This window comes from Salvelinus fontinalis, unplaced genomic scaffold (assembly GCF_029448725.1).
Source record: "Salvelinus fontinalis isolate EN_2023a unplaced genomic scaffold, ASM2944872v1 scaffold_0004, whole genome shotgun sequence".
NCBI classification, from domain to species: Eukaryota; Metazoa; Chordata; class Actinopteri; order Salmoniformes; family Salmonidae; genus Salvelinus; species Salvelinus fontinalis.
The window spans coordinates 237,501-288,215 of NW_026600213.1; the positions used below are offsets into that span (position 1 = coordinate 237,501).

General features: G+C 43.3%; 2 protein-coding genes across 2 annotated transcripts in view; both read left to right on the forward strand.

Annotated features, from left to right (window-relative positions):
- The window catches only part of LOC129841940 (NACHT, LRR and PYD domains-containing protein 3-like), an 18,705-nt gene extending 18,637 nt beyond the window's left edge, over positions 1-68 (forward strand). The window contains exon 9 of the mRNA XM_055910312.1: positions 1-68. This exon is cut by the window's left edge and continues 1,186 nt beyond it. The gene's annotated coding sequence lies outside the window, so the exon portion shown is untranslated.
- A 22,300-nt stretch (positions 69-22,368) lies between these two features.
- LOC129841949 (NLR family CARD domain-containing protein 3-like) lies at positions 22,369-50,079 on the forward strand. The gene is made up of 10 exons (XM_055910316.1): positions 22,369-22,578; positions 29,742-29,858; positions 30,112-30,196; positions 30,325-30,562; positions 31,404-33,168; positions 39,475-39,648; positions 40,514-40,687; positions 47,970-48,143; positions 48,723-48,769; positions 49,163-50,079. Exons 1-10 carry the CDS (start codon positions 22,409-22,411, stop codon positions 49,708-49,710), a joined length of 3,492 nt encoding a protein of 1,163 aa, XP_055766291.1. The 5' UTR covers positions 22,369-22,408; the 3' UTR covers positions 49,711-50,079.
- The last annotated feature ends 636 nt before the right edge of the window (positions 50,080-50,715 follow it).

Below are 50,715 nucleotides of genomic sequence, written 5' to 3' on the forward strand. Positions count from 1 at the left end.
CAGACACACACAAACAACAGCACAAACACACACACAGACACACACACACAGCAGACACACACACACACATACACACACTGGACTCAAACACACAGGACACACACACACACACACACACACACACACACACACACACACACACACACACACACACACACACACACACTCTGACACACACACACACATTGTGATTTAATGATATATTTTACAGTTTGTGTTTGTACCACAGGAGGTTGGTGGGACCTTAATTGGGGAGGACAGGCTTGTAATGTCTGGAGGGGAATAAGTGGAATGGTATCAAACACGTGGTTTCCATGTGTTCCATTTCATTCACTCTGTTCCAGACATTATTATGAGCCGTCCTCCCCTCAGCAGCCTCCTCTGGTATGTACTGTCCTATATGTGAGAGAGCTCCAACAAGGAATTACAATGTATGTATTACTTTTAATACCTGCAAGTGGCAAATAAACCACTTGAACTCCTTATGAATGTCTGCAGCCGACTAGGTTGTTGGCGTCTGACAAGAGGTGAAAATATTACAGGAATATTCTGCAAATGTTGATGAAGACGTCACTCAATCCACCCAAAACAACATGCAGTCTTTCCACAAGACTCCCATGAAGTTATAGTGTGACGTTGTGAGTTGACGTTAAAGTAACATTCTCAGAACATACTGCACTTGTTTTATACTGTTTTAGATGGATCCTCTGTTAAAACATTTAAACTATTACAATAACACCGTTAAAATACCAATGTGATAATTTGATATGTGTCTTTTATGTTGAATAACAAATTGTACAATTATATATGGACATACGCTCCATAGTTGTACAAGGATACAAGGATATATTGTACTTTTCATAATAAAACATACTTGAAAACAAGAAAAAGCATGTTATTTGTTAAAACATTTTCATTATTGATTTTACATTGCCTCTGATAGTCGCAGGTTGACGTTTGTCATGAATCTTGACCTGGAGGCAGAACTGTGTGATTTCCTCTAGATATGCCAGCTGCAAAGTCAGATTGTCTATTACATGATGGTCCAACACAGTAGGGGGGATATTTCCTCTAGATATGCCAGCTGCAAAGTCATAATTGGCTGTGTAAAATAATGTTGTTTTATGGTCTTAATTTAAGGGAAGGATGAGCAGTGTGGTTAGGGTTGAGGTTAGGATTAAAATCAGATTTTATTACTTTGTGCCTTTTACAGGTAGTGACCACTTTGCTGAACTGCCTCCAGAACAAGATTCATGACAATAAATGCCAACCTGCCTCCCAGTCATCCCCTCCTTATCTTTACAAGGCTGCAGAACATACAAGCTAGTGATGTGGGGGTTCTCTCAAAACCCTCAGTCCGCAGGTGGGTAGATGGCAGGTTGTATAAAGAGAAGCTAGTGATGTGGGGGTTCTCTCATAACCCTCAGTCCCCAGGTGGGTAGATGGCAGGTTGTATAAAGAGAAGCTAGTGATGTGGGGATTCTCTCATAACCCTCAGTCCCCAGGTGGGTAGATGGCAGGTTGAATAAAGAGAAGCTAGTGATGTGGGGGTTCTCTCGTAACCCTCAGTCCCCAGGTGGGTAGATGGCAGGTTGAATAAAGAGAAGCTAGTGATGTGGGGGTTCTCTCGTAACCCTCAGTCCCCAGGTGGGTAGATGGCAGGTTGTATAAAGAGAAGCTAGTGATGTGGGGGTTCTCTCATAACCCTCAGTCTCCAGGTGGGTAGATGGCAGGTTGTATAAAGAGAAGCTAGTGATGTGGGGGTTCTCTCATAACCCTCAGTCCCCAGGTGGGTAGATGGCAGGTTGTATAAAGAGAAGCTAGTGATGTGGGGGTTCTCTCATAACCCTCAGTCCTCAGGTGGGTAGATGGCAGGTTGAATAAAGAGAAGCTAGTGATGTGGGGGTTCTCTCATAACCCTCAGTCCCCAGGTGGGTAGATGGCAGGTTGTATAAAGAGAAGCTAGTGATGTGGGGGTTCTCTCATAACCCTCAGTCCCCAGGTGGGTAGATGGCAGGTTGAATAAAGAGAAGCTAGTGATGTGGGGGTTCTCTCATAACCCTCAGTCCCCAGGTGGGTAGATGGCAGGTTGAATAAAGAGAAGCTAGTGATGTGGGGGTTCTCTCATAACCCTCAGTCCCCAGGTGGGTAGATGGCAGGTTGTATAAAGAGAAGCTAGTGATGTGGGGGTTCTCTCATAACCCTCAGTCCCCAGGTGGGTAGATGGCAGGTTGAATAAAGAGAAGCTAGTGATGTGGGGTTCTCTCATAACCCTCAGTCCCCAGGTGGGTAGATGGCAGGTTGTATAAAGAGAAGCTAGTGATGTGAGGGTTCTCTCATAACCCTCAGTCCCCAGGTGGGTAGATGGCAGGTTGAATAAAGAGAAGCTAGTGATGTGGGGGTTCTCTCATAACCCTCAGTCCCCAGGTGGGTAGATGGCAGGTTGTATGAAGAGAAGCTAGTGATGTGGGGGTTCTCTCATAACCCTCAGTCCCCAGGTGGGTAGATGGCAGGTTGTATGAAGAGAAGCTAGTGATGTGGGGGTTCTCTCATAACCCTCAGTCCCCAGGTGGGTAGATGGCAGGTTGAATAAAGAGAAGCTAGTGATGTGGGGGTTCTCTCATAACCCTCAGTCCCCAGGTGGGTAGATGGCAGGTTGAATAAAGAGAAGCTAGTGATGTGGGGGTTCTCTCATAACCCTCAGTCCCCAGGTGGGTAGATGGCAGGTTGTATAAAGAGAAGCTAGTGATGTGGGGGTTCTCTCATTACCCTCAGTCCCCAGGTGGGTAGATGGCAGGTTGTATAAAGAGAAGCTAGTGATGTGGGGGTTCTCTCATAACCCTCAGTCCCCAGGTGGGTAGATGGCAGGTTGTATAAAGAGAAGCTAGTGATGTGGGGGTTCTCTCATAACCCTCAGTCCCCAGGTGGGTAGATGGCAGGTTGTATAAAGAGAAGCTAGTGATGTGGGGGTTCTCTCATAACCCTCAGTCCCCAGGTGGGTAGATGGCAGGTTGAATAAAGAGAAGCTAGTGATGTGGGGGTTCTCCCATAACCCTCAGTCCCCAGGTGGGTAGATGGCAGGTTGAATAAAGAGAAGCTAGTGATGTGGGGGTTCTCTCATAACCCTCAGTCCCCAGGTGGGTAGATGGCAGGTTGTATAAAGAGAAGCTAGTGATGTGGGGGTTCTCTCATAACCCTCAGTCCCCAGGTGGGTAGATGGCAGGTTGTATAAAGAGAAGCTAGTGATGTGGGGGTTGTCTCATAACCCTCAGTCCCCAGGTGGGTAGATGGCAGGTTGAATAAAGAGAAAACAATAGGCTACATAAAACAATCCATAAATGTATAATTATTGTGCAATTTACACAAAACATTAAGGACTCCTTTCTGTCCATGACAAACTGACCAGGTGAATCCAGGTGAAAGATATGATCCCTTATTGATGTCAGTTGTAGATGAAGGGGAGGAGACAGGTTAAAGAAGGATTTTAAGCCTGGAGACAATTGAGACATGGATTGTGTATGTGTGCCATGGTGTGGAGTCATTCTCTTCTAACCCAATCACAGCTGCTCCAGGGCCTCCTGGGTTGAGGAGTCATTCTCTTCTAACCCAATCACAGCTGCTCCAGGGCCTCCTGGGTTGAGGAGTCATTCTCTTCTAACCTAATCACAGCTGCTCCAGGGCCTCTTGGGTTGAGGAGTCATTCTCTTCTAACCTAATCACAGCTGCTCCAGGGCCTCCTGGGTTGAGGAGTCATTCTCTTCATTCTAATCACAGCTGCTCCAGGGCCTCCTGGGTTGAGGAGTCATTCTCTTCATTCTAATCACAGCTGCTCCAGGGCCTCCTGGGTTGAGGAGTCATTCTCTTCTAACCTAATCACAGCTGCTCCAGGGCCTCTTGGGTTGAGGAGTCATTCTCTTCATTCTAATCACAGCTGCTCCAGGGCCTCTTGGGTTGAGGAGTCATTCTCTTCATTCTAATCACAGCTGCTCCAGGGCCTCCTGGGTTGAGGAGTCATTCTCTTCATCCTAATCACAGCTGCTCCAGGGCCTCTTGGGTTGAGGAGTCATTCTCTTCATCCTAATCACAGCTGCTCCAGGGCCTCCTGTGTTGAGGAGTCATTCTCTTCATCCTAATCACAGCTGCTCCAGGGCCTCTTGGTTTGAGGAGTCATTCTCTTCTAACCTAATCACAGCTGCTCCAGGGCCTCTTGGGTTGAGGAGTCATTCTCTTCATTCTAATCACAGCTGCTCCAGGGCCTCTTGGGTTGAGGAGTCATTCTCTTCTAATCTAATCACAGCTGCTCCAGGACCTCCTGGGTTGAGGAGTCATTCTCTTCATTCTAATCACAGCTGCTCCATGGCCTCCTGGGTTGAGGAGTCATTCTCTTCTAACCTGATCACAGCTGCTCCAGGGCCTCCTGGGTTGAGGAGTCATTCTCTTCTAACCTAATCACAGCTGCTCCAGGGCCTCCTGAGTTGAGGAGTCATTCTCTTCTAACCTAATCACAGCTGCTCCAGGGCCTCTTGGGTTGAGGAGTCATTCTCTTCATTCTAATCACAGCTGCTCCAGGGCCTCTTGGGTTGAGGAGTCATTCTCTTCATCCTAATCACAGCTGCTCCAGGGCCTCTTGGTTTGAGGAGTCATTCTCTTCTATCCTAATCACAGCTGCTCCAGGACCTCCTGGGTTGAGGAGTCATTCTCTTCATCCTAATCACAGCTGCTCCAGGGTCTCCTGGGTTGAGGAGTCATTCTCTTCATCCTAATCACAGCTGCTCCAGGGCCTCTTGGGTTGAGGAGTCATTCTCTTCATTCTAATCACAGCTGCTCCATGGCCTCCTGGGTTGAGGAGTCATTCTCTTCTAACCTAATCACAGCTGCTCCAGGGCCTCCTGGGTTGAGGAGTCATTCTCTTCTAACCTAATCACAGCTGCTCCAGGGCCTCCTGGGTTGAGGAGTCATTCTCTTCTAACCTAATCACAGCTGCTCCAGGGCCTCCTGGGTTGAGGAGTTATTCTCTTCTAACCTAATCACAGCTGCTCCAGGGCCTCTTGGGTTGAGGAGTCATTCTCTTCATTCTAATCACAGCTGCTCCAGGGCCTCTTGGGTTGAGGAGTCATTCTCTTCATCCTAATCACAGCTGCTCCAGGGCCTCCTGGGTTGAGGAGTCATTCTCTTCATCCTAATCACAGCTGCTCCAGGACCTCCTGGGTTGAGGAGTCATTCTCTTCATCCTAATCACAGCTGCTCCAGGGCCTCTTGGTTTGAGGAGTCATTCTCTTCTATCCTAATCACAGCTGCTCCAGGGCCTCCTGGGTTGAGGAGTCATTCTCTTCTAACCTAATCACAGCTGCTCCAGGACCTCCTGGGTTGAGGAATCATTCTCTTCTAACCTAATCACAGCTGCTCCAGGACCTCCTGGGTTGAGGAGTCATTCTCTTCATTCTAATCACAAACAAAGACAAGATTCAAACCAATGAACATGATGGTCCAACACAGTAGGGGGGAGATTTCCTCTAGATATGCCAGCTGCAAAGTCAAAATTGTCTTACAGTTTTTTACAATCGCTAACATCCTTTTGTCCTATAATCTGTCGTCACATTTTCAAAACTCTAAACACAATTAGCACAACATGTGTCTTGTTGTGAACCATTAACACAATTCATGTTGTTTTCACAGAATATGCATTCAATTAACACATTTCTAAAACACTTACATTTTCTTTACGTACAAGCTTGCCCAATACCAAAATGATGGATCTTTCTCATCTTATTTACAAATGCTTCCACACAGCATTCCAGAAATGAAGACCTGATGTTCATTGAATACAGTATAAAGCCTCTCCTTCCACACAGCATTACAGAAATGAAGACCTGATGTTCATTAAATATAGTATAAAGCCTCTCCTTCTGCAACATCAGCAGATCAAAGCTGTATTGAAAAAACTGATAAGCATTTTTGAATGAACAGATCATTGAAACATTGACAAATATCTGATTTACATTAAGTTGTGTCAAATAGACCAACCACATCTGATTCCAATATCAATCAGAGACAGAGCCAGGTGTTGAAGTTCTTTCAGTTACATGGACATACACAGTACAGAGGACTCTTTTGATTGATTTAGTTCAATGTGGATACAGAACAACACAGAGGATTAGAGAGAGAACAAATAATGTCTGGACCAGGGAGAGGAGTAGTTGGACCAGGGAGAGGAGTAGTTGGACCAGGGAGAGGAGTACCTAGACCAGGGAGAGGAGTAGCTGGACCAGGGAGAGGAGTAGCTGGACCAGGGAGAGGAGTAGTTGGACCAGGGAGAGGAGTACCTAGACCAGGGAGAGGAGTAGCTGGACCAGGGAGAGGAGTAGCTGGACCAGGGAGAGGAGTAGTTGGACCAGGGAGAGGAGTACCTAGACCAGGGAGAGGAGTAGCTGGACCAGGGAGAGGAGTAGCTGGACCAGGGAGAGGAGTAGCTGGACCAGGGAGAGGAGTAGTTGGACCAGGGAGATGAGTAGTTGGACCAGGGAGAGGAGTAGTTGGACCAGGGAGAGGAGTAGTTGGACCAGGGAGAGGAATAGTTGGACCAGGGAGAGGAGTAGTTGGACCAGGGAGAGGAGTAGCTGGACCAGGGAGAGGAGTAGCTGGACCAGGGAGAGAAATAGTTGGACCAGGGAGAGGAGTAGTTGGACCAGGGAGAGGAGTAGTTGGACTAGGGAGAGGAGTAGTTGGAGCAGGGAGAGGAGTAGTTGGACTAGGGAGAGGAGTAGTTGGACTAGGGAGAGGAGTAGTTGGTCCAGGGAGAGGAGTAGATGGACCAGGGAGAGGAGTAGTTGGACCAGGGAGAGAAGTAGTTGGACCAGGCAGAGGAGTAGCTGGACCAGGGAGAGGAGTAGTTGGATCAGGGAGAGGAGTAGTTGGACCAGGGAGAGGAGTATTTGGACCAGGGAGAGGAGTATTTGGACCAGGGAGAGGAGTAGTTGGACCAGGGAGAGGAGTAGCTGGACCAGGGAGAGGAGTAGCTGGACCAGGGAGAGGAGTAGCTGGACCAGGGAGAGGAGTAGTTGGACCAGGGAGAGGAGTAGTTGGACCAGGGAGAGGAGTAGTTGGACCAGGGAGAGGAGTATTTGGACCAGGGAGAGGAGTATTTGGACCAGGGAGAGGAGTAGTTGGACCAGGGAGAGGAGTAGCTGGACCAGGGAGAGGAGTAGCTGGACCAGGGAGAGGAGTAGTTGGACCAGGGAGAGGAGTAATTGGACCAGGGAGAGGAGTAGCTGGACCAGGGAGAGGAGTAGTTGGACCAGGGAGAGGAGTAGCTGGACCAATTTGGAGGTAGAAAGTGTTTGATCATCAGTCATATGACCAAATGTCCCTCCTGGATGCAGTGGATGCCGGCTGCAGAGACATCTCAGCTGAAGACTGCCAGGGGAGGATAAGGTCTGTCAAGTGTTCCTATCCAAGGTGTAGAGACATCTCAGCTGAAGACTACCAGGGGTGGATAAGGCCTGACAAGTGTTCCTATCCAAGGTGTAGAGAAATATCAGCTGAAGACTGCCAGGGGTGGATAAGGCCTGACAAGTGTTTGTATCCAAGGTGTAGAGACATCTCAGCTGAAGACTACCAGGGGTGGATAAGGTCTGTCAAGTGTTTCTATCCAAGGTGTAGAGACATCTCAGCTGAAGACTACCAGGGGTGGATAAGGCCTGACAAGTGTTCCTATCCAAGGTGTAGAGACATCTCAGCTGAAGACTGCCAGGGGAGGATAAGGCCTGCCAAGCGTGTCTATCCGTGGTGCATAGCGAGAGATGACATACGATGTGATGTGGACGAGAACATGTGGTCAAATGCTGAAGATGGTATAGATTAGAACAGGACTGTGCATGTTTCTGTTTTTTCCCTTCTGAGCCTTATTCTGTGTAATTGTGTTTTATTTTACACATCTGGAACCACAGGCCATGTATGTTGGATGTGTTGTTGAACCAAAGGTCATGTATGTTGGATGTGTTGTTGAACCTAAAGGCCATGTATGTTGGATGTGTTGTTGAACCAAAGGTCATGTATGTTGGATGTGTTGTTGAACCAAAGGTCATGTATGTTGGATGTGTTGTTGAACCAAAGGTCATGTATGTTGCATGTGTTGTTGAACCAAAGGTCATGTATGTTAGATGTGTTGTTGAACCACAGGTCATGTATGTTGGATGTGTTGTTGAACCAAAGGTCATGTATGTTGGATGTGTTGTTGAACCAAAGGTCATGTATGTTGGATGTGTTGTTGAACCAAAGGTCAAGTATGTTAGATGTGTTGTTGAACCAAATGTTATGTATGTTGGATGTGTTGTTGAACCACAGGTCATGTATGTTGGATGTGTTGTTGAACCAAAGGTCAAGTATGTTTGATGTGTTGTTGAACCAAAGGCCATGTATGTTGGATGTGTTGTTGAACCAAAGGTCATGTATGTTGGATGTGTTGTTGAACCAAAGGTCATGTATGTTGGATGTGTTATTGAACCAAAGGTCATGTATGTTGGATGTGTTGTTGAACCAAAAGTCATGTATGTTGGATGTGTTGTTGAACCACAGGTCATGTATGTTAGATGTGTTGTTGAACCACAGGTCATGTATGTTGGATGTGTTGTTGAACCACAGGTCATGTATGTTAGATGTGATGTTGAACCAAAGGTCATGTATGTTGGATGTGTTGTTGAACCAAAGGTCATGTTTGTTAGATGTGTTGTTGAACCAAAGGTCATGTATGTTGGATGTGTTGTTGAACCAAAGGTCATGTATGTTGGATGTGTTGTTGAATCAAAGGTCATGTATGTTAGATGTGATGTTAAACCAAAGGCCATGTATGTTGGATGTGTTGTTGAACCAAAGGTCATGTATGTTAGATGTGTTGTTGAACCAAAGGTCATGTATGTTGGATGTGTTGTTGAACCAAAAGTCATGTATGTTGGATGTTTTGTTGAACCACAGGTCATGTATGTTAGATGTGTTGTTGAACCACAGGTCATGTATGTTGGATGTGTTGTTGAACCACAGGCCATGTATGTTGGATGTGTTGTTGAACCACAGGTCATGTATGTTGGATGTGTTGTTGAACCACAGGTCATGTATGTTGGATGTGTTGTTGAACCACAGGTCATGTATGTTGGATGTGTTGTTGAACCACAGGTCATGTATGTTGGATGTGTTGTTGAACCAAAGGTAATGTATGTTGGATGTGTTGTTGAACCAAAGGTCAAGTATGTTAGATGTGTTGTTGAACCAAATGTCATGTATGTTGGATGTGTTGTTGAACCACAGGTCATGTATGTTGGATGTGTTGTTGAACCAAGGCCATGTATGTTGGATGTGTTGTTGAACCAAAGGTCATGTATGTTGGATGTGTTGTTGAACCAAAGGTCATGTATGTTGGATGTGTTGTTGAACCAAAGGTCATGTATGTTGGATGTGTTGTTGAACCAAAAGTCATGTATGTTGGATGTGTTGTTGAACCACAGGTCATGTATGTTAGATGTGTTGTTGAACCACAGGTCATGTATGTTGGATGTGTTGTTGAACCAAAGGTCATGTATGTTAGATGTGTTGTTGAACCAAAGGTCATGTATGTTGGATGTGTTGTTGAACCAAAGGTCATGTATGTTGGATGTGATGTTGAACCAAAGGTCATGTATGTTGGATGTGTTGTTGAACCAAAGGTCATGTATGTTAGATGTGATGTTGAACCAAAGGTCATGTATGTTGGATGTGTTGTTGAACAAAAGGTCATGTATGTTGGATGTGTTGTTGAACCAAAGGTCATTTATGTTGGATGTGTTGTTGAACCAAAGGTCATGTATGTTAGATGTGATGTTGAACCAAAGGCCATGTATTTTGGATGTGTTGTTGAACCAAAGGTCATGTATGTTAGATGTGTTGTTGAACCACAGGTCATGTATGTTGGATGTGTTGTTGATCCACAGGCCATGTATGTTGAATGTGTTGTTGAACCACAGGTCATGTATGTTAGATGTGTTGTTGAACCACAGGTCATGTATGTTAGATGTGTTGTTGAACCAAAGGTCATGTATGTTGGATGTGTTGTTGAACCAAAGGTAATGTATGTTGGATGTGTTGTTGAACCAAAGGTCAAGTATGTTAGATGTGTTGTTGAACCAAATGTCATGTATGTTGGATGTGTTGTTGAACCACAGGTCATGTATGTTGGATGTGTTGTTGAACCAAAGGTCATTTATGTTGGATGTGTTGTTGAACCAAAGGCCATGTATGTTGGATGTGTTGTTGAACCAAAGGTCATGTATGTTGGATGTGTTGTTGAACCAAAGGTCATGTATGTTGGATGTGTTGTTGAACCACAGGTCATGTATGTTAGATGTGTTGTTGAACCACAGGTCATGTATGTTAGATGTGTTGTTGAACCAAAGGTCATGTATGTTGGATGTGTTGTTGAACCACAGGTCATGTATGTTGGATGTGTTGTTGAACCACAGGTCATGTATGTTAGATGTGATGTTGAACCACAGGTCATGTATGTTGGATGTGATGTTGAACCAAAGGTCATTTATGTTGGATGTGTTGTTGAACCAAAGGTCATGTATGTTGGATGTGTTGTTGAACCAAAGGTCATGTATGTTGGATGTGTTATTGAACCAAAGGTCATGTATGTTGGATGTGTTGTTGAACCACAGGTCATGTATGTTGGATGTGTTGTTGAACCAAAGGTCATGTATGTTGGATGTGTTGTTGAACCAAAGGTCATGTATGTTGGATGTGTTGTTGAACCAAAGGTCATGTATGTTGGATGTGTTGTTGAACCAAAGGTCATGTATGTTGGATGTGTTGTTGAACCAAAGGTCATGTATGTTGGATGTGTTGTTGAATCAAAGGTCATGTATGTTGGATGTGTTGTTGAACCACAGGTCATGTATGTTGGATGTGTTGTTGAACCACAGGCCATGTATGGTGGATGTGTTGTTGATCACTGGCAGTAATTTCATGTTGATAATAAAGATTTTACTGCAGCAATTCTGTCACTTACTATTGTTTTCTACTGTACATTCTATAGAGTAAAGATAGTATGTTGCCAAAAAATGCACACATTCGACACCCAACCAAACAAATGTAGGTTGGTTTACAGTAAAATGTAGAGTGGTTTACAGTAAAATGTAGAGTGGTTTACAGTAAAATGTAGAGTGGTTTACAGTAAAATGTAGAGTGGTTTACAGTAAAATGTAGAGTGCTCTACAGTGAAAGGAAACTGAATTATTACATTTACATTTAAGTCATTTAGCAGACGCTCTTATCCAGAGCGACTTACAAATTATGAAAAACAATGGATTTTATATGGTCTATTGATGCAGGTAGAACTGAAACATGAAAAGTAATGCAGTTTTTGCAATGCCATCAACGATTAGTATTAGAGAGAGAGAGAGAGACAGTTTTTGCAATGCTATCAACTGTTAGTATTAGAGAGAGAGACAGTTTTTGTAATGCCATCAACGGTTAGTATTAGAGAGAGAGAGAGAGACAGTTTTTGTAATGCCATCAACGGTTAGTATTAGAGAGAGAGACAGTTTTTGTAATGCCATCAACGGTTAGTATTAGAGAGAGAGACAGTTTTTGTAATGCCATCAACGGTTAGTATTAGAGAGAGAGACAGTTTTTGTAAAGCCATCAACGGTTAGTATTAGAGAGAGAGACAGTTTTTGTAAAGCCATCAACGGTTAGTATTAGAGAGAGAGACAGTTTTTGTAAAGCCATCAACGGTTAGTATTAGAGAGAGAGACAGTTTTTGTAATGCCATCAACGGTTAGTATTAGAGAGAGAGACAGTTTTTGCAATGCCATCAACTGTTAGTATTAGAGAGAGAGAGAGAGACAGTTTTTGCAATGCCATCAACTGTTAGTATTAGAGAGAGAGAGAGAGAGAGAGACAGTTTTTGCAATGCCATCAACTGTTAGTATTAGAGAGAGAGAGAGAGACAGTTTTTGCAATGCCATCAACTGTTAGTATTAGAGAGAGAGAGAGAGACAGTTTTTGCAATGCCATCAACTGTTAGTATTAGAGAGAGAGAGAGACAGTTTTTGTAATGACATCAACTGTTAGTATTAGAGAGAGAGAGAGAGACAGTTTATCAACTGTTAGTATTAGAGAGAGAGAGAGACAGTTTTTGCAATGCCATCAACTGTTAGTATTAGAGAGAGAGAGACAGTTTTTGCAATGCCATCAACTGTTAGTATTAGAGAGAGAGAGAGACAGTTTTTGTAATGACATCAACTGTTAGTATTAGAGAGAGAGAGAGAGACAGTTTTTGTAATGCCATCAACTGTTAGTATTAGAGAGAGAGAGAGAGACAGTTTATCAACTGTTAGTATTAGAGAGAGAGAGAGACAGTTTATCAACTGTTAGTATTAGAGAGAGAGAGACAGTTTATCAACTGTTAGTGTTTTGAAAGTCGGTACTAAAAGTTGGTACTAAAATATAATATTTCTTGGAACTTTAGAGTCAAGGATATGTTTCTGTACATGTCTGGATTATCTAGTTAATTATAAAAATATGTATTTGTTCCATTGGTTGGCTGTGTGAGAGAGAGAGAGAGAATCAGAGAGAAAAAGATGGAGACAGAGAGAGAGGGAATGTGAGAGAGAACAGGCCTGAACCTGAAGAAAAAAATAGTTGAGCAAATGAAAGTAACTTTTGACGACCAAATGAACATTCCAGAATCTGCTTCTGTTGAGAGAGAAATAAAAGGTAAGACAACAATTGTTATGTGTATTCATATAGTTGATGATATTGTTATGTGTATTCATATAGTTGATGATATTGTTATGTGTATTCATATAGTTGATGATATTGTTATGTGTATTCATATAGTTGATGATATTGTTATGTGTATTCATGTAGTTGATGATATTGTTATGTGTGTTAATATAGTTGATGATATTGTTATGTGTATTCATATAGTTGGTGATATGTTTGGTGGACAGTGTTATAATAGTCCTACTCTCATTAAAATGTATTTGATATAAATTAGATGCGTGGGGTGAATTCGTTCTGTGCCCATCTGTGTGCCCCTGGGTGATCGCTCCTACACTATCTAGAATCTAAAAGGGTTCTCTGGCTGTCCCCTTCGGAGAACCCTTTGTAGAACCCTTTTTGGTACTAGGTAGAACCCTTTTGGGTTCCATACAGAACCCTTTCCACAGAGGGTCCTACATGGAAGCCAGAAGGGTTCTACCTGGAACCCAAAGCGTTCTCCTATGGGGACAGCCGGAGGACCCGTTTGGAACCCTTTATTCTAAGAGTGTACTGTATCATAGGTCTATAGACTTGTCTTCTCAAAACAAGTTTAAAACACAACAAGCAACAAACAAACATTTTCTCTTTCTAATCTACTGTTAATGCTTTTCACTCAGGAAGGTTTGTTGTGTGAAAGAGACACATACATATTGTGGAGAGACTAACAACAAATTCCACTTCCTCAAAACAGGTTGTGTGTGTTCATTAGTGCCCATCGTAGCAAAACGTTTGGCAACAGAAACCTTTTAGTCCACATTGTACAGTGTTTGGAGTAAACTGTTTATGTAACATTGTAAAACTGTTGGCTGCGGAGTAAACTAATGAATACAACCCAGGTTGTAGCCTACGACTCGGCTGTTGATACCTGATGCTGAAACCTGAACGTAGCCTGAGGGGTGTACTATGATGCAAGCTAGATATACTGGTTTTCTGAAGCTAGCCAGGTTCAGTTAGATTCACATTCCAGCTCTGGCCTCATCCATCAGAATATACAGAGCGCTAGTCATCAGGAAGCTGCTCTCTCAGCAGAACGGAAAATATCTCAATGACTTGACATGTTCTGGTTGTGAATTTAGGCTACAAAGTGAGAATCCTGCCAGGGATTATTGTAAAGTGTGTAGATAAATTAAATGTATGGTGTAATGTTAGTATAGTGAAGTAAAACACTCCTAACAGTAGATAAATTAAATGTATGGTGTAATGTTAGTATAGTGAAGTAAAACACTCCTAACAGTAGATAAATTAAATGTATGGTGTAATGTTAGTATAGTGAAGTAAAACACTCCTAACAGTAGATCAATTAAATGTATGGTGTAATGTTAGTATAGTGAAGTAAAACACTCCTAACAGTAGATCAATTAAATGTATGGTGTAATGTTAGTATAGTGAAGTGAAACACTCCTAACAGTAGATAAATTAAATGTATGGTGTAATGTTAGTATAGTGAAGTAAAACACTCCTAACAGTAGATAAATTAAATGTATGGTGTAATGTTAGTATAGTGAAGTAAAACACTCCTAACAGTAGATAAATTAAATGTATGGTGTAATGTTAGTATAGTGAAGTAAAACACTCCTAACAGTAGATAAATTAAATGTATGGTGTAATGTTAGTATAGTGAAGTGAAACACTCCTAACAGTAGATAAATTAAATGTATGGTGTAATGTTAGTATAGTGAAGTAAAACACTCCTAACAGTAGATACATTAAATGTATGGTGTAATGTTAGTATAGTGAAGTAAAACACTCCTAACAGTCTACTTCTACTGAGACAGGTTGGTGTCAGTTTAATCAAACAACATGGAGCTGACTGGACCTGGTCAAGTCAAATTCAATATATCAATATTCAGATTTTATAGAGCTACATTTAACATTTCATATGATACATACAGTTGATAAACAGTACAGTGGATATACAGTTGATAAACAGTGGCTATACAGTTGATATACAGTACAGTGGATATACAGTTGATATACAGTACAGTGGATATACAGTTGATATACAGTACAGTGGATATACAGTTGATATACAGTACAGTTGATATACAGTACAGCATAGTCCTTTAGTCTCTATGGGCCAGGTGGCCAGTTGGTGAGGGCCACAGCATAGTCATTTAGTATCTATGGGCCAGATGGCCAGTTGGTGAGGGCCACAGCATAGTCCTTTAGTCTCTATGGGCCAGATGGCCAGCTGGCGAGGTCCAAAGCATAGTCCTTTAGTCTCTATGGGCCAGGTGGCCAGTTGGTGAGGGCCACAGCATAGTCCTTCAGTCTCTATGTGCCAGGTGGCCAGTTGGTGAGGGCCACAGCATAGTCCTTTAGTCTCTATGGGCCAGGTGGCCAGTTGGTGAGGGCCACAGCATAGTCCCTTAGTCTCTATGGGCCAGATGGCCAGTTGGTGAGGGACACAGCATAGTCATTTAGTCTCTATGGGCCAGGTGGCCAGTTGGTGAGGGCCACAGCATAGTCCCTTTAGTCTCTATGGGCCAGGTGGCCAGTTGATGAGGGCCACAGCATAGTCCTTTAGTCTCTATGGGCCAGGTGGCCAGTTGGTGAGGGACACAGCATAGTCATTTAGTCTCTATGGGCCAGAGGGTCAGTTGGTGAGGGTCACAGCATAGTCCTTTAGTCTCTATGGGCCAGAGGGCCAGTTGGTGAGGGCCACAGCATAGTCCTTTAGTCTCTATGGGCCAGGTGGCCAGTTGGTGAGGGCCACAGCATAGTCCTTTAGTCTCTATGGGCCAGATGGCCAGTTGGTGAGGGCCACAGCATAGTCCTTTAGTCTCTATGGGCCAGGTGGCCAGTTGGTGAGGGCCACGGCATAGTCCCTTAGTCTCTATGGGCCAGATGGCCAGTTGGTGAGGGACACAGCATAGTCATTTAGTCTCTATGGGCCAGGTGGCCAGTTGGTGAGGGCCACAGCATTGTCCATTTAGTCTCTATGGGCCAGGTGGCCAGTTGATGAGGGACACAGCATAGTCATTTAGTCTCTATGGGCCAGAGGGTCAGTTGGTGAGGGTCACAGCATAGTCCTTTAGTCTCTATGGACCAGGTGGCCAGTTGGTGAGGGCCACAGCATAGTCCATTAGTCTCTATGGGCCAGATGGCCAGTTGGTGAGGGCCACAGCATAGACCTTTAGTCTCTATGGGCCAGGTGGCCAGTTGGTGAGGGCCACAGCATAGTCCTTTAGTCTCTATGGGCCAGATGGCCAGTTGGTGAGGGCCACAGCATAGTCCTTTAGTCTCTATGGGCCAGGTGGCCAGTTGGTGAGGGCCACAGCATAGTCCTTTAGTCTCTATGGGCCAGTTGGTGAGGGCCACAGCATAGTCCTTTAGTCTCTATGGGCCAGATGGCCAGTTGGTGAGGGCCACAGCATAGTCCTTTAGTCTCTATGGGCCAGGTGGCCAGTTGGTGAGGGCCACAGCATAGTCCTTTAGTCTCTATGGGCCAGTTGGTGAGGGCCACAGCATAGTCCTTTAGTCTCTATGGGCCAGGTGGCCAGTTGGTGAGGGCCACAGCATAGTCCTTTAGTCTCTATGGGCCAGATGGCCAGTTGGTGAGGGCCACAGCATAATCCTTTAGTCTCTATGGGCCTGATGGCCAGTTGGGGAGGGCCACAGCATGGGGAAAGAAGAATATGATAACTCTGTTGCAGGAAAACTAAAATGTGTTGTGTATTTAAGCTTTAAAAAAGGTTTCTGAAGATGATAAATTCCACTTTTCCATTTTAAAATTGTTCATTAATTATAATCTACATAGTAATGCAAATGTCCTGTTGCTGCAGGATTATTTTGCTGCTGTAGCAAACTGGCTCAAATTAAGATCCAACATCTGTAGCAATATACCTCTCTCTAATGTATATGGCTCTATCAGGATATATATACCTCTCTCTAATGTATATGACTATATCAGGATATATATACCTCTCTAATGTATATGACTATATCAGGATATATATACCTCTCTCTAATGTATATGACTATATCAGGATATATATACCTCTCTCTAATGTATATGACTATATCAGGATATATATACCTCTCTAATGTATATGACTATATCAGGATATATATACCTCTCTCTAATGTACATGACTCTATCAGGATATATATACCTCTCTCTAATGTATATGACTATATCAGGATATATATACCTCTCTCTAATGTATATGGCTCTATCAGGATATATATACCTCTCTCTAATGTACATGGCTATATCAGGATATATATACCTCTCTCTAATGTATATGGCTCTATCAGGATATATATACCTCTCTCTAATGTATTTGGCTCTATCAGGATATATATACCTCTCTCTACTGTATATGACTATATCAGGATATATATACCTCTCTCTAATGTATATGGCTCTATCAGGATATATATACCTCTCTCTACTGTATATGACTATATCAGGATATATATACCTCTCTCTAATGTATATGACTATATCAGGATATATATACCTCTCTCTAATGTATATGGCTATATCAGGATATATATACCTCTCTCTAATGTATATGGCTCTATCAGGATATATATACCTCTCTCTAATGTACATGGCTCTATCAGGATTGACTTTTGACCATTTGACATCTTGTATTTCCTGTTGTTTAGGCTGGTTGAATGAGTTGTCTATGAAAGCTACTTCATCTGCCAGAAAACAGGCGGCTGCACCAGTGACTGTAAGTTATGTGATTTCCTCATATGAAATTAAAAGTATGTTTGTAGCCCACGCAGTTACAAAATGGCTGTTGAAACTGTGACACATATTTCTCTGTAACATTGAATAAATGTGTTGGTATGTAGGAAAGACGGGCAGACTCTCGTACGGTAGGTCTAGACTACCTACAAACTATTATAATGTTAGGTCGACGTCAGACATTCAATAGTCAGAGTAGGTTTGAGACAAACCTGATGTTCTCTGTGATCTGATCTTTACAGGTTGGTCATCTATGTTATGTAGGCTATAGATTAGGCTACATACGGTACATTATCTGTCCTGATAGACCTATAACATTATGTGAACTGATCTGAACAGGTTTAGACTGGTCATCTATGATATGTAGGTTATAGCCGAGGTATAGACCTTGATCTGCATATCACTAACAAACCTCTACTATACATTATAACCTAGTCTACTTTACATAATATAACACCTACATATCACTAACAACCCACTACTATACATTATAACCTAGTCTACTTTACATAATATAACATCTACATATCACTAACAACCCACTACTATACATTATAACCTAGTCTACTTTACATTATATAAAATCTCTTACTTGTTGAAAATAAACTTTCAGAATTTTTATTTATTTATTTCACCTTTATTTAACCAGGTAGGCAAATTGAGAACACGTTCTCATTTACAATTGCGACCTGGCCAAGATAAAGTAAAGCAATTCGACACATACAACAACACATAGTTACACATGGAGTAAAACAAACATACAGTCAATAATACAGTGAAAAATCTATATACAATGTGAGCAAGTGAGGTGAGATAAGGGAGGTGAAGGCAAACAAAATATATAAATAAATAAATAAAAATATAAAAAAGGCCATGGTGGCGAAGTAAATACAATATAGCAAGTAAAAAAACACTGGAATGTTTGGTTTGCAGTGGAAGAAAGTGCAAAGTAGAGATAGAAATAATGGGGTGCAAAGGAGCAAAATAAATAAATAAATACAGTAGGTAAAGAGGTAGTTGTTTGGGCTAAATTATAGATGGGCTATGTACAGGTGCAGTAATCTATGAGCTGCTCTGACAGCTGGTGCTTAAAGCTAGTGAGGGAGATAAGTGTTTCCAGTTTCAGAGATTTTTGTAGTTCGTTCCAGTCATTGGCAGCAGAGAACTGGAAGGAGAGGCGGCCAAAGGAAGAATTGGTTTTGGGGGTGACCAGAGAGATATACCTGCTGGAGCGCGTGCTACAGGTAGGTGCTGCTATGGTGACCAGTGAGCTGAGATAAGGGGGGACTTTACCTAGCAGGGTCTTGTAGATGACCTGGAGCCAGTGGGTTTGGCGACGAGTATGAAGCGAGGGCCAGCCAACGAGAGTGTACAGGTCGCAGTGGTGGGTAGTATATGGGGCTTTGGTGACAAAACGGATGGCACTGTGATAGACTGCATCCAATTTATTGAGTAGGGTTTGGGAGGCTATTTCGTAAATGACATCACCGAAGTCGAGGATTGGTAGGATGGTCAGTTTTACAAGGGTATGTTTGGCAGCATGAGTGAAGGATGCTTTGTTGCGGAATAGGAAGCCAATTCTAGATTTAACTTTGGATTGGAGATGTTTGATATGAGTCTGGAAGGAGAGTTTACAGCCTAACCAGACACCTAGGTATTTGTAGTTGTCCACATATTCTAAGTCAGAGCCGTCCAGAGTAGTGATGTTGGACAGGCGGGTAGGTGCAGGCAGCGATCGGTTGAAGAGCATGCATTTAGTTTTACTTGTATTTAAGAGCAATTGGAGGCCATGGAGGGAGAGTTGTATGGCACTGAAGCTCGCCTGGAGGGTTGTTAACACAGTGTCAAAAGAAGGGCCAGAAGTATACAGAATAGTGTCGTCTGCGTAGAGGTGGATCAGAGACTCACCAGCAGCAAGAGCGACATCATTGATGTATACAGAGAAGAGAGTCGGTCCAAGAATTGAACCCTGTGGCACCCCCATAGAGACTGCCAGAGGCCCGGACAACAGACCCTCCGATTTGACACACTGAACTCGATCAGAGAAGTAGTTGGTGAACCAGGCGAGGCAATCATTAGAGAATCCAAGGCTGTCAAGTCTGCCAATGAGGATGTGGTGATTGACAGAGTCAAAAGCCTTGGCCAGGTCAATGAATACGGCTGCACAGTATTGTTTCCTTTCGATGGCGGTTAAGATATCGTTTATGACCTTGAGCGTGGCTGAGGTGCACCCATGACCAGCTCTGAAACCAGATTGCATAGCGGAGAAGGTATGGTGGGATTCGAAATGGTCGGTAATCTGTTTGTTGACTTGGCTTTCGAAGACCTTAGAAAGGCAGGGTAGGATAGATATAGGTCTTTAGCTGTTTGGGTCAAGAGTGTCCCCCCCTTTGAAGAGGGGGATAACCGCAGCTGCTTTCCAATCTTTGGGAATCTCAGACGACACGAAAGAGGTTGAAAAGGCTAGTAATAGGGGTGGCAACAATTTCAGGAGATAGTTTTAGAAAGAGAGGGTCCAGATTATCTAGCCCGGCTGATTTGTAAGGGTCTAGATTTTGCAGCTCTTTCAGAACATCAGCTGACTGTATTTGGGAGAAAGAGAAATGGGGAAGGCTTGGGTGAGTAGCAGAGGGGAGGGCAGTGCTGTTGACCGGGGTAGGGGTAGCCAGGTGGAAAGCATGGCCAGCCGTAGAAAAATGCTTATTGAAATTCTCAATTATAGTGGATTTGTCGGTGGTGTTTCCTATCTTCAGTGCAGTTGGGAGCTGGGAGGAGGTGTTCTTATTCTCCATGGACTTTACAGTGTCCCAGAACTTTTTTGAGTTTGTGTTGCAGGAAGAAAATTTCTGCTTGAAAAAGTTAGCCTTGGCTTTTCTAACTGCCTGTGTATAACGGTTTCTAGCTTCCCTGAAAAGCTGCATATCACGGGGGCTGTTCGATGCTAATGCAGAACGCCATAGGAAGTTTTTCTGTTGGTTAAGGGCAGTCAGGTCAGGAGAGAACCAAGGGCTATATCTGTTCCTGGTTCTAAATTTCTTGAATGGGGCATGCTTATTCAAGATGGTGAGGAAGGCATTTAAAAAAAATATCCAGGCATCCTCTACTGACGGGATGAGATCAATATCCTTCCAGGATACCTCGGCCAGGTCGATTAGAAAGGCCTGCTCGCTGAAGTGTTTCAGGGAGCGTTTGACAGTGATGAGTGGAGGTCGTTTGACCGCTGACCCGTTACGGATGCAGGCAATGAGGCAGTGATCGCTGAGATCTTGGTTGAAAACAACAGAGGTGTATTTGGAGGGCAAGTTGGTTAGGATGATATCTATGAGGGTACCCGTGTTTACAGAATTGGGGTGGTACCTGGTAGGTTCATTGATAATTTGTGTGAGATTGAGGGTATCAAGCTTAGATTGTAGGATGGCTGGGGTGTTAAGCATGTCCCAGTTTAGGTCACCTAGCAGCACTAGATCTGAAGATAGATGGGGGGCAATCAGTTCACATATGGTGTCCAGAGCACAGCTGGGGGCAGAGGGTGGTCTATAGCAGGCGGCAACGGTGAGAGACTTGTTTTTAGAGAGGTGGATTTTTAAAACTAGAAGTTCAAATTGTTTGGGAACAGACCTGGATAGTAAAACAGAACTCTACAGGCAATCTTTGCAGAAGATTGCAACACCGCCCCCTTTGGCCGTTCTATCTTATCTGAAAATCTTGTAGTTAGGGATGAAAATGTCATAATTTTTGGTGGTCTTCCTAAGCCAGGATTCAGACACGGCTAAAACATCCGGGTTGGCAGAGTGTGCTAAAGCAGTGAACAAAACAAACTTAGGGAGGAGGCTTCTAATGTTAACATGCATGAAACCAAGGCTATTACGGTTACAGAAGTCATCAAAAGAGAGCGCCTGGGGAATAGGAGTGGAGCTAGGTACTGCAGGGCCTGGATTCACCTCTACATCACCAGAGGAACAGAGGAGGAGTAGGATAAGGGTACGGCTAAAAGCTATGAGAATTGGTCATCTAGAGCGTCTAGAACAGAGAGTAAAAGGAAGTTTCTGGGGGCGATAAAATAGCTTCAAGGAATAATGTACAGACAAAGGTATGGTACGATGTGAATACAGTGGAGATAAACCTAGGTATTGAGTGATGATGAGAGAGATATTGTCTCTAGAAACATCATTGAAACCAGGTGATGTCATCGCATATGTGGGTGGTGGAACTGAAAGGTTGGATATGGTATAGTGAGCAGGGCTAGAGGCTCTACAGTGAAATAAGCCAATAAACACTAACCAGAACAGCAATAGACAAGGCATATTGAAATTAAGGAGAGGCATGCTTAATCGAGTGATCATAAGGGTCCAGTGAGTAGAGGTTGGTTGGGGTCAGAATGAATCAAAGATTTCCCCCTCAGATCAATCATGTCCGTTTTAGCCCTTCTGTCTACATTCTCAGATACATTTAGAAAATAACAGCTTGAAAGACAATAAATATCCTAATGTTAGTGAATACAAATAAGTGTGAGACATGACCTTGTGTTGCTGTACTGTCTATAACTACCTTAACAAACAGTGACTTATTATTATTATTATTATTATTGTTGCTGTACTGTCTATAACTACCTTAACAAACAGTGACTTATTATTATTAGACTTATTATTATTATTATTATTGTTGCTGTACTGTCTATAACTACCTTAACAAACAGTGACTTGTTATTATTGACAGTTACCATGGAGATGAAATGTCACAACTACATTTTCATGTGATGCATTAAATCACCTGACTGTTTGGATGTGTCTGTTAGTAAATGTTTTATTTCTCAAAGAGATAATAAAAAAATGAGAACAATTGACATTCAAGAATTACTGTGTTAACCACAACCAACATGCTGGATCTCTGTTTAGGGGTCAGTGCTCTAAAATGAGTCTCTCTGGGGAGAGAGAGGAGGGGGGCCCTGCCTCTAAAATGAGTCTCTCTGGGGAGAGAGAGGAGGGAGGCCCTGCCTCTAAAATGAGTCTCTCTGGGGAGAGAGAGGAGGGACCTGCCTCTAAAATGAGTCTCTCTGGGGAACATGACACCAAAGCTAAGAGGTGAGATTAACATTTTGTCTAAGAATTATGAAGTTTATTTCCAAAATGCTGTTTCCCAAAAATATCACATTTGCTTTTTAATCAGAAATGGTTGCTTATGGGTACCTTCAATATTACTGTTCTCAGAGTTTTAAATATATTTGAGATGTGTATAATCTTTTTTTGCAAAACGCTATATATCCAATGTTTAGCTGGAATGGAAGGTTCATATCCTGTATATTTGACTGTATTATATAGTTGTCTCACCTAGCTATCTTAATTAAGATGAATGCACTTACTGTAAATCGTTCTGGATAAGAGCATCTGCTAAATCAGGGGTGCTCAATCCGGGGTCTGTGGAGGTACTGCAGGGGTTCTCAATCCGGGGTCTGTGGAGGTACTGCAGGGGTTCTCAATCCGGGGTCTGTGGAGGTACTGCAGGGGTTCTCAGTCCAGGGTCTGTGGAGGTACTGCTGGGGTTCTCAATCCGGGGTCTGTGCAGGTACTGCTGGGGTTCTCAATCCGGGGTCTGTGGAGGTACTGCTGGGGTTCTCAATCCGGGGTCTGTGGAGGTACTGCAGGGGTTCTCAATCCGGGGTCTGTGGAGGTACTGCAGGGGTTCTCAATCCGGGGTCTGTGGAGGTACTGCAGGGGTTCTCAATCCGGGGTCTGTGGAGGTACTGCAGGGGTTCTCAATCCGGGGTCTGTGGAGGTACTGCAGGGGTTCTCAATCCGGGGTCTGTGGAGGTACTGCAGGGGTTCTCAATCCGGGGTCTGTGGAGGTACTGCAGGGGTTCTCAATCCGGGGTCTGTGGAGGTACTGCAGGGGTTCTCAATCCGGGGTCTGTGGAGGTACTGCAGGGGTTCTCAATCCGGGGTCTGTGGAGGTACTGCAGGGGTTCTCAATCCGGGGTCTGTGGAGGTACTGCAGGGGTTCTCAATCCGGGGTCTGTGGAGGTACTGCAGGGGTTCTCAATCCGGGGTCTGTGGAGGTACTGCAGGGGTTCCACGGCACCCTGACTGTACTCGTTGCAATGTAAGACATTTGATAGAATTTTCACATGACACGACCACTTTGCCTACTCTTAATTATTGCCTAATATCATTTTTTTACCAATTCCAATGGTTGTTACAAGCAGAATTTTGATAATATTACTGTTATATCAACACACTCTTCACACCCGTTTAACAACTCTAAATATCTTTGGCATAGTAGGTATCAAGTCCCTTCCCAATAATGTTGCCTACAACGTTGCCAAACAATGTTCATCGAACACTTATTACACCCTTCAATTTATAGCCACGCCCAATTTAGGATTATTTTTTAACAACGTGATGTTGCGTTCCAAAGGGATAACATGTAGATAATTGTGATAATTGAGCTGTGAGTCGGGAGGCAGGTGCAACATTACATAAAACAACAAAACCAGGAACAAGACAATACCATGGGGCTACACGCCGGTACACAATAATAATACCAACTGGTGAGTGAACATAAGAGAGTCAATTATAAAGGGGAGGAAACGATGAAGGTAATGGAGTCCAGGTGTGAATCATAATGATTAACAGGTGTGTGTAATAATGAATGCCAGGTATGCGTAATGATGAATCCTAGGACCGGTGGTTAGTGTCCCGGTGACATCGTACGCCGGAAGGGCGGAACAGGAGAAGACGTGCCAATAATTAAATAATGAAAAGAAAAACGTATTTATTACACTTTCTTCGAAAATATTTTTCCTTATAGAACCAAAAAGGCTTCTATCACTTCGTTAAAATATGGAATCACAAAATGTTATATATATTTTTGGGTTCAGTGAAGAAGAACCTCTAGAGTTCTGATCAACGAAAGGTTAATGTTTTGAGGATGTGAACCCAGCAGCCCTCCAGTGGTCAGATCAATTCCTCCCGTTTTTTCCATCGCCCGGCCCAGGATTTGAACCTGCCACCTTTCGGCCACAGGTCCAACTCCTGTCACAGCTCCAACTCCTTAGCCTCTGGCTTGAAAACCTGAGTTAATCTTCAGAAATAAGCATGAGTTAATCTGCCAAAAATGAAGACAAAATACTAGGCAGATGTACATGGCACTTCTTATACACAATTATTAGACATAAATCATTGCCAAAAGCACAAGACATATTGTTTATGGATTGCTCACAGAATGCTCAATAAGGTTAAGAAGAATCCTAGAGTGTCAGCTAAAGACTTACAGAAATCTTTGGAACATGCTAACATCTCTGTTGACGAGTCTACGATACGTAAAACACTAAACAAGAATGGTGTTCATGGGAGGACACCACGGAAGAAGCCACTGCTGTCCACCAAAAAATATTACTGCACGTCTGAAGTTTGCAAAAGAGCACCTGGATGTTCCACAGCGCTATTGGCAAAATATTCTGTGGACAGATTAAACAAAAGTTGAGTTGTTTGGAAGGAACACACAACACTATGTTTGGAGAAAAAAAGGCACAGCACACCAACATCAAAACCTCATCCCAACTGTAAAGTATGGTGGAGGGAGCATCATGGTTTGGGGCTGCCTCAGGGCCTGGACAGCTTGCTATCGTCAACGGAAAAATGAATTCCCATGTTTATCAATACATTTTGCAGGAGAATGTAAGGCTATCTGTCCGCCAATTGAAGATCAACAGAAGTTGGATGATGCAACAGGACAACGACCCCAAACAAAGAAGTAAATCAACAACAGAATGGCTTCAACAGAAGAAAATACACCTTCTAGAGTGGCCCAGTCAGAGTCCTGACCTCTACCCAATTGAGATGCTGTGGCATGACCTCAAGAGAGAGCTTCACACCAGAAATCCCAAGAATATTGCTAAAGTGAAACAGTTTTGTAAAGAGGAATGGTCCAAAATTCCTCCCGACCGTTGTGCAGGTCTGATTCGCAACAACAGAAAATGACGTTTGGTTGAGGTTATTGCTGCCAAAGGAGGGTCAACTAGTTATTTTACTTCTTATGGCTGCAGTCCCGGTAACGGGACCGATATGACAACAGCCAGTCCAAGTGCAGGGCGCCAAATTCAAAACAACAGAAATCTCATAATTAAAATTCCTCAGACATTCATGTGTCTTATATCATTTTAAAGGTAATCTTGTTGTTAATCCCACCAAAGTGTCCGATTTCAAATAGGCTTTTCAGCGAAAGCACTACAAACGATTATGTTAGGTCACCACAAAACCACAATAAGCATAGCCATTTTTTCCAGCTATAGATAGCTTCACAAAAACCAGAAGAGATAAAATGAATCACTAACCTTCGATTATTTTCATCAGATGACACTCATAGGACTTCATGTTACACAATACATGCATGTTTTGTTTGATTAAATTCATATTTATATAAAAAAATCGGAGTTTACATCGAGGCGACTAGATTCACTAAATGCAAAAACATCAAGTGACTTTGCATAGCCCATCGTTTCAACATAAATACTCATCATAAATATACATGATAATACAAGTTATACACATTGAATTATAGATATACCTCTCCTTAATGCAACCGCTGTGTCAGATTTCAAAAAAACTTTACGGAAATATAAACCATGCAATAATCTGAGACGGAGCTCAGATGATTAGCCAAATTAGCTGCCATGTTGGACTCAACAGAAACCAGAAAATACATGATAAATGTTTCATTACCTTTGATGAACCTCATCAGAATGTAGTCCTATGAATCCCAGGTTCACAATAAATGCTTGATTTGTTCGTTCATGTCCGTTATTTATGTCAAATTAGCTACTTTCGAATTGTTTACCAAAACCCTAACCAAAGTCTCAAAGCGCGACCACTATAACGTGACGAAATGTCCAAACATTCCGTTACAGTCAGTAGAAACATGTCAAATGATGTACTGAATCAATCTTTAGAATGTTGTTAACATACATCTTGAATAACGTTCCAACCGGAGAACTATAACGACTTCAATTGAGAGATGGAACACAGCTGCCTCTCACGTGAACGCGCCTGTTGAATGCATGGCACCTCATACTAAATTCTTTCTCATTCGACCCCCCTTCACATTAGAGTCATCAGACTTAGTTCTGTTGATTGCTGGCATCTAGTGGAACCCCAAGGCAGTGCAACATCATTAATGGCTCAAGTGGATTTCTTTAGGGACTCTGGTGAATACACACAGGCTCAGATTTCTGACTTCCTGTTTTGATTTCAACTCAGGATTTTGCCTGCCAATATGAGTTCTGTTAATAATCTCACAGACATAATTCAAACAGTTTTAGAAACTTTAGAGTGTTTTCTATCCAATACTAATAATAATATGCAAATAATTGGAACTATGACTGAGGAGCAGGCCGTTTGATATGGGCACCTTTCATGCTGGAGGTCATTTTGCAGGGCTCTGGCAGTGCACCTCCTTGCACAAAGGCGGAGGTAGCGGTCCTGCTGCTGGGTTGTTGCCCTCCTATGGCCTCCTCCACGTCTCCTGATGTACTGGCCTGTCTCCTGGTAGCGCCTCCATGCTCTGGACACTACGCTGACAGACACAGCAAACCTTTTTGCCACAGCTCGCATTGATGTGCCATCCTGGATGAACTGCACTACCTGAGCCACTTGTGTGGGTTGTAGACTCCGTCTCATGCTACCACTAGAGTGAAAGCACCGCCAGCATTCAAAAGTGACCAAAACATCAGCCAGGAAGCATAGGAAGTAACCTACTGTAAAGACTGGGTTTAGTTATTTTGTGCCCCTGTTCTGGAACTTCCCGCGTTCCCGTACAGAACTGTCCGCGTCCACGTACGGTGTGGCGCCAAGCATACTGTCCTGTTACAGGCAGAGTTGTCTGAGGTGATCTTGGGGAATAACGACGGAGTTCACTACAGTGTTGAGACACCGAAGTTCAGTGTTCAATTTGCTTTTTGCTTTACGGTCAGGGACAGTATGAGTGTAGCCAGATCCTTTTAACTCACTATCCTTCTTTCAAATTGTGGTTCACCGGATTCGTCATCACCATCGAGACGAGGGACAGACGAACGACCTGCTACCTGCTACAGCTAGGTAATCTAGCTAGCAACTCTACCAGCAGCATCGTAGTTATCATAGCTACCACTACATCATCACCGGCTGCCTGCATTTCTTGTGGACCGAAGGAGCTCCCAGGTTGTTTCTTCCACCTGTTAAATCCCGTGGAGGGCTTCTCCCTCTCTTGTTGACGGATGCTGGCTACCTCTGTCTCAGTGTTTAACCCCTCTGTGTCCAAGGACCAAACTTTTGAATACTATTTTCGGGACGCCTCAAGTAGGCTGGACACATGAAATTTTTAACTAAGTTTTCTTCTGATGAAAAATAGTTAATTACATCTGCCATGGAGCCTTGTTTCATAACATTACCTTAAGTCCCTAGTTATGAAGTAATTGTGGCCTTAAAAACAGGCCTTATTTTAGGTAATTTTTCACCCTGTCAGCTCCTATTAGTTCTATTGAGCACTGTGGCACCAACTCACCTTCTGAACATTCTATTCCCAGCTCATTGTTCTGGTGTCACTATGGCAGCTTCGCTATTGTCATCCATGAGACCCGACATCATTAACCGTGAACGCTGACCTCAGGTAACTTGTTATAAACCGGGTTACAGTTACTTTGTGAGCACGCTCACTGTTCACCTGTGTACACGTTGTGGTGACCCCCAGTGATAGTGGTGGCTAGCGCATACCCATCAAACGTTAAACATTTTCTGGTCACGGTTGACCATATTTGTTTCCCTTTAAAAGGTATAAAACCTAAACAAAATACATATCCCTGTCCTCTTTTTCAAAATGTGGATGATTTAAACAGCCAGAAGATATTTTTTAATTAGGAAATAACACTTGTTGTTTCTCTAAGTGGCTGCTGGGTATTTTGATATGCATCGAAATCTTCATCCGTAGGTTTCCAATTGAGTGAATTCTGCATCGTATAATGCATAGGTCTAGCTAATTGCTAGACTCAGATTATGACCCTAGCAAGTGTCGCGAATGAGTTGTGTAGTACCCACAGAAGGCCAGAGGGAGGAGCAAGAGAGCTATAAACCCATACTATTTTTTTGCCTTAAAAACCGTGAACCAAACAATCAATCAGATGTATTTATGAAGCCCTTTTTACATCAGCAGATGTCACAAAGTGCTCTACAGAAACTCTAACCCTATGCATAATCTATATTAGCCTTAACCCTAATTCTAGGGTAGGGTAGACTAGCACACTTTTAGAAACTATTTTAGTAATAATATTATGTTAGTAAATACAATTATAGGACTAAATATCATTTGGATTATTTTGTTAATCAAAACCTGTCTAAGCATTTTTTTTTGAAAAACCTAGCAGTACTACTGATTTCTCTGAGAGTGAGGCAGATATATATTATTACTGTGTAAAACCTAGCAGTACTACTGATTTCTCTGAGAGTGAGGCAGATATATATATTATTACTGTGTAAAACCTAGCAGTACTACTGATTTCTCTGAGAGTGAGGCAGATGTATATTATTACTGTATAAAACCTAGCAGTACTACTGATTTCTCTGAGAGTGAGGCAGATTTATATTATTACTGTATAAAACCTAGCAGTACTACTGATTTCTCTGAGAGTGAGGCAGATATATATTATTACTGTGTAAAACCTAGCAGTACTACTGATTTCTCTGAGAGTGAGGCAGATATATATTATTACTGTATAAAACCTAGCAGTACTACTGATTTCTCTGAGAGTGAGGCAGATATATATTATTACTGTGTAAAACCTAGCAGTACTACTGATTTCTCTGAGAGTGAGGCAGATATATATTATTACTGTGTAAAACCTAGCAGTACTACTGATTTCTCTGAGAGTGAGGCAGATATATATTATTACTGTGTAAAAAATAGCAGTACTACTTATTTGTATGAGTGAGGCAGATATATAGCAATTAGGAAAAAAACAGGACTTTTTGTCTCTCTGAAATGAAACCATCAAGTGATAGATTTTAAACAAATACATGTCTGTCATTGAACAACCCGATTCCATGATTAGATAGTGAAAAAACACACCATCTCGTTCATAATTTCTTTAAACAACAGAAGATAATTTACCAACATTTCTGAAAATGGATATATAGCGTTTTGTAATGAAACTCTTCTTATGTTTCCCCATCTGAGCTCAGAGTAGATGAGAGATGTAATGTTTGTCTCTGTTGTGTTGAAGCCCAATCAAGCAGGAGAGACCAGCCTCCCCTGTACCCAGCTGTGTGTCCATGAAGAGTGACAAGTCTATGGAACCTCCTATATTATTTAGAGAGGGAGACTTTTCTTCTGAAAAAAGGTAAGAAGAACTCATGGGTCATGGTCAGTGAGTTAAACAACACTGTCTCTAGTCATTTCTCCTCTCCCATTTTCCCATTTATTGTTGTTGTTTTCATAATCCATAGGCTAATTATTTTGTCCATTTTCATAATCCTGAAACAATATTAAACAAACACAACATTCCCTCCCTGTGTGTGTGTGTGTGTGTGGTGTGTGGTGTGTGTGTGTGCACTCCCTGGATGAGGAGATGTAATCTCATGTCTTGTCCACAGAAACCAACAGGAGAGATCAGAGTCAGAGATTCTCAGTGGTCAGTCTTCCCAGAGTCATCAAACAGACCTGGCCTCCATATTCAGAGTAGGTGGTCCTGTCATGTACATTTTTTTTGTTTGCCTCAAGGAAGGTTGATCTGTCAATCATTCATTCATGTGTTAATGAAAAAACATTTATTCACTTGCTTAACTTATTTACTTTATTCATTTCAGTTGCTCGAAGAGAATATTTTGAAATTTGTGAAGAACGAGCTGAAGATGTTCAAGAGGATTCTTAGTCAAGAACTCCCAGAAGGCTTTGAGAGTCAGAAGCAGGATAAGGAAGTGGTGGATGCTGAAGATGAGAAGCAGGAGAGCAGTGCCAGAGAGGGGGCTCTGAAGATCACACTGCACGTCCTGAGGAAAATGAACCAGAAGGAGCTTGCTGACACACTGGAGAAATGTAAGATCTGTCTGCCTCATGTTGAATGGTGTTTTATAACATTTAAAAGCTGTAGCTAAAGTACAGCTAAAGTAGCTGTGTAACTCAATGATATTGTAGCAGCCTTAACTAGAGGTCGACCGATTATGATTTATCAACGCAGATACCGATTATTGGACGACTGTCTGCTTATGCTGAATTCTGTTTGATACCATTTTAAAGCTGTAGCTAAAGTACAACTAAAGTAGCTGTGTAACTCAAATGTTGTAGCAGCCTTAACACAATACCTAGTGACCTTGTCAAGTAGCACAGAGATGTGTTGTGGTGAGTAATGTAGAGAGAGAGAAGAGGAGAGACAGAGGAGAGATAAACAATGACAGAGGGAGAAAGACAGAGGGAGAGACAGAGAGAGAGACAGAGAGAGAGAGAGAGAGACACAGAGATAGAGACAGAAAGGCAAAGGGAGAGAGAGGAAACATAATAATTACTGTGATATCTCACTGGTTACCCCCATAGCCAATTCCTCCTTTGACCGCCTTTCCTTCCAGTTCTCTGCTGCCAATGACTGGAACGAACTGCAAAAATCACTGAAGCTGGAGACTCATATTTAAGCACCAGCTGTCAGAGCAGCTCACAGATCATTGCACCTGTACATAGCCCATCTGTAATATAGCCCATCCAACTATCTCATCCCCATACTGTATTTATTTATTTGTCCTCCTCCTTTTCACCCCAGAAAACATTTACACATTCATACAGACAGTTAAGAGAATAAATTATTGTAATTTAAACTTCATAACACAGTCCTACAATACTGTAGTTATTAAAACAGACGTAATATTAATATCGTCTGTGGTATTTCTAGATGCAGATGACCTTGCTGTGATTTGCCAACGTGAACTCAAATCTAATCTAAAGAAGAAGTTTCAATGTGTTTTTGAGGGGATCGCTAAACAAGGAAACCCAACACTTCTCAATAAGATCTACACAGAGCTCTACATCACAGAGGGTGGAACAGGAGAGGTCAATAATGAACATGAGCTGAGACAGATTGAGACAACAACCAGGAAACAAGCAAGACCAGAGACTGCAATCAAATGTAACGACATCTTCAAACCCTTACCTGGACAAGACAAACGTATCAGAACTGTGCTGACAAAGGGAGTCGCTGGCATTGGAAAAACAGTCTCTGTGCAGAAGTTCATTCTGGACTGGGCTGAAGGAAAAGCAAATCAGGATGTCCAATTTGTATTTTCATTCCCTTTCCGGGAGCTGAATTTGATGAAATGGGACAAACACACTTTGATTGAACTTCTTAATCACTTCTCAATGGAAACCAAAGAATCGAGAATCTCCAACTACGACAAGTACAAAGTTCTGTTCATCTTTGATGGTCTGGATGAGTGTCGACTGCCCCTAGACTTCCAGAAGAACAAGATCTGCTGTGATGTCACACAGTCAACCTCAGTGGATGTTCTGCTGACAAATCTCATCAAGGGAAATCTGCTTCCCTCTGCTCTCCTCTGGATAACTACCCGACCTGCAGCAGCCAATAAGATCCCTTCAGGGTGTGTTGACCAGGTGACAGAGGTACGAGGGTTCCTTGACCCACAGAAGGAGGAGTACTTCAGGAAGAGATTCAGTGATGAGGACCTGGCCAGCAGAATCATCTCACACATAAAGACATCAAGGAGCCTCCACATCATGTGCCACATTCCAGTCTTCTGTTGGATTTCTGCAACAGTCCTTGAACACATGCTGCAACATAAGAGAGAAGAGATGCCCAAGACTCTGACTGAGATGTACACACACCTTGTGGAGTTTCATACCAAACAGAAGAATGAAAAGTATCTTGGGAAAGAAGAGACAGGTAGACACTGGAATAAAGAGAGCATTTTGTCACTGGGAAAACTGGCCTTCCAACAGCTTATGAATGGCAATCTGATTTTCTATGAAGAAGACCTGAAAGAGGCTGGCATTGATGTCAATGAAGCCTCAGTGTACTCAGGATTGTGCACACAGATCTTTAAAGAGGAATGTGGTCTGTACCAGGACAAGGTGTACTGCTTTGTTCATCTGAGCATTCAGGAGTTTCTGGCTGCTTTATATGTGTTCCTCTCATTCATCAACAACAACGAGAATCTAATGGACAAACTGCAAACAAAAGATGAGCCTGAAGTTACTTTCTACAAGAGTGCTGTGGATAAAGCCTTACAAAGTGAGACGGGAAACCTGGACCTTTTCCTCTGCTTCCTTCTGGGCCTCTCACTGGAGTCCAATCAGAAGCACTTACGAGGTCTAATGACAAAGACAAGAAGCAGCTCACAGAGCCATGAAGAAACTGTCAAGTACATCAAGAAGAAGATCAGGGAGAATCCCTCTCCAGAGAGGAGCATCAATCTGTTCCACTGTCTGAATGAACTGAATGACCATTCTCTAGTGGAGGAGATCCAAAGCTACCTGAGATCAGGAAGTCTCTCAGAAGCCAACCTGTCATCTGCACAGTGGTCAGCTCTGGTCTTTGTGTTGCTGACTTCAGAAAAGGAGCTGGATGTGTTTGACCTGAAGAAATACTCCAGATCAGAGGAAGGTCTTCTGAGGCTGCTGCCAGTGGTCAAAGCCTCCAGAGCTGCTCAGTGAGTACTGTCCTGTCTTTGGCTATGCCGGATTATGTTATATGACATTCTATTCTATAAAATAATTTCTCTGTAATTAATATTACCTGATAAACTATCATGTAATTAACTAGAAAGTTGCGGCACCACGAAAGAATGTTTATAGAGTTGTTATCTTCCAAATAAACTCTTAAAGACCTAGTCATCTTTTACATCATTAGCAGTCAATCATCAATCGCCACCAGTCTCATCTGAACATCGTAGATTTCTTGGTTTTCTTCACGAACCCTGGCTAACAAGTTGAATCAGCAATACAAAATGTTGTTTAATTATTTATTTACTAAATACCTAAATAATCACACAGAATTACATAAACACAGGATGGATCATACATTGATTAACCTCACTAGGGTAGGGGGCACTATTTTCACCTCCGGATGGAAAGCTTGCCCTGCTACTCAGGCCCAGAAGCTAGGATATGCATAGAATTAGTAGATTTGCATAGAAAACACTCCAAAGTTTCTAAAACTGTTAAAATAATGTCTGTGAGAATAACTGAACTGAAATGGCAGGAGAAAATCTGAGGAAAATCCATCCAGGAAGTGCCATTATTTTGAAATTGTGTTTTTTCCAATGAAAGCCTATCCACCATTTAAAGGGATAGGACCCAGATTCCGTTCCCTATGGCTTCCACTAGTTGTGAACAGTCTTTAGACATTTTTTCAGACTTTTATTCTGAACAATTAGGGAGAATGACCACTTTGAGTGAGTGGATAGTGGGATGTCCCCTGAGCTGTTTGCTGCATGCGACCGAGAGCACGCCTTTTTGTTTTTCTATTTCTATTTACTACGCTATTGTCCGGTTGAAATATTATCGATTATTTAGGCTAAAAACAACCTGAGGACTGATTATAAACATCGTTTGACATGTTTCTACAAACTTTACCGGCACTATTTGGAATTTCGTCTGCCTGTTGTGACCGCAATTGAGCCATTGGATTACTGAACAAAACGTTGCAACAAAATTTAGTTTTTTGGATATAAAGAGGGACTTTATTGAACAAAACAAACATTTATTGTGTAACTGGGTGTTTTCTGAGTGCAAGCATACAAATATCATCAAAGGTAAGTGATTAACCGCCTTTCTCAGTGGCAGAACAACAGATTTTTACCTTGTCAGCTCTGGGATTCGATCCAGCAACTCTCTAACCACTAGGCTACCTGCTGCCCCAAGGCCCCAAGGTGAGCCCCATTAATTACCCCTTAGCTACCATCTCCTCCCAAGTGGATGTGTCTTTGGGTGAACGCCTTATCAGTCATAGCAGTGCCACCTGTCCTTATAGGGATATCCTGGAATGTTTACTCAACTACTCCGAAGAAACTTTGAAGACACATTTCAGACCTGGGCTGTTTAGTAAGGATACTGCTGGAGCTTCTGTGGAAGCTATAGACCCCACGAATGGTGAAAACAAAGGACTGGAGGCTTGTGCAGAATCTCGAGAGTTACGTCCTATACACTCTGATATATATATATATATATATATATTTTTTCAATAATGTTTATTCTTAAATTCGGTTGATTTAAGGATCAAATTAACAAGGGCCAAGGATGAGTTTTGTCTGAGGTCTGCCCAAGACGATGACTTTAGTTTAAAAGTGTTGGGGGCTACGCGTTTTATTAAAGAAGTGTCTGTATCTCCAGCACTTCGTCTGGGTCATTCACAGGCTTTGATGAAAGGAAATGCCCTTTACCTTCTCCAAATAATTACCATGACAACATTCAGCATACCTGTGGGGAGTAGAATCTGCATTTCAATGCAGAGTATGTAGCTCTCTGTCAGGACGGACGTCAGGTCCCAACTAAGGCCTTCAAACCACAATTAAATAAGAGCATATCTGTGTGAGAATTTTACAATCTATTCCTGGCTACAGGGAGGCATCTAAAATATCTCTCTTTACCTATTGACAGAAATGATTTTGCAGAGGGTTACACATTGTATGCTTTCAATTTATCACCTGATGATGACACCTCAGGAAATCTGTCTGTGGTGTCCCAAGGTAACCTCAGGCTGGAAAAGTGTTTCTGTACACCTTTAGCTTGTACAGTTAGTATGATTGTTTATGCTCTGATTCAATCTTGGAAGTGAATGCCCGAAGACAAGTCTTAGTGGATTATTATTAGGATATTAAGTATCAATGATCAAAACATGAATACCCATGAGCTAGAAGGTCTCACATTTCACATCTATTAAACCGTTTTTGAACCAAAAATGAATCAATAATCTACTACAACATCAAACAAGTACAAGATAACTTTTCTATTACCTGTGGTCAACACTGTGTATTCTACCTGTGGTCAACACTGTGTATTCTACCTGTGGTCAACACTGTGTATTCTACCTGCGGTCAACACTGTGTATTCTACCTGTGGTCAACACTGTGTATTCTGCCTGTGGTCAACACTGTGTATTCTACCTGTGGTCAATACTGTGTATTCTACCTGTGGTCAACACTGTGTATTCTACCTGTGGTCAACACTGTGTATTCCACCTGCGGTCAACACTGTGTATTCTACCTGTGGTCAATACTGTGTATTCCACCTGTGGTCAACACTGTGTATTCCACCTGCGGTCAACACTGTGTATTCTACCTGCGGTCAACACTGTGTATTCTACCTGTGGTCAACACTGTGTATTCCACCTGCGGTCAACACTGTGTATTCTACCTGTGGTCAATACCGTGTATTCTACCTGAGGTCAACACTGTGTATTCTACCTGCGGTCAACACTGTGTATTCTACCTGTGGTCAACACTGTGTATTCTACCTGTGGTCAACACTGTGTATTCTACCTGTGGTCAACACTGTGTATTCTACCTGTGGTCAACTGTGTATTCTACCTGTGGTCAACACTGTGTATTCTGCCTGTGGTCAACACTGTGTATTCTACCTGTGGTCAACACTGTGTATTCTACCTGCGGTCAACACTGTGTATTCTACCTGTGGTCAACACTGTGTATTCTGCCTGTGGTCAACACTGTGTATTCTACCTGTGGTCAATACTGTGTATTCTACCTGTGGTCAACACTGTGTATTCTACCTGTTTTCAACACTGTGTATTCCACCTGCGGTCAACACTGTGTATTCTACCTGTGGTCAATACTGTGTATTCCACCTGTGGTCAACACTGTGTATTCCACCTGCGGTCAACACTGTGTATTCTACCTGAGGTCAACACTGTGTATTCTACCTGTGGTCAACACTGTGTATTCTACCTGTGGTCAACACTGTGTATTCTACCTGTGGTCAACTGTGTATTCTACCTGTGGTCAACACTGTGTATTCTGCCTGTGGTCAACTGTGTATTCTGCCTGTGGTCAACACTGTGTATTCTACCTGTGGTCAACACTGTGTATTCTGTCTGTGGTCAACTGTGTATTCTGCCTGCGGTCAACACTGTGTATTCTACCTGTGGTCAACACTGTGTATTCTACCTGTGGTCAACACTGTGTGTTCTACCTGCGGTCAACACTGTGTATTCTACCTGTGGTCAACACTGTGTATTCTACCTGTGGTCAACACTGTGTATTCTACCTGTGGTCAACACTGTGTATTCTACCTGTGGTCAACACTGTGTATTCTACCTGCGGTCAACACTGTTTATTTTACCTGTGGTCAACACTGTGTATTCTACCTGCGGTCAACACTGTGTATTCTACCTGTGGTCAACACTGTGTATTCTACCTGTGGTCAATACCGTGTATTCTACCTGTGGTCAACACTGTGTATTCTACCTGTGGTCAACACTGTTAATTCTACCTGTGGTCAACACTGTTAATTCTACCTGTGGTCAACACTGTGTATTCTACCTGTGGTCAACACTGTGTATTCTACCTGTGGTCAACACTGTGTATTCTACCTGCGGTCAACACTGTGTATTCTACCTGCGGTCAACACTGTGTATTCTACCTGTGGTCAACACTGTGTATTCTGCCTGTGGTCAACACTGTGTATTCTACCTGTGGTCAATACTGTGTATTCTACCTGTGGTCAACACTGTGTATTCTACCTGTGGTCAACACTGTGTATTCCACCTGCGGTCAACACTGTGTATTCTACCTGTGGTCAATACTGTGTATTCCACCTGTGGTCAACACTGTGTATTCCACCTGCGGTCAACACTGTGTATTCTACCTGAGGTCAACACTGTGTATTCTACCTGTGGTCAACACTGTGTATTCTACCTGTGGTCAACACTGTGTATTCTACCTGTGGTCAACTGTGTATTCTACCTGTGGTCAACACTGTGTATTCTGCCTGTGGTCAACTGTGTATTCTGCCTGTGGTCAACACTGTGTATTCTACCTGTGGTCAACACTGTGTATTCTGCCTGTGGTCAACTGTGTATTCTGCCTGCGGTCAACACTGTGTATTCTACCTGTGGTCAACACTGTGTATTCTACCTGTGGTCAACACTGTGTGTTCTACCTGCGGTCAACACTGTGTATTCTACCTGTGGTCAACACTGTGTATTCTACCTGTGGTCAACACTGTGTATTCTACCTGTGGTCAACACTGTGTATTCTACCTGCGGTCAACACTGTTTATTTTACCTGTGGTCAACACTGTGTATTCTACCTGCGGTCAACACTGTGTATTCTACCTGTGGTCAACACTGTGTATTCTACCTGTGGTCAATACCGTGTATTCTACCTGTGGTCAACACTGTGTATTCTACCTGTGGTCAACACTGTTAATTCTACCTGTGGTCAACACTGTTAATTCTACCTGTGGTCAACACTGTGTATTCTACCTGTGGTCAACACTGTGTATTCTACCTGTGGTCAACACTGTTAATTCTACCTGTGGTCAACACTGTGTATTCTACCTGCGGTCAACACTGTGTATTCTACCTGTGGTCAACACTGTGTATTCTACCTGTGGTCAACACTGTGTATTCCACCTGCGGTCAACACTGTGTATTCTACCTGTGGTCAACACTGTGTATTCTACCTGCGGTCAACACTGTGTATTCTACCTGTGGTCAACACTGTGTATTCCACCTGCGGTCAACACTGTGTATTCTACCTGTGGTCAATACCGTGTATTCTACCTGCGGTCAACACTGTGTATTGTACCTGCGGTCAACACTGTGTATTCTACATGTGGTCAACACTGTGTATTCCACCTGTGGTCAACACTGTGTATTCCACCTGCGGTCAACACGGTGTATTCTACCTGTGGTCAACACTGTGTATTCTACCTGTGGTCAACACTGTGTATTCCACCTGTGGTCAACACTGTGTATTCTACCTGTGGTCAACACTGTGTATTCTACCTGTGGTCAACTGTGTATTCTACCTGTGGTCAACACTGTGTATTCTACCTGCGGTCAACACTGTGTATTCTACCTGTGGTCAACACTGTGTATTCTACATGTGGTCAACACTGTGTATTCTACCTTTTAACGTATGGACCGCCGTCCTCACGTTCTCGGGAACACAAAGATATTAGCCCTTTTAACGCAGAGGCTGCAGGCCTCACGTCCTTGGAACAGAAAGTTACATTTTCGTAAAGGGGCTTATATAGTGGTGGGAGAGAGGGGCGTGTTTCATAGTTTACAACCAATGTCTGTTCACATGGGCGGGGCCACTGAGTTGAGCATTGTTTACTCATGAAAACCAATTCTCTCATTTAGAAGCTAAAATTACATTTAATCTTTTCACAAATAGTTTCATATTTAAACATTTAAATTGCACAACGATTCCATGTGAATCTGATAACTAGAATGTGTAGACTTTCCAAGATACCGTTTATGTCGCCCTATCATCGGTTATAATGTCTCAGATGACAACCGATCTGACATCATATTCATTAAGTACCAAAGCATATTTTCAACTGGTAGGATTACCGAAATTTGGTTCCGTTCCCCCACCTTTTGATGTTCCCAGACTATCTATGTTAACAAAGGCTTTACAAGAGTCAACTCTATAGAGTAGAGAGAGAGCAATGGGGGGGAGGTATTTATAGGGGTCATAAACCAACAGGCCAACGTCATGACAGTACATAAAATGACATTTAAGAACAAATCATCAGGAAGAAATATTAAGTTTAGATAAAGATATGTATTATAATATGTATATAATATTATATTGAATATTATTTCAATGTATTGATTTTCACATTAGTATAACATTATGACTATACTATTCTAGGAGACGGAAGATGAATCTATATGTTGTTTGACCAAGGCATCTGCCATTGTCCTTCTACACTACTGGTGTTAAATTAACAGTGTGTTTGTGAAGTCATGATGATGTCTTTGTCAGGCTGTCAGGCTGTGGAGTCACAGAGGAAGGCTGTGCTTCTCTGGTCTCAGCTCTGGAGGCAAACCCCTCACACCTGAGAGAGCTGGACCTGAGTAACAATGACCTGAAGGATTCAGGAGTGAATCTGCTCTCTGCTGGACTGGGGAATCCCCACTGTAAACTGGAGACTCTGAGGTCAGTATTCCTGTAGTTGGTCAACAAGTGATAACTGTTCACCAGATCCACATGTGTTTACCAGACACACATTGTCCACACCATATGTGTTTGGACAGTGAGGTTTACAGTTTAACATTTGGTGCTATGCTCCAGCATTTTGGATTTGAGGTAGAATGTTTCATATTAATACAGAATGTCACCTTTAATTTGAGGTTAATGGTGAGAGATGGTAACTATCTCACTCATTATTATTATTAATGATTAATGATTAATTAATGATGATTAATTCATGATTTTCTCAATCATTACAGTCACAGGCTTGATGTAGTCATGGTGTTCAAATACTATACTTTTGACTTCTTTAGTACACTTTAAGATAATTGTTCAGATGACTTCTTCAAATAGGGGGACTAGATACATTAAGTTCTTTTTTTTTCTCTAAACGGTGAAACAGATATGTATTAAAATACCCTCAAATTAAAGGTGACATTATATACTGTCACCTCATGAAAGATTTGATCTGAAATCCAAAATGTTGGAGTATAGAGCCACGTTTAAAACGTTAGCCTCACTGTCAAAATAGATATGGTGTGGACTGTAAACTCAATACAATCTAAATCTGATACCTCACTGTCTGTCTTTTGACTGGTACTGCTTTTTAAACTGGTCTGGTCAGTCTACTTCAATATTTGTAATATAATTTTTTCTCTCTACTAGTAATATTATGCTAATTTATAATAATGATAAAATCATTAATTTATGAATAGATATGGCAGGTTTCAGGACACAGATTTATCTGAATACATTGAAAAAAATACACTGCCACTATTTTCACCACCAGAGACTAGCATTATGGTTTTAATATGATTTGACTCTTTGTCAGGCTGTCAGGCTGTGGAGTCACAGAGGAAGGCTGTGCTTCTCTGGTCTCAGCTCTTAAGTCAAACCCCTCACACCTGAGAGAGCTGGATCTGAGTAACAATGACCTGAAGGATTCAGGAGTGGAGTTGCTCTCTGCTGGACTGGGGAATCCCCACTGTAAACTGGAGACTCTGAGGTCAGTATTCCTGTAGTTGGTCAACAAGTGATAACTGTTCACCAGATCCACATGTGTTTACCAGATACACATGTGACGACTTCTGCCAAAGTTGGTCCCGCTCCTTTTTCGGGCGGCGTTCGGCGGTCGACGTCACTGACCTTCTAGCCATTGTCGATCCACTTTTTATTTTCCATTGGTTTTGTCTTGTCTTCCATCACACCTGGTTTCAATTCCATCAATTACATATTGTGTATTTAACCCTCCATTTCCTCCTGTGTGCTTGTCCGACAACCTGCTGGCTACCCGCGGATGTTCAGATTGGGGTCTGGTGGTTCCATCCCCCCGCACCCCCTCTCCGATACCCAAGGAGCTAGGAGGGGCAGTGCGCAGGGAGACCGAAGGGGGTTCCAGCTTGTGCACAAGCCGCATAGGTCACACTACCGGTCGGTGCCGGGTTGGTTCCTCTGGGGATCGAGGGAGGGCGCAGGCAGGGCGCTCTGGCGTCACCCCAGGTGAGCCGGCACCATTCTCACCCAGAGACCTCTGTTGCTCATACGTTTGTCTATTTTACTTTTTCTGAGTTTTCGACCATCGGACGACCATTAGGGTCCTCTGGGCATGGTGACGCAGGGGGGGCACAAGGAGAGAATTAGTCTCTTCCTTATTGACTCTCCTGCATTTCCCGTGGTGCTAGGCCTACCCTGGTTGTCCTATCATGACCCCACTGTTTCTTGGCCACAGAGGGCTCTCACGGGGTGGTCGCGAGAGTGCTCGGGGAGGTGTTTAGGGGTTTCCGTTGGTGCTACTATGGTGAAAAGTCCTTCTCTAAAAAGAAGGCGACTCAATTAATACCCCATCGACGGGGCGATTGTGCGATATATCTCCTGGTAGATGCTGCACCTCCCAGGAGTCACGTGTATCCCCTCTCACAGGCGGAGACGGAAGCTATGGAAACATATGTCTCCAAATCCCTGCATCAGGGGTACATCCGGTCTTCCACCTCACCCGTCTCCTCAAGTTTGCTTTTTGTTAAGAAGAAGGAGGAGGGTCTGCGCCCGTGTATTGACTATCGGCGTCTGAACCAGATCACTGTGAGGTATAGTTACCCGCTACCACTCATAGCCACAGAGACTGAGTTAATGCACGGGGTGCGCTTCTTCACCAAACTAGATCTCAGGAGCGCTTACAACTTGGTGTTTATCCGAGAGGGAGACTAGTGGAAGACGGCTTTCAGTACCACCTCAGGGCACTCTGAGTACCTCGTCATGCCGTACGGGTTGATGAATACGCCATCAGTCTCCCTAGACTGCGCCATCAGCCTTTGTAGACGAGATTTTCAGGGACCTGCACGAGCAGGGTGTAGTGGTATATATTGATGACATTCTGATATACTCCGCAAAACGCGCCAAGCATGTGTCCCTGGTGCGCAGGGTGCTTGGTTGACTGTTGGAGCATGACCTGTACGTCAAGGCTGAGAAATGCTTGTTTTTCCAGCAGTCCGTCTCCTTCCTAGAGAATCGCACGGGTGGAGATGGAGAGTGACCGCATTTCAGCCGTGCGTAATTGGCCGACTCCCACCGCGGTAAAGGAGGTGTAGCGGTTCTTAGGGTTTGCCAACTACTACCGGAGGTTTATCAGAGGTTTTGGTCAGGTAGCGGCTCCCATTACCTCACTGCTGAAGGAGGGTCCTGTACGTCTGCAGTGGTCGGTTGAGGCTGACAGGGCTTTTGGGCACCTAAGAGCTCCCTTTACTTCGGCTCCCGTGCTTGCCCATCCGGATCCCTCTTTGGCATTCATAGTCGAGGTGGACGCGCACGAGGCTGGGATCGGAGCTGTGCTCTCTCAGCGCTCGTGCACGCCACCGAAGCTCCGCCCCTGTGCTTTCTTCTCAAAGAAGCTCAGTCTGGCAGAGCGGAACTATGATGTGGGGGACCGGGAGCTGTTGGCTGTGGTTAAGGCTTTGAAGGCGTGGAGACATTGGCTTGAGGGGATTAAAAACCCTTTCCTCATCTGGACTGACCACCGCAACCTGGAGTACATCCGGGCAGTTAGGAGACTGAATCCTCGTCAGGGAAGGTGGGCCATGTTCTTTAGCCGTTTTGTGTTTACCCTGTCCTACAGACCAGGTTCCCAGAATGATCAGACACCAGGTTCCCAGAATGATCAGACTCCCATTCTCCTGGCCTCCTGCCTGGTAGCGCCGGTCGTGTGGGAGCTGGACGCAGACATGGAGCAGGCGTTGCGTACAGAGCCTGCTCCACTCCAGTGTCCCGTCGGGCATCAGTACGTTCCGTCTGCTGTCCGTGACCAGTTGATCTATTGGGCCCACACATCACCATCCTCTGGTCATCCGGGGATCGGTCAGACGGTGCGCTGTCTGACTGGGAAGTACTGGTGGCCCACCTTGGCTCGGGAGGTGAGGGTATATGTTTCCCCCTGCTCGCTGTGCGCCCAGTGTAAGGCTCCTAGACACCTGCCCAGAGGTAAGCTACATCTCTTACCCGTTCCACAACGGCCTTGGTCACACCTGTTGGTGGATTTTCTAACGGATCTTCCTTCTTCACAGGGAAACATCACGATCCTGGTCGTTGTGGATCGTTTCTCTAAGTCCTGTCGTCTCTTCCCTCTGCCCGGTCTCCCTACGACCCTACAAACTACGGAGGCCCTGTTTACACACGTCTTCCGGCATTACGGGGTGCCTGAGGATATAGTGTCTGATCGAGGTCCCCAGTTCACTTCGAGAGTCTGGAGGGCGTTCATGGAACGTTTGGGGGTCTCGATTAGCCTCACCTCGGGTTTACACCCCGAGAGTAATGGGCAGGTGGAAAGAGTGAACCAGGATGTGGGCAGGTTTCTGCGGTCCTATTGCCAGGACTGGCCGGGGGAGTGGGCGGCGTTCGTGCCCTGGGCAGAGATGGCGCAGACCTCGTTTCACCACCCCTTCACTAACCTCTCCGCCTTTCAGTGTGTACCAGCCGGTTCTGGCACCGTGGCATCAGAGTCAGACTGAGGCTCCTGCATTGGACGATTAGTTCAGATGCGCGGAGGAGACCTGGGAATCCGCCCATGGTCACCTCCAGCAGGCCGTTCTGCGCCAAAAGACCAGCGCGGACCGTCACCGCAGTGAGGCCCTGGAGTTCGCACCGGGGGACAGGGTCTGGCTCTCCACCCAAAACCTGCCCCTCCGCCTGCCCTGCCAGAAGCTGGGCCTGCGGTTTGTGGGGCCATTCAAAGTCCTGAGGAGAGTGAACGAGGTGAGATACAGGTTACAACTTCCCCCCGATTACCAAATTAACCCCTCGTTCCATGTGTCTCTCCTCAGGCCGGTGGTGGCTGGTCCGCTCCAGGAGTCTGAGGTGTGGGAGGGTCCTCCACTCCCTCTGGACATCGAGGGGGCCCCGGCCTACTCCGTCCGTTCCATCCTGGATTCGAGGCGTCGGGCGAAGGGCCTTCAGTACCTCGTGGAGTGGGAAGGGAATTGTCCGGAGGAGAGGTGCTGGGTTCCGGTGGCTGATGTATTGGACCCTGAACTGCTGCATGAGTTCCACCATCGCCGGCCGGATTGCCCTGCGCCTCGCCCTCCGGGGTCGTCCCCGAGACTGGTGTCAACGCACCGCTGGAGCCGTGCGTCGGGGGGGGGAATACTGCCGAAGTCGGCTCCTCTCCTTGTTCGGGCGGCGTTCAGCGATCGACGTCACCGGCTTTCCTGCCATTGCCGCTCCATTTTCATGTATCCATTTGTTTTGTCTTGTTCCCTGCACACCTGGTTTTCATTCCCCAATCAATCTACATGTATTTATTCCTCTGTTCCCCATCATGTCTTTGTGAAAGATTGTTTTTGTTACGTGTTTATTGTTGACGCGCCAGATTGGTATTTCACAAAGATGTTTATTGTTAAACATTATTCTTGTGACTGTTTTGCGCGTTTTGCACTTTTGCCTCAATATAGTGTGTGCCTGTTCACAAATCTTTGCTCTCCTGCACCTGACTTCGCTACCAGTACGCACACACATGACATAACCCCAATAAAATTCCCAGTCTTAGGTCAGTTTGGATCTCCACTTTATTTTAAGAATGTGAAATGTCAGAATAATAGTAGAGAGAATTATTTATTTCAGCGTTTATTTCTTTCATCACATTCCCAGTGGGTCAGAAGTTTACCAACACTCAATTATTATTTGGTAGCATTGCCTTTAAATTGTTTAACTTGGGTCAAACGCTTCGGGTAGCCTTCCACAAGCCTCCCACAAGAAGTTGGGTGAAGTTTGGCCCATTCCGCCTGACAGAGCTGGTGTAACTGAGTCAGGTTTGTAGTCCTCCATGCTCGCAAACGCTTTTTCAGTTCTGCCCACAAATTGTATATAGGATGGAGGTCAGGGTTTTGTGATGGCCACTCCAATACCTTGACCTTGTTGTCCTTCAGCTATTTTGCCACAACTTTGGGAGTATGATTGGGGTCATTGTCCATTTGGAAGACCCATTTGCGACCAAGCTTTAACTTCCTGACTGACGTCTTGAGATGTTGCGTCAATATATCCACATCATTTTCCTACCTCATGATGCCATCTATTTTGTGAAGTGCACCAGACCCTCCTGCAGCAAATCACCCCCACAACATGATGCTGCCACCCCCGTGCTACACGGTTGGGATGGTGTTCTTCGGCTTGCAAGCCTCTCCCTTTTTCCTCCAAACATAACAATGGTCATTTTGGCAAAACAGTCCTATGTCTGTTTCATCAGACCAGAGGACATTTCTCCAAAAAGTATGAACTTGTCCCCATGTGCAGTTGGCTTTTATATGGCGGTTTTGGAGCAGTGGCTTCTTCCCTGCTGAGCGGCCTTTCGGGTTATGTCGATAACGGACTCGATATATAGATACTTTTGTACCTGTTTCCTCCAGCATCGTCACAAGGTCTTTTGTTGTTGTTCTAGGATTGATTTGCACCAAAGTATATTCATCTCTAGGAGACAGGACGTGTCTCCTTCCTGAGCGGTATGATGGCTGCGTGGTTCCATGGTGTTTATACTTGAATACTATTGTTTGTACAGATGAACGTGGTACCTTCAGGCGTTTGGAAATTGCTCCCAAGGATGAACGAGACTTGTGGAGGTCTACAATTTTTTTTGAGGTCTTGGCTGATTTCTTTTGATTTTCCCATGATGTCAAGCAAAGAGGCACTGAGTTTGAAGGTCGGCCTTGAAATACACCCACAGGTACACCTCCAATTGACTCAAATTATGTCAATTAGCCTATCACAAGCTTCTATAGCAATGACATAATTATTCAAATCTGTTTAAAGGACAGTTTGTTAACAAGAAATTTGTGGAGGTTTTGAAAAATTTATTTTAATGACTCAAAACTAAGTGTATGTAAACTTCCGACTTCAACTGCATTCACTTATATTGTACTAAAGTAGTAATATAGTATTTGGTCCCATATTCCATGCCTGCAGTGATTACATCAAGCTTGTGATTCTACTAACTTGTTGAATTCATTTGCAGTTTGTCTTGGTTGTGTTTTGGATGATGTTTTTCCTAATAGAAACTGAATGGTGAATAATGTCCTGTCATTTTGGAGTCACTTCACTTGTATTGTCAGTAAGAATAGAAGATGTTTCTGAACACTTCTACATTCATGTGGATGCTACCATGATTATGAATAATCAGGAATGAATCGTGAATAATGACGAATGAGAAAGTTACAGAGGCACACAGATCATACCCCCTCTGTTATTGGTAATGGTGAGAGGTTAGCATGTTTTGTTGTAGCCTCTGTTATTGGTAATGGTGAGAGGGTAGCATGTTTTGTTGTAGCCTCTGTTATTGGTAATGGTGAGAGGTTAGTATATTTTGTTGTAGCCTCTGTTATTGGTAATGGTGAGAGGTTAGCATGTGTTGTTGTAGCCTCTGTTATTGGTAATGGTGAGAGGTTAGCATGTTTTGTTGTAGCCTCTGTTATTGGTAATGGTGAGAGGTTAGCATGTTTGGTTGTAGCCTCTGTTATTGGTAATGGTGAGAGGTTAGCATGTTTTGTTGTATCCTCTGTTATTGGTAATGGTGAGAGATTAGTATGTTTTGTTGTAGCCTCTGTTATTGGTAATGGTGAGAGGTTAGCATATTTTGTTGCAGCCTCTGTTATTGGTGATGGTGAGAGGTTAGCATGTTTTGTTGTAGCCTCTGCTATTGGTAATGGTGAGAGGTTAGCATGTTTTGTTGTAGCCTCTGTTATTGGTAATGGTGAGAGGTTAGCATGTGTTGTTGTAGCCTCTGTTATTGGTAATGGTGAGAGGTTAGCATGTTTTGTTGTAGCCTCTGTTATTGGTAATGGTGAGAGGTTAGTATGTTTTGTTGTAGCCTCTGTTATTGGTAATGGTGAGTGGTTAGCATGATTTGTTGTAGCCTCTGTTATTGGTAATGGTGAGAGGTTAGCATGTTTTGTTGTAGCCTCTGTTATTGGTAATGGTGAGAGGTTAGCATGTTTTGTTGTAGTCTCTGTTATTGGTAATGGTGAGAGGTTAGTATGTTTTGTTGTAGCCTCTGTTATTGGTAATGGTGAGAGGTTAGCATGTTTTGTTGTATCCTCTGTTATTGGTAATGGTGAGAGGTTAGTATGTTTTGTTGTAGCCTCTGTTATTGGTAATGGTGAGAGGTTAGTATGTTTTGTTGTAGCCTCTGTTATTGGTAATGGTGAGAGGTTAACATGTTTTGTTGTAACCTCTTTTATTGGTAATGGTGAGAGGTTAGCATGTTTTGTTGTAGCCTCTGTTATTGATAATGGACTAAACTATTGACTACTTTAATACACTATGAGTGAATTGGTCAGAATACTTATGACTTCTTCAAATAGGGGGACTAGATACATAAAGTGCTTTTATTTTTCTAAATGGTGAAACAGATATGTTTTAAAATATCCTCAAATAAAAGGTGACATTATATACATTAAATCAAAAATATTGGTTTAGAGACACACTTAAATTGTTAGCTTCACCGTCAAAGTTGATATGGTGTGGACTGTATACTCAATACAATCTAAATCTGATACCTCACTGTCTGTCTTCTGACTGATATTGCTTTTTTAATTGGTCTGGTCAGTCTACTCAAATATTTGTACTATATATTTTTCTATCTACAAGTAATACATTGATCATTTGTTATTACAAATAATGATACATTAATTTATGAATAGATATGGCAGGTTTCAGGACACTGATGTATCTGAACATTTTGTAAAAATATAATGCCACTATTTTCACCACCAAAGAATATCAATGTGATTTTAATAGGATTTGACTCTTTGCAGGCTGTCAGGCTGTCTAGTCACAGAGGAAGGCTGTGCTTCTCTGGCCTCAGCTCTGAGGTCAAACCCCTCACACCTGAGAGAGCTGGACCTGAGCTACAATCACCCAGGAGACTCAGGAGTCAGACTGCTCTCTGCTGGACTGGAGGATCCACACTGCAGACTGGAGAAACTCAAGTATGTAGAGGGTTTACATCAATGTTCATATCAAACATGTTTGACTTTGTTGCATGTTACTGTGTGTGTCCTATGTGTGTGTCCAGTGTGAAACATACACTCGACTCATACACATACACACACACACACACACACACACACACACACACACACACACACACACACACACACACACACACACACACACTCACTCACAGGACACACACAAACACAGACAGACACATACACACTGGACACACACACAAAAGGACACACACATACACACAAACACACTCGACACACACACTGGACACACACGCACGCACACAGGACACACACTGGACACACGGTTAGCTGTACAAGACTGTGTGTGTGTGTGTGTGTGTGTGTGTCCAGTGTGTGTGTGTGTGTGTGTGTGTGTGTGTGTGTGTGTGTGTGTGTGTGTGTGTGTGTGTTCTGTGTGTGTGTGTGTGTGTGTGTGTGTGTGTGTGTGTGTGTGTGTGTGTGTGTGTGTGTGTGTGTGTGTGTGTGTGTGTGTGTGTGTGTGTGAGTTCAGGTGTCTCCCTCAATGACTGTCTGTTCTTCTGCTTACCGCTACAGTGTGGAACATGGTGGAGAGAACACAATGAAACCTGGGCTTAGAAAATGTGAGTGTTGACTGCTGTGAAGAATATGACTAAGAATAAGTCTTAATTCAAGTTAAGTCAAAGTCAAAGACCACCATCATTACTTACTTGGTCATATTAAATATCAGCTGTAGTTCTACAGAAGCAGAAATCAGGGACACCAACGTTTACAAAGAGTTGCTTTGACAATGTGTGTGTGTGTGTGTGTGTGTGTGTGTGTGTAATTAATGGGAATCAGTGTGTTTTATATTACCATACAGTATAACATATGATCATTCAACAAGTCTCAAGTTACCTTAACTTCTCCTTTTGATACCTAGAAACATCTACATTAAATGAATTAGTGAAAAGTGAGTTAACATTCTAATGTGAATGATGATGATTTCTAATATTGTGTCTGGTTTCATCCATCAGATGTCTGTGACCTCACACTGGACCTCAACACAGTAGACAGACTCCTATGTCTGTCTGAGAAGAACAGAAAGGTGACATGTAGGACAGAGAAGCAGCCGTATCCTGATCACCCACAGAGATTTGAGGACAGTAGACAGGTGCTGTGTAGAGAGGGTCTGACTGGGCGCTGTTACTGGGAGGTAGAGTGGAGTGGGAGGATTAATATAGGAGTGACATATAAAGGAATCAACAGGAAAGGAGAGGGTAATGACTGTTTTCTTGGATACAATGACAAGTCCTGGTGTCTGTTCTGCACTGACAACTGTTACACTGCCAGTCACAAGAATAATCACATAGACGTCCCCTCCTCCATATCCCACAGAGTAGGAGTGTATCTGGACTGGCCAGCCGGCACTCTGTCCTTCTATAGAGTCTCCTCTGACACAATGACCCACCTGTACACATTCACCTCCACATTCACTGAGCCCCTCTATCCAGGGTTTAGGGTTTGGTATGAAGACTCCTCATTGTCCCTGTGTCAGTTGGTCCCTGTGTCAAACACAACATGATGTTTCACTCTAATCAGGGTCATGTTCAGTAAGTATCAAGGCACAAGGCAAGACCCAAATGTGGACACAGGAGGCAGATGGTTGGAGTCTTGCAAAGTTTATTACTCCAAAGGGTGGTGGACAGGCAAAAAGGTCAAAACCATTAGGTACAGAGTGGCAGACAGGCTTGTGGTCAAGGCAGGCAGAATGTACCCGCCTACCTGACCAAAGTCCAGAAACAGGCAAGGGTCAAAACTGGGAGGACTAGAAAAAGGAGAATGCAAAAAGCAGGAGAACAGGAAAACCGCTGGTTGACCTAGAAACATACAAGACGAACTGGCACAGAGAGACAGGAAACACAGGGATAAATACACTGGGGGAACACAGGGATAAATACACTGGGGGAACACAGGGATAAATACACTGGGGGAACACAGGGATAAATACACTGGGGAAACACAGGGATAAATACACTGGGGAAACACAGGGATAAATACACCAGGGAAACAGGGAGATATATACCAGGGAAACACAGGGATATACACTATATCACAAAAGTGAGTACACCCCTCACATTTTTGTAAATATTTGAGTATATCTTTTCATGTGACAACACTGAAGAAATGACACTTTGCTACAATGTAAAGTAGTGAGTGTACAGCTTGTATAACAGTGTACGTTTGCTGTCCACTCAAAATAACAACACACAGCCATTAATGTCTAAACCGCTGGCAACAAAAGTGAGTACACCCCTAAGTGAAAATGTCCAAATTGGGCCCAATTAACCATTTTCCCTCCCCGGTGTCATGTGACTGGTTAGTGTTACAAGGTCTCATGTGTGAATGGGGAGCAGGTGTGTTAAATTTGGTGTCATCGCTCTCACACTCCCTCATATTGACTGGTCACTGGAAGTTCAACATGGCACCTCATGGCAAAGAACTCTCTGAGGATCTGAAAAAAAGAATTGTTGCTCTACATAAAGATGGCCTGGGCTATAAGAAGATTGGCAAGACCCTGAAACTGAGC

Excerpts from the sequence above, each read along its gene's own strand:
- LOC129841949 (XM_055910316.1), top strand. The coding sequence starts at position 22,409 with ATGAGTCTCTCTGGGGAGAGAGAGGAGGGGGGCCCTGCCTCTAAAATG. Across the intron at positions 22,579-29,741 it reads CATGACACCAAAGCTAAGAG|CCCAATCAAGCAGGAGAGAC; the intron begins GTGAGATTAACA and ends GTTGTGTTGAAG. Across the intron at positions 30,563-31,403 it reads ACTGGAGAAATGTAAGATCT|ATGACCTTGCTGTGATTTGC; the intron begins GTCTGCCTCATG and ends TTCTAGATGCAG.